This window comes from Populus nigra, chromosome 1 (assembly GCF_951802175.1).
Source record: "Populus nigra chromosome 1, ddPopNigr1.1, whole genome shotgun sequence".
NCBI classification, from domain to species: domain Eukaryota; kingdom Viridiplantae; phylum Streptophyta; class Magnoliopsida; order Malpighiales; family Salicaceae; genus Populus; species Populus nigra.
In genome coordinates this window covers 16,814,533-16,886,621 of record NC_084852.1, presented here as the reverse complement: position 1 = coordinate 16,886,621, position 72,089 = coordinate 16,814,533, and the positions used below count along the sequence as shown (strand labels likewise).

Here is a 72,089-nt window from a genome sequence, read left to right as displayed (position 1 = left end):
AGTAGTGGAATTTGGTGTAATTTATACCATGCTTGAGTTGGTTTTCTATATCGTGTCTAAGTATGTTTCAGTTGTTAAAATCGCCATGTGTTTTGACATTATACAATTTATTTCCTGTAATTCTGTACTTAATCCTTTTTAATTCTTGAAAGAAGATTTTTTCACTCGCGTGAATTATATTAGATTGATTTATTATGGTCTCATGAGCTAATTATTACTGTCATAGTTGAAGTTACAAACACCTCATTCGTTAGTAATAATTGTTTATTTATGATGCACCATCAAATCAGCCATTCAAAAGCCATATAAACCATGACATTCTTGGCGGTGGACAGCCGTTGCGGCATTCTAAGGTGGCTCTTTCCCTTATGCTACGAGCTCTAAACCTGACATCGAGGAAGAGGATCATGGCAAATCCAAGGATGAGACTACACAATTCTTAACGCACGATTAAGAAGTGTAAATGTTTAATGAGGGATAGTTTTAATTAGTTAGTTTTTATTTTAATAGTTATGGGTTTAAGTTTTATTAGGATCACTAATTATTTATATAGTTGTTAATTTTAGGGTTCGTGAAGTTAGTTAAGATATACATAATAATAATAATAATAAAAAAACATAAATGTTTTCAGACACTTCAGATATATATAGAAGGGTTTCTTCGTCTTTGTTGATTTCTAGTGCAAATGATTTTAGTCTACACTTTAAGGGTTTAGGGTTTCTTCCGGAACTTAAATCTATTTTATTGAAATTAGTCATCTGAGTATTAGAAAACTAGAAAGTAAAAAAGCACTCCCCAGTAGGCTTGGAGTAGATGCCCTAGGTTGGATGTTTGGTGATTAGGTGAGGTGTGATTTCTAAACAACAACGAGGTTGCGTAGCTTCTGTTTTTTCTTTTCTTTTTTTATTGAGGTAATTGTTCCTTGGAATACTTTCTCTTCAATCCCACGCTACCAGCTTTGAATAGACATTACTAAATTATAGTACGCATTACGTCGTGAGCTTGATTAAAAAAAAATTAATATAAAGAAAATATTTAGGTATTTTAATGTTTTTTCTGGTAGAAATTTTTTAAATCATGACTATTTTGATGTAACTTGAGGGGTCTAAAAGAAAAACATAATTTAACTTTTAATAAACATTCAAAATAATATTTTTTTATAAATATTAAAATAATAACATATTAGATCAATTTAAATAAACATGTAAATTTGCATGAAAGCCATGATTAAAAATAAAAGGCACTTTTCTATGGTAAATAAATGAATATTTAGCCAAAGATTAACATGAAATTCAGCATAGATTAATAAAAAAAATTAACATAAACTCAGAGTGACACGTCATCATTAGCTTAAGAATATCTCATATTAAAGGACTCGAATATAAAGTTGTCAAATGTTAATATAATATATAATATAAGAATCCCATTAATTATTAATTATATTAGTAAAAAAACCCGACTAATCAGAACTCAATGGTTAAAAAACACTGGACATGATTAACCTAGGAATGGATGGCTAGGGCTCATTGTGGGTCATTCTTGAGGTGGTTGGTTCATCCAAATCATGACAACGTTCAGCAACAATAATTTCCAATACCCTCAGTAATTTGTTTTTCCTACCGGAGGATGAGGCTATGCACACGCACATGGCAACTGATACGCTTGAAGTAGAAACACAGCAATCATTACTTAAACGAAATGATACGATGCCTTGAAAACAAAACAAAGCTGCAGAACAATGTGCATTTCTTTCAAGGCATCGTATTTATATTCTATCACACACAAGTACAGACCAATCACTAGCATCTGTGAATGCAATCAGCCTGGAGCAACACACCTTAAACGAAATATAACAAGATTTTCAAGAAAATACAACGCAATTTCAGTTCTTTAAAATTCATTTTTTTTTTCTGGAAGTATACAATACTTCAAAGCTGTAGCTCACATAGTTAACTGCAAGGTTGAACTGCTTCATGGACTACAGCAAAACCCCAGGGATACAGAAGGCAGACGGAGAATTAACCATGATATATTGGCTAGCTTTATACGTAGCCCGGTGTATATATACTTTATGCCTGACCACATTTACTCAAACAAGCCATCCCTTCTTCTAGATAATCATCTCTGCTAATCCAGAACTCAGGTGCATCCTGCATCAAATTATCCACAGGATACAGATTTTATTTCACAACTAAACCACCAGAAGAAGTTTAAACTGCTGTGGGAAAATAGTCACGATCTTTTAAGGTTGAGAGAAAGAGAGAGATAGAAGCATGTACCTTCATAATTCCTGCAAGAACTGCACCACCAAGGTAGACCATATGCTTTCTTCGTGGTGGATCTTCAATCCTCAATCGAAGTTTCTGTTCACAAGTTATAATGCCAACCCCAATATGTTACTTCTACATCAAGTGTGCCAAAGCCATCACAGGCACTTTTATAAATTATTCAAATGAAAAATTAAGTGTTTGGTAATTGTTTCCCTTTTGTACGTCATATTATAAAAGACTTGGACCTTACCTTTAACCCGTCCTTGTTTCCCTTGAGAACTGCATCTAGATAGCGATCCAGTATTTCTTTCTCCAGCCTGAACCATAAATAAATAATAAACATGTATATAAATCATCCGGTGGTTTCCAGATTCCACACTTGCAAGAAGCACATCCATTTGTGCCAACAGAAAATGATAGAAGCCACTGGGTCCACTATTGAAATAGATCATGAAAATCTCTAAAACAAATTTTTAAAAATCCTTGAACATTGTGTGATAATGCAGGGAACCAGAAAAAAAGGGGATTGACTTCGCACTAAGAATATCACAGTATTAGGAATAATCCTATTGGCAGCCACCATAGGACATCATTTCACATTTTATGCTATTTCCATCATGCATGACATCAGGCACTTGAAAATTTTTGTCAGTGTTGACAGAAATTTGTAAACATGAACCTAAAAATGCATGCTAAAAGCAACATAAAACATATCTGGAATGAGTGAGTATTTTATGCAAGAAAGGGAGCTGTGTGAAGGAATTAAAGATATTACCGGCTAGGTAATCCAGGATACATGGTGCTCCCTCCACTTAAGACTATATGCTGGTAGAGCTGCACAGAGAAAGAGAGGGGAAATTAACATGAACTCAACTCGAGTTCAGCCCTTTGAGGAATTCTACATGCAACCCAGCATAAGAAGAAAAGATGGCAAGACTGGGGACCAATATATGGACCTTCCCTTAGTGCTACAGTCTTCAGATTACTTAATAACCAATCTTCTGGACTACAGAAAGAATATAGACCCCAACCCTATTGTTAGCCACATCCACTAGATTGTTGTATGAATTTATTGCGTTGTGAGGCAAAGGGATTCTAAAAACACCGTCACAAAATGCTGCGGCAAGTACAGGAGATAATTTGGCATGTGCACAGCTAAAATAAAGAAGACAACATACTGGAAAGACTTTTTAGAAGCAAATGAAATAGGAAAAAAGATGAAACATATTCTAATCTTAGAAATCCATCACTTAATATGAGAAATCATAAACTGAGAAAGACAAGTTTTGTAAAGTTAAGTTCTCATGTTAAATAGGTTATAGTTTTAATATCCCCACCCAACAGTTTAACAGGATAATCAAAACCGTTAACTGCATTAAGATATATATATCAGGAGTACAATATGGAAAAAATGCTAGTACCATCATACGGTTGTCGATATCCATTTCTTGAATGCAGCGAAAAACCATGTCAGCCATCCCATCACCTTCAACATCTATGAGTTCCTGCAAAAAGGAACCACCTATAACTTTCCAGATCTTGAACCTATCAACATCTTGTTCTAATTGCATGACCTCTTATTGTCTGTCATGATGATTATAAATAAATAAATAAAAACTCAAAAGCCAGTGCTATTATTATGGCAACATGATCAACTACTCTTTTGTTAAATGTTAGCAGTAAACTAGATTAACATGTAATGAGTTGACAATAAACAATGTGATCTGTAACTCTGCATCTTACTACAAGCCCAAAATGATTGTCCCTTGGATAAAATACATATATCAAAAAATTGACTTGTTCACACCATTTAACAGGACCTATAGATAAGTTTGATGAAAATAAGTTAATGAAATTAACCACTAGTATTCAGATGGACCTTGTAACTGCACAATATTGTAATATGAAAATTTAAATAAGATGACTTGAAAAGGAAGAGAGAGGCAGAGCTATAGACTTACCGGTGTAAAAAGAGCCTCAGGGGCCTGGAACCTTTCAGTGCCTACTTTAATGATCCTTCCATCTGGCAGCTGATGAATACAGCAATAGCAAGCTATTATTTAATAAGGTAAGTAGTTTTTCATTAGATTGTTCAGATAATATGGAAGTTAATACCAGCCCAAAACCCAGAAGCACCTTATTGAAAAGAACCCGTAGGGTATATAAAATTGAACATTATGAACAAACCTATACAGATAGAGTAGTTGGCTAAGGCTTTCAATTATTAACTAGATCTCCAAAGTTTGAGCCCCAGGGCTACCAATACATATGACGCCAGTGATTACACATATAATCAATCAAATTAGGGGAAAAGCATAGAACAAAATAAAGCATAAACACACAAACAATAAGAAGGCAGCTAAAAGATGAATAGAACCTATGCAAACCATGCATGCTCTTGTTTGACAAAGCTATTCCTGATAGTATAGTAGATGCAGCACTTACCAAGAAACAAAAAATAATCATAAGATTCAACTTACTGTATAGTTTTTAACCAGTATGGTGGTCTCAAGTCCCAATTGATACTCCCTCTTGTAGTCATAACTGTAGATAATATATTTAGTATTAAATCACAATGCAATAACCCATCTAAAGCATAACATTGTAGCTTCTTCACCTAATATAGCAGAGTTTTTCTTTGATTTCCCTGACAGTCTCAAAATCAGCAGTCCTATTCATTGCATACCTACAGAAATAGAGTAAGACATTCCAGTTATCTAATTGTATCATAGTGAACAGGGTAGAATCTATTAAATTCATCAAACAATTTATTTAACAAGAATTTTGGCCCTCACCCTCTTCGTGAAAGTAAATCAACAAGATAGGATGTAATGTGTCGACCAGCTACGTTCATTCGCTTAGTTAGATGAGGGAATGAATAGCCGTCAACAACAGGAACCTGGAGAGAAAAGCCCAAGTATCATGCTTTTGGATACTGCCAGTTAGATGGACAAGCCATAGCTTTTACCCCTAGATTAATTAGTCGTGACCACAAATTGCATAGAGCATTGAGAACAGCATCATAAACAGTGATGGCTCTATTGCTTTTTATGAGACAATGGCAAAAATTCATAATTTCCATAGCAATCACAAGAAAATAGCACAACAGACTGAACTAGTATTGAGTTTTGGAGGAAGAACATTTCCTTGGAATGAGAATGGAAATGGAAATGAAAATGAAAATGAAAATCATACACTATATAAATGTGGCAAATGATTTGATTTTAGTTCATTGCAAGTGCAACTAACAGAAGAAAGAAAGAAAATGAAAACACAAGAAAAAACAGATAAAGTGGGTGGCAATATTTGTGAAATCTAACTATGAATGGATCTCAAGTAGTTTACCACATGAGTAACCCCATCACCAGAATCAATAACTAATCCAGTCAGTAAACCTGCACAAACAATACGATGCTGAAGCAAATATCCAAAGACAAGGGAAAATAAACAAATAAAGGTGGGGGGGGTGTTGAGCAGCAGCAATAGAAATAACAATGACATTGAGCATTTCACAAAAAAACAGTAGTATAAGTAGTTTTTAAGGCATTCAAAGGTAAATTTTCCAAAACTCTACATCTCATGATTCACATCACTAAGAAAGAAATATGTCAATCAATAAAACATAAACCTTCAATCATCTCCACAAGCACCTTGGGCATACAATGTTAAAACAGCTTGGATTTGAATGAAGACACCAGCAAAATTGTATTTCTCAAACATTGTCTCGACCTGCATATCAAGTGAATCCAAATCACCATCACATTATGGAGTGACTGAAAATAACAACAATGTTACAGAACATTACCATAAAGAATTAGATCACAAACCATTTTTTCACGATTTTTTGAGGGATTAAGAGGTGGGTCTGTGAGTAAAATCTTACATTCCATTGGATCTATCTGTCAAAAGAGAATGTAGGGCACGGCTAGTTATGATCCAGTCAAAATTACACTAAATACAGTTAAAGAAAAACTTAAAACATAATTCTGGAGGGCAAAACAAAAGGAAGGCGCCACCGGATGTATACTTTAAGTTGATTATAAAAGGCATGATCCCACACATGACCCATATCATCCCAGTTCTGAACGATTCCATTGTTAACAGGATAAGATATATCCAACTGATGCCTCAAGCCAGCACAAGCCTCTCCAACAACGATATCCTAATTCAATCAGAAAAAGAAAAATAAACTAAAAAATAAAAGCAAAAGCATTAACTTGCACACACAAAAGTAATGCAAATACACATGATGATAATTACATTATAGTTGAGATGTTTTTTTACCTTCAATTGATGTTCCATTAGTAATTCCTCGTAGCGTAGCATCGGCCTTCCAACCACACACGGGAATACAGACGTCGGGAAATTCTCTCCAGCAAATCCACACTTTACATACTGCAACAAAAATAACTCTCTAGTTATCAAACTCAACAAATCCATAATCATCATACTCTTAATTTTTAAACAAATGTAAAGGCTAACAAATCAATCAATTACAAATTACAAAATCATTAACTAGAGAAAACAAAATTATTATCCATAAAAACAATTGATCGTGCTGTTTTACCCGTTCTTCTCTCCTAATTACGCTTTCAAATTACAAAATTTTCAAGCCAAATGCAATTCTTAAAAAATAAATCGAAGCGATCATTCACAAGGCTGGCACATTTTTCAATAATAATAATAAAAAAAAGAATTCGTGTATTAAGCATACATGAAATGCAGATCAGGGAAAATTACATGAACTGATAAAATCAAACAAGAAGCGAGTGAAAACAGAGATCCATTCTTTGGATCGAGAACAAATGAGGGATGGAGGGATACCCCTGTGCCATTATCGCAAACGACGACGTTTCTACTGTCCATGATGAGGCAGCTCTGCGATGATGATTTTCTTCAAACTTTGGAATTAATTGAAAGTGCAGTTCAGCTAAGGAACGTTGTTGGGATGACTTGGGCTGTCCCGTAATTCTTTATATTTTATGGTTATTTTTTAAAATATTTTATTTAAATATATTAAAATAATATTTTTTTATTTTTTTAACATCAATATACCAAAATAATATAAAAATATTTAAAAATAATTTTAAACAAAAAAATAAAATTAATTTTTGATGAATAATATTTTAATAGCAATACCAAACACGATTTTTCTCAACTTAATTTTTTTATATACATTTTTTTTAATTTAGATTTAAAATAAATATTGATTATCATTGAACTTTCATTATTTACAATTTTACTCATCTAAGTTACATTAGCATGTTTTTTTTTAAAAACAAACAATTTACATGTTCTCGCAATTTCGCATGTATTGAGTTTTGAGTGATATTCCACGATAAGTTCGATCCCCGTAGTTTTATTTTTCTATCATTTAGTCTTGTTATTTTAACAATTCATGTTTTGATATCAAACTTTATCTTATTCACATTTTAATCCTTAAATATTAAAAAAGAAAAAAAAAGAAAGAAAGTCATTGAAAAATGTAGAGGAGAGACAAAGCATTGTAATGGTCATATTTTGGTCATTGTAATGGTCATATTTTGGTCAGGAAAAAAGAAAGAAAGTCATTGAAAACTATTAAAAGGGAGAGAAAATGCTCGAATTGTAATATTTTGACTATCAAGAAGGTTGCTTTTTAAGTCAATAGGTTTGTCTTCTTAAGAGGAGTTCAATGAAAACAATGTTTTCATATGAATATGCCATAGAAAATAGATCGGTGTCAATTAAGGTTTCTTATTCATTTAATCTTCATTGTTTTAGAGTGAATAAAAAGTGTTTTGAGGTTGACAATGGATTTATTGAGGTCTCAATAGGGTTTTTGAGGTGTTTTCTAATGAAAAAAAAAGTTGAAAAATGATTTTGTAAATCCACCAATTTAACTCTAATTTTTTGATTATCATATGTAACGGAAAAACTATCGAGCAAGTGACAAAGCTAGTCGTTCTTATAAAAAAAATATTAAAGCCTTGAAAACAACATCCCTAAGTGATTGAAATTTTTGATATATTTACAAATTATTAAATGTTGTCTAATATATGAGAGATTCAGTAAACAAAATACTAAGTATTTGTTTGGTAGTATGGTGAATTGTGGCTAAAAACCTGAAACTATGTTTTGTCTCAATCACAGTTTTGAAAGTGTTTGGTAATCAATATACTCCATAATTTGCATGTGTTTTCTTGAAAACTCTCTATTAAAATCTTGGTTGCTGAAAGGCTACAATTTCTAGCTTTTCTTAAAAATACATTTTCAAATTTTAACCGTAAAAAACTACCAAAATATCAAATATACATTAAAAGATGTGGTTAAATCACTATAGTCACACTTATAAAACACTATTAACTAGAATAATAAAAAAAAGTTTTTGTTAATTTCACCCTTCAACAACCTAGACTTTTTTATTTAGGTTTTTCTCAATTTCATTATTTAATATTAGGTTATTGTGAGAATTGTGATTCATAATTTTTATTTTTATTTTTTGTTGGGTTATATACTGATTTCATGGATTTAGTTTTTTTTTTAATTTTAACTTTCAACATTAGATATGTTAGAAGTGGGCTTTTAATTTTGTTTTTTTTTTTTTTATGAATTTATCTCGATTTCATGATACAGGTTACAGGTTTAACAAGTTAACCTAAATTCACTTAGGTATTTTTTTTACCGCTTTTTTCTACTTGATTTTTTTATTTTTTCCTTCAACATTGAGTTGGTTGAAATTAGGCTTCATAATTTTATTTTTTTATGGGGTTATTCTGATCTCATGACTCAAATCGCAAGTTTGACAAGTTGTCCCGTGTTAACTCTATTCATTTTTTTGTTCTTTTTAGATTTATTTTTTTTACAATTTCATCCTTCGACAACTTAATCTTTTTTATTTTTTTTAATTTCATCATTCAATATCTTCAATGTTAGGTTGTTTGAGAATTAAGCTTTGTATTGTTTTTCAATTTACTATATATGGAGTTATCCTGGTCTCATGGATATAGTTTTTTTTCTTGATTTTAACTTCCAACACTAAATTTGTTGGAAATGGGACTTTGTAATTTTTTTTATTTGCATTTTATGAGGTTATCTCATGATTTAGATCACAGGTTTACATGTTAGCCTGGGGTGACTTGTGTTGTTTTGTTTATCTTTTTTTTAATTGATATTTTTTCGATTTCATCCTTCAAATTTGAATTTGTTGGAGATTGAGCTTTATAATATTTTTTTAATTTGTATGCTATGGGTTATCTCAATCTCATGACTCGAGTTGTTTGTTTGCCAAGTTGACCTGAGTAGTTTTTTTGTTCATTTTTTATTTATTCCTTTTAATTTCATCATTCAACATTGAGTGGATTAGAAATTAACCTTTATGATTTATTTTTATTTATTTTCTATAAGGTTATTATGATCTTATAACCCAAATGACAGATTTGACGGGTTAATTTAGATCAATCTAATATATTATCGTATCAATATTTACAAAAGATATCATACAACATGTATCATATTTTGAGTTCATGATTAACTTTTTTTTATTAGCAACAACATTAGCAATGCATGTATATTTTTTATGTTAAAAAATTAATCTAACCCATAGTGCAGCGCAAACCAATGATCTAGTAGATTGTTATATGTCAAAGAGGAATTCCTTTATTCAAAACAATCTATTAGGAAATATAAAAAAAAATCATACAAATTAGTTAAATAACTAGTACTGGCCCATGCTACGTCGAAGGCTGGAGAAAAAAGTCAATCCAAGCATAAAAAAGTACATGTTAGTGATGTTAAATTTCAAGTTGACGATAAAAAAATTGAAGTGTGTGTTGAAAGTTCGATCAATGTGTTCAATAAAACTAATCGATCATCATACACGTAAAAAATGTTAAAAGAGTCGTTAACGATGATCAAACACTAGATCAAGATGCTAAGCGATTGATGCAAACAAGAAAAACATCCTCTCACGATGTGGCATGCTATTTAGCATCTTTTTTTAATTATATGTCAATTTTGGTTTTTATCGACAAAAATAATAAATTGAATCAAAACAAAGAATAGTTCCTCTTTTTTTATCGATCTAGCATTACCTTATGTTGCAGTCCATTGGATGACATGAGTTTCAAATCCAATCATGTTGGACTTGGCTCAGGGCCTAACCACGACTCGGTTGCTTTGTTCAAAACTCAATTTGGCTAAAAAAAATTCAACTAATTGGTTCGACAATCTGTCTCTTTCATTTACCTTATGTTCTTTTCCTCCCAATTAGGTCTTTATTGGGCATAAGTGAGATGAAATTTGAGACCAAATCAAAGCCCTATAAAAGAATTAGGGAAAAAACCAAGGACAAAAAAATAAATATGATAAGGGCTAAATTTTATAAAATGGTTGAATCAATGACCAAATCAAAAAATTAAAGAGTTATAAAAAATTAGGGACCAAATAAATTTTTTTTGATGAGGAACTAATTTTTTTAAAAATGGCTAGCGTATGTGTTGTACATGACAACATGTGAGAAAGGCCATGGAGTTAAGGTGGCGCATGAGACCTCTTCTAAGCTCCGATAATGGCCTTTCTTGGTGTTGTTAGAATCGAATCAGCTTCGATTCTCTTCCATGGCAACGCTTGTTAGTGACGTAACCCTGACGTGCCTCTAATAGCCCTTTTTCTTTCTTTCATTTTCTTGCATTTTTTCTCTCCCCTCGATTCATTTGTCTATCCTCAAGAAAACTATTATTGCCATCTATAATTGTTTGTGAGAAAGGCCATAGTGTATCTTTGATAAGATTTTTTTTAAAAAATTTAATATACATGTTTCACATGTACCAACAAAATAATACATATAATAAAACAAACAATTAAACACATACTTATTTTTTTTTGCACTTTTTAGTTTTTTCAATCAATACTATAATTACCATTTTTGTTGTTGTCATAAATTCAAACTAACATCTCATTTTTTCAATATATATATATATATATGATTTTCTTTATAAAAAATAAAGGGCATTAGTGTCTCACCATGTCCTGTAATGAAAACTCTTTTTTTTTGTACCAATTTTTTCCACTCCTGCCCTCTAATTTGATTTTTTTAAAAAAAAATTGGTCTTTTCATTTCGTGTTTCTTTAGGATTAGCCATGGTGATTGGTTTTTATGCTTATGTATCGGGGCCTCATAGTGTCAGAGGAATACTTTGTTGCTTAGAAAAATAAGATTCATTTTTATTGATTTATAAGATTAGAGCTTCGGGGACCAAATCTAAAGCTTAAACAAATATCAAGTCTCTTTTGTTCGCTAACATCAAGGACTCGTTTGCTCTATCAAGGGAATTTTTTTTCAATCACTCAACTTTTTTTTCTTCTAATTTGATCCTTTCACATTGACTTTTTTTGGGATTTGACCTAGTAGTTTATTTTGGTTGCTTAGACATAGGGTTCTCATAATGTTAAGGCAAATTTTTTATGTGCGGTTGATGCTCGGTTTGGAAAACTAAAATAAAATTATGTTTATGTAAAATAATTAAGAGTTAAGAAATCAAAATTGAAACTAAAACAAATATAGCGGACCATGTAAATAGGCAGGGTGACTTGTTTAGTGAGTATAATGCACGGGCCATTGTATGGAAGCTTTCCATTGAGCTTTAGCGACATGTATTGAGGCTTTCAGTGAAGGGACATGGTATTCCGCCTTTGTGTTGGATTCTTTGCGGTGAGATCTTCCTGATGAGGAGTTGCATGTACCAATTAGAAGTGTGTGTGACCTGTTTTTCATATTTTCCCTTCTCCTACCTCTCCTCTCATCGAGATTCGCAGTGTCTTGCCATTTCTATTATTTTTTTCTCGAATTTGGTTCTTAATGCTATTTTTTCCTTTTGAATCCTTTTTCGAATCGATATTTAGCATTTTGACCCTTACTATTTTGTTTATTTTAGTTTTTATATCAAACTTAGTCTCCATTCTTTTGATTGTGATTTGTTTTGTTTTAAATCCTTTTTTATTGTTTTTTTTTTAATTTCATCCATTAGCATTTGGTTGATTGAGAATTTGACTTTGTGATTTTTTGGGTTTGATTCTATGAGATAATCCTAACCTCATAACCTTAGCCATGGATTTGGATGATTAACGTGTGTTGCTTCAATCTTTTTTAAGCCAATTTTAAAATTGATTTTTTTTTAATTCCATCTTTCAATATTATGTTGATTGGGGATTGGGTTTCATGATTTTTTTTTTCTTTTATATAGAGTTATCCTGATCTAATATCCTAGGTCGTAAGCTTGGGGGTTAACCCAGGTTGACTCAAGTCTTTTTTTTTTAGTATTTTTTAAAATTGAATTTTCCCATTTTCGCCCTCCAACAATAAGGTTGGTTTGGGAATTCTTCGTAATTTTATTTAATTTGGATTTTTATGCGGTAATTTTGGTCTCGCGACTAAGTTGCAAATTTGGCTAATTCAGATAGATTTGGGTCAATTTTTTGTCTTTTTTAAAATTAATTTTTTTTTCAAATCTACCATTCAATATTTGATTTACTATGAATTAAACTTTGATTTTTTTTTCATTTTGTTTTCTACGAGGCTATCATGTTATCATATACTTTTTTGCTATGTTATTAAATAAGCTTATGAAGACCTTTTAATAATATTGGGAGGATAACTTTCCATAATATTGATAAACTTTTATTTTTCGCACATAATCATTGTTATTTTTTTAGCTTGATTTATTTATTGGTATTGTTTTTCTAATTATATTATTAAAATAACAAAGTTTATTGAATTAAATTGAGTGAAATTGGAATTTTCTTGTTTTTTTAAATGCTTACATTACTTGATCATTTTTTTATGTTAGGAAATATTTGACATGACTACCACATGTTACTAATCTAGCTTGTGTATTTATTTGATTTGAAATTATATATATATATATATATATATAACAATTTGCTTTTGCTTATAGTTAAAAAAAAAATAAAGGAAAACAAATCAAATATCATTTCCTTATCTAAAAGAATAATAGTTAAATTAGTTCATTAGCCTGCCTTCCACCACGAGCCAAATCATGTTTTTAAAAACATAAAAAAAAAGTTATTAAGAGCGTAAATATTTTTTTGCAATACTATAAACTAAGGCAAAATGATAAATCTTTAAGAGCTAATTAACTTAATGTGAATTGGTTTATTTAATAGGCTTGAAGGAAAATGTGGATGACCTTTTTTTTTATTATTTTCAAAAATCAATGTTGAACGATAAAATTAAAAAATAAATAATAATACAAGAAATAAAAGAGAACGTCGAGCTATGTAAACTTTTCAAACTAGTAATCCGTGATATTAGATAAAAGATATCATACATGGAAAAGCAGTGAAACTCAATTCCCAGCAAATCTAATATCGAATGATGAATTATCACAATTATTATTATAATAATTACTATTCACATCGTTATTATTATCATTACTAATATTGTCACAATCATTACAACTTCACCATTACTACTATTATCAATAAGTAATATCATGATTATTATTATCATCATCATCATCATCATTATAATTATCATTGTTATTACCATCGCTATTATTGTTGTTGTTGTTTATACTATTGCTATAATTATTATCACCACCATTATAACTAATAATACCATTATTTTTATTCTTATCGCTATCATCATCATCATCATCATCATCATCATCATTATTATTAGTACCTTTCTGGATTATTCCCCAAATTCACTTTTTTTTCAAAATAAAAATAAAAAAAATTAAATAAAAGTTGGCGATGTGAAGAAAGCAAGGGGAGAAGGATTTTCAAAATACATAAAAATCAAGTTACAATTTTGGTTGAAATTGAAAGTCTAATTGTACCCTATTATGCCCAAAAATAGAGAAACAATGCATATTAAATGTCAAAATTAAATAATTATTGGACGAATCTGCATAAAAATTAAGTCCATAAAAACATAATTAAATTTTTAATAGGCCAATTTGATTTAATCATGATCCAAATTAAAGTTTGATTATATTTAAGAATTAATTTGGGTCTAATTAAAGGATTTAATTAAGTGCAAGGACTTAATTAAACTCTAAATGAATCAAATTAATTTTATTTGTGGTTTAATTGATGAAAACTTAAGTTTGGAAGCCTAATTTGGGCTTAATTAAGTAGATTGAAATTTTAAGAGACCAAATTTAATTTTTACTAAGTCATTTGATTGAAATCAAGGGCAATTAGAGGTTAAATTGAAGAAATTTGCAGCCAATGACCAATCTGCAAAAGACACCGAACTATGGGAATCTAATTGATTGAAATCATGAGTGAAATTAAAGAAAATGAAAGTTTAATGGTCAATAAGGAGCTAAATTGAATAAATCCAAGACCAAAAACCAAAATGAAAAAGACGCTGAAATCTGGGGCTAAAATTAAAGTTATTCCAGGGACCAAATTGCATAAACATTAAGGTTTGAAGCCAATCAAAGGTATAGATAAGATAAATCAGAAATCAATGGACCAAAACAAACTTTACCAAAACGGCGCCGTTTTGGTTATTGTTCTTCTTCTTATTCAATTTTCTTTGAAATGACAGCTTAGGAAGACTACTTTATAGGTGAATTTAATGCCTTTAACCTTTACCAAATTCGACAAAACTTGCATGCAAATGATCACCTAACATCCTTTTACACCCCAGTATGGTCCGTTTAGGCTAATTGATAACACAGCAGCTGCAACCCGACCTAAAAAGGCCAACTCAGGCAGCTTTAAACTGTCAAATTTGACAGTTCATGGTACCTACTTTGAACCAACGGTTAGGATAATTACCAGCCGAATCAATGACAAAAAATCTTCCTTGTTGAAAACAAGATTACCCGCTTCCATCCCTTATAAATAGAATTGGATTTCATGGCCTAAGCATAAAGAAAATTGGGTGCAAAAATTGAAAAAAAAAGCCCCCATCCCCTAGTTTCTGCCATTTTTTCTCTCCCGCTCTCTTTTCGTCATCCCAGTCATCGTTCGACATCACTACCAGCTTATTTGCCACCAGCTTCATTACAGGTAGCTAGCCCAACCACTAGCCAGTCACCAAGAACCACCGTTGGTCCCTCTCTCTCTTCCTACAGACTTTTTTCTTCTTTTTCCTTCTCTGGCATTCACCACTAACTCCACTGCTGCAATCGCCAGCCAGATGTCGTCCTTCACGACCAGACTACCATCGTGACAAGTGAGCTCCCCTTCCCTTTCTTCCTTTTTCTTCTTTTTCTTCTTGTCCACTGCAGGAACAGTGGAGTTAAAGTATAATTCATGTCCCACTATTCATGTGTGAACAATGAGACGTGAATTATAACTCAAGTTCATTATTCATGCATTAAACGTTGGGTCGGGCTAGGCCCCACCCAGACTAAAAAAGGAAAATCAACCTAACTCTTTTTCGGGTTGAGATCGGCCTAATTCTTTCTTGGGCAGAGTCTGACCTAGTTAGTTAGACCGACCTGGCCCATAAATATTTAATATATTTAATTATAATAATATAATAGTATATATTATAATATTATATCTTTTTTTAAAAAAATAAAAAGATTCCAAAAAAAAATCTCGTGAGGTATTTCAAAAAAATCCTTTCAAAAATTTATGATTTTCTTGCATATTTTTCTACCAATTTTGTATAATATCATATTATATACTTACACTATAAGATACATATCCGGTATTTAATACCTGGTTTTCTCCAAAAAAATTCAAAAAAAAATCTTAAAACTTTTAATTTAATTTCCCCTTTTAAGAAAAAAAAATATTTTGTTTTTATAATACGGTCAAATCCTAAAATTTTCCAACTATATTTTCTTAAAAAGGCAAAAAAAAAAAGTGCATCTTTCTCATGTTTTTAAAAATCTAAAAAATAAAAATCATAACTAGTTTATAATTATCCATTAGGGTTTGACTAAAATATCGAAAACACTTTACCAATTTTTTTTTTATTAAGGTCTAGATGTAGACTTTAAAATCTGTGGAGTGTAAAACTACACAATAGAGTGCATTCCAAATATTAAAGATAAAAAAATATAAAATAAATGCAATGCTAAAGTTTGGATTTTAGAATGGTCAGGATTAAACCCGATGAGGTAGAGATTTTTTCACGAAAGAAGATATATCATGAACCTTAGACGAGACCAACGAATATAAACCGACCTAGAAAAACAATCAAACAACAATGCAACTTACCGTAGATAGGGTGCACTAGCGTGATACGTCTTCCCCTTACATAATTAGTCATTTACCTAGACTCTCGCAAACTATAGGTTCCTAGTAACCATAATATTAGGTGACAACTCTTGAATTTTAATTATAATCTTATGATTAAACCCAAATCCATTTACTTTTCCAACAATAATACCTCTTCAGGAGGCACAAAAAGCTCACTAGCCCCCTGACGTCGCACCCACGACAACAACAACAACAACAACAACAACAATAACTACTATCACAATCACAACTACTACTACTACTACTACTATATCACCACTGTCACTATCATAATAAACTATTATTATTACCACGATCATTAACATTAACATTAACATTATTATTATTATTATTATTATTATTATTATTATTATTATTATTATTATTATTATTATTATTATTATTACAACCACTACAAATCTACAATTACCATTATTAGTATTATTAGCATTATCATTATTATTGAAATAACAAAAATCATAAATTTGTTTTAAATGATAAAATCAATAGTCATAAACTTTTTAACCAAAGGGCAAATGAAACAAATAAGAAATCAAATGAAAAAGGACCAAACCAAAATAAATATTATTACTATTGAAAAGAATGAGAATAGAAATGAAAAACAAAACACTAGAGAAATTGTAATTGAAGGATAAAATAGAAAAAAAAAACAAAACTTATATAAAAGGAATAAGGATGAAATAAGAAATTTAAAGAATGAGGACTGAAATTGAAAAACAATAAACAAAGAGGACAATTGTGTACTTTAGCTGTCAGGAGAGAGAAAAGAAAGAAAAAAACAAAAACAATCGATCACTGGTGGCAATCCAACTATCATAAGCCCACACGCACCACACCATATGGAAGAAGACACGATTGCGCATCTAGAGAGACAACTAAAGGCTAGATTTGGCCATCGGGTGGTGTCACACGCGCCACCCACTGGCTGGCATGTGTGAAACACACGCGAACAACTTTTTTATTAAAAAATTTAAAACAAAATGTGAAAATATCAAAAAGCCCCCATGACCCTCTTAATTACACAAAATACCCATGTGAAAAATACCGAAATACCCCCAAATGTAAAGCTTTTTTTTTTGGTCTTTTCTAAGGTTAAAAACGTTCTTTTACTATACATGAAAAGTGGAAAAACCTAAAACACCCTTGCCCAATAACTCAACATTTTTTTTATCTTAGGGGCAAAGAAGTATTTTTACTGCTACGAAGCATGTGAAAAGTCAAGAAAACCCTTGGTCTATAGTTCTAAATCTTATTGATTCTAAGGGTAAAAGAGTATTTTTACCGTGTTAAAAAATTTAAAATGACACACACCCCCAAACAATCTCTTAATGACCACTGAGTTATAGAAAAAGATCAAAAAATTCCCCAGCTTGAAAGTTTAAATTTTCGACACTCAATGGTAAAAAGGTAATTTCATCATGGCAATCCACAATAATCTGTATATAGAGCTAGAGTGAAACCCCCACGCATTTTAGCTTTTCATAAAATAATGAGGACTGAAATGAAAAACGAAACATATGAGAAATTGTAATTGAAAGATAAAATTAAAAATAAAACAACTTTTATAAAAGGAATCAAGATGAAATAAGAAATTCAAAAAATAAGAACTGAAAGGACAATTGTGTAATTTAGCTAGCAGGAGAGAGAAAAGAAAGAAAAAACAATCGATCACCAGTGGCAATCCAACCACCATATGCCAACACGCACCACACCGTGTGGAAGACATAGCTACGTGTCGAGGGAGATGGCGGTTGACCAAATTTAGCCACTGGGTGGCGTGCGACATGCCACCCACTCGCTGACGCAAGTGGAACAAAAGTCAATAACTTTTCAATTAAAAAATATAAAAAAATATAAAAAATACCAAAACACCCCTATGGCCTTCTTAATTACACAAAATACCCATGTGAAAATACCTCTAAATGCAAAGCTTTTTTTTTGTTGTCTTTTTTAAGGTTAAAAACGTTCTTTTACTGTACATGAAGAGTGGAAAAACTTGAAACACGAGCCTGGGAGCTCAACATTTTTTTTTATCTTAAGGGTAAAGAAGTATTTTTATTGCTGTCATAACCCAATTCTTGGTTATTCCCTAAAATTCACTTTTTTTTCAAAATAAAAATAAAAAAATAAAATAAAGGCTGGTAACATGGAGAAAGCAGGTCGGGAAATCAAGCTACAATTTTGGAGGAAATTCAAGACCTAATTGTACCCCATTAGGGCCAAAAATGGAGAAAAAATGCAAATTCAAGGTCAAATTAAATAATTATTGGATGAATTTGCATAAAAATTAAGTCCAATGACATAATTAAATTTTTAATAGGCCAATTTGATTTAATCATAGGCCAAATTAAATTTTAGTTATGTTTAAAAATTACGTGTAAGGACTTAATTATACTTTAAATGGGTCAAACTAATTTTATTTGGGGCTTAATTGGTGAAAAATTAAGTTTGGGAGCCTAATTTGAGCTAAATTGAGGAAATTGGAATTTTAAGAGACAAAATTTAATTTTTACCAAGTCAATTGATTGAAATTAGGGGCCAATTCGCAAGAAAATTGAAGTTTTGGGGTCAATTAAAGGTTAAATTGATAAAATTTGCAGCTAAGGACCATTATGCAACAGGCGGCAAACTATGGGGGCTTAATTGATAAAAACCGGGGGTGAAATTGAAGAAATTGAAAGTTTAATGATCAATTAGGGGTTTAATTGAACAAATCCAAAACCAAGGACCATATCGTAATAGGCATGTAACTTCAGGGTTCCAATTGAAGTTCACCAGGGGGCTTAATTGCATTAAATCAAAAGTTTATGGTTAATTAAGGGTTCAATTGAAACCAATTGAAAACTGGAGGACTAAATTGAACATCAGTTAAAATCCCTAATTCAATCCAAAACGGCGTCGTTTTACATTAAAAAAAAGGGACCAGACGACTCGTCATCTGGTCACTGTTTATTTTCTTCCCCGTTTTACCCGAAAGAAACAACATATGAGCCTTATTTGCAAGTGCATTTAATGCTTGATTTCTCCATCAAATCGAACAAAACTTGCACGAAACGGATCCCCTGCAGCTTCTCTACAACCCCATGTGAACGTTTCAGGATGAATGACAACACGGCGACACATGCGATATCATGAAGAGGTCAACTCAGACAACCTTTTCCTGCAGATTCGACAACTTAGAGAGGCTACTTTGAACCAACGGTTGGAATCCTTCCCAACCAAATCAATGGCTGAAAATTTTACCCGTGTGTAGACGAGATTACCCTCTTCGACCGCCTATAAATAAAGGCTCCGTTGATGACCTGAGGGAGGAGAAAATTAGGTCTAAAAGTCGGAAAAAACCAGCCTCCTCCCCAATTTTTTTTCTTGCACAGTCCTCTCTCTTCTTTCTCTCTCCACCGTGGCCTTCAGCCACCACCACCCTCATCACCAATCTTCCCACCACCAGCTCCACCACAAGAAGCCAACACAACTACCAACCGACCACCGAGAGCCACTGTGAACCTTATTTTTAAGCGATGCATTATTTATGTTTGATAAAACTTTGAAATAAAGTAAAAAATAATAAAGAATGATTCTTACATATTCATTTTAATTGTGCTCGTCGTTCTTTCATAGAGTAGAAATCATCGATTATCATATCAATTGTGAATCTTTCAGTAATTTCTTTTTCTATATAGACAATCAAATAGTTTGCAAGAAAATCATCCTCCATCCGATTACGGAGTCTTGTTTTAACAATCTTCATCGATGAAAAAGCTTGTTCAGTAGTTGATGTTGAAACAAGAAGAGTCAAAATAAGCCGAATCAATCTATCAACGAGTGGATAAATTGTTGATTTTTCTGTTTCAACCAATCCTTGACATAATTCAGCAATCGATGACATATTCTTTAACTTTGGATGATTGGGTACATCAAGCTCATAATGCTGCAACTGAAATCTCAAATGAGTTTTTTCTTCGTCAGAAAAGTCTTCAGGATAGAGCTTGTTAACAAGTAAGCATATATCTTCAACACTGAATAATTTATAGTTATTTTTAGGATCTAAAGTTGTGCTCAACTTAAGAAGCTCGATCGCTTGCTCATTGAATTTATTATTTAGCTCTTGCAACTGTTGATCAATGATGGCTGTAAATATATCTACTCGATAGTGATGCTCAACTGTTATTGATTTTGTTTTACGGTGAGATCGTCCCACACTAGAAAAACAAACATCCATATCAGGAACTTCAATGTCTTGATGCTTACAAAATGATGTCACTTCTTCTAAAAGAGTTTCCCAACCATCATCTCTTAACTTCTGAATTAAAGTCTTTGTGATAGTCACCAAATGCATAGCATTTAAAATGTCTTGAGATTTCTGTTACAAAGTTTGGCAAAGCATATAAGTAATTCCCATAACATTCTTTATTATATGCAAGATGAATGCAAAATCAAATGACATTAGCAACTTAAATGAAAAAAGCCGCATCACTACGTTGAGAATAAGTAGATCCATCTAAAGCGATGTTTTCAAGAACCAACCAAGTTGCCCCATACATTTTTATCAAACTGCAAATTGATTTGAAGTGCGAACTCCATCTGCTATCTCCAGGTCATTGTAATCCACCTATTTGATTAACTTCTTTACCCGTTTCAATCTCACCAATATCAACTAAATGTTCAATTGTAGCTGCTTGAAAAGCCCGTAATTCATCATTACGCTTGCAAGAAGCACTAACAATAAAAATCATGTTCTGAAAGAAAGTGTGAACATCAGATATTTCTCTAGATGCAGCAATAAGAGCCAATTGTCATTGATGAGCTAAGCAATGTACATAATATGCATAAGGGCAATCATTAATGAATAAAGCTTGCAATCCATTCCACTCTCCACGCATATTACTAGCACCATCATACATTTGGCCCCTAATATTTTGAACATCAAGATTGTGATGAGATTAAACAAAGAAAATCTCTTTCTTAAGAGTTGGAGTAGTTGTATCTTTGACATGAACTATATCCAAAAATCGTTCTCGTATAAATTCATTTCTATCAACAAACCTAATAACAAGGGTCATTTGCTCTTTTTTGGATTCATCTCGAGCTTCATCAACAATTAAATAAAATCTTGCATCACGAATCTCATGACGAATTAAAGACTGGACATTTCTAGCAAAGACATACAAAATTTCTTTTTGAATTTGATGCGAGATGTATTTAGCATTTTATGGAGTATTATGCAAAACAAGAGCACCTACTTGTTCATTGTATGAGGCTAAAAGTTCCAACATTTCAAGAAAATTACCTCGGTTTTTTTATTATGGACGTTCATCATGTCCTCTAAAAGCATATGCTTGAAATGTGAGCCAACGAACAATATCTATTGAAGCTTTAATACACAATCGATTATTTAGAATTTCTTGAGTAGTTTGCCTCTTAACTACCTTCTTAATATGACATGACTGATTTTTCAAATTTTCCAAGCACTTGGTAGCAAATCTATGAGCTAAATTCGGACTTCTTCCCATATAAGTTAAAAAAGCACATCATTCTCCATCATTAACTTTCTTCCAACAATTGAATCCTTTAATAGTAAATGTGTTTGATCCTGGCTTTCCAGATGACTTACTTGAAAATAAATAGCAAGGGAAACAAAATGCAGTATTTTTCTCTGAATATTCAAGCTATGGATAACTTTTGAACCAATGAGACTGAAATCGACGAGGATGTTTTGTACCAGTCAGCGGATATTCAGACATCAAAGGTTGATATGACCCCAAATTAATGTATGCCCTTCTAATTTCATCTTGTTGATTAATCGAGTATTTTCAAATTTGAGAACGATTGCTTGGATCTCTAATCAGATGAGCAATGTCGATTCTAGTAGGAGGCTGCTCATTAATCAATGCAGGTTCTTCGTAAACTGAAGCAAATTAGGATTGTTCAACCATAACTTCAACATCACACATTGGAGTAGATTCACTAGGCTGTGAGTTATTAATATTTTTCCTTTTTTTCTCAAAAAAGAAATCAATTCTTCTTATTTTGTTCATGGTTGAACGTAAAATCAAAACATCATAAATTTTTATTGTTTCCTATTTAAAAAATAAATACAAATAACGATGTGTTGAAGCAATAATCAAAACCAAAAATAAATTTTTACATGTAAACCACATTGACATGTGAAAGCAAAATTAACATATTAAAAAAAGAAATTGATATATAAAAGCATATCTAACATAAAAAATGGGATTACTGGTTCCTAAAAAAAAAAACTTACACCGAATCAAAGTTGGGTATACACTCTTCAAAGAACTTAATTTGGCTAGAAAGATCGTGTCTAATTGTATATTAGACCTGGTGATAGTAAGGTACACGTGAGAAAAAATTGATAATTTTGATGGCTCTGCTAAAAACAAAACATAAAAAAAATCCAAGTATAATCGAAACAAACAAACCCATAAAATATATCCAATTAATTAGAAAAAACAACATTCACTATAACAAGAAATAAAAAATGGTAAAACTAGTACTAAAAAAAATAGCAGAATATATTCATCAAATTCTTGACGAACATAAAAAAAAAATTAAATTGCTAATTACCTTGTTTCGATGAAGAATTAATTGGCAGCATCTTTGCTTTAACCTTTATGCTTTGTATTATTAATTTTTTCAGTTAGGGTTGCAGAGAAGAGAGAGAGAGAGAGACAATAAAGGAAGAGAATTAAATTGAAAAGCTTATTTGTCCTTTTGTTTTCCACTTACATAGAGATACACGGAGATATAGCTTTAAAGTCAAACATAACTAATAAAATAATAATTTAGTATTAAAAAGCCTATTATTTGTTATATTTTTTTTAAAAAAGTTTTGCAGGGGCCTTGCCTCCCTTTGGTTCCGCCGCTGTCTTTCTCCCACAGCGACTCCGGCGGCCAAAACTCTCCCCCAGCGCCGCCATCAGCCTCTCGTCTTCTAAGACCAGACCACGTCCAACCTCACTCCAGGCCAGTAACAACAGCTTCTTCTCCTCCCTGCTTCACCTCATTCTTCTTCGACAAGGCCGATGCATGCAGAATTCATTTTTGCATGCAAGGGCAGAATAATTCACTTTGGATTTGGGCAGGGCCAGTTCTGGCCCAACCCAATTTGCTGGGTCGGCCAGGCCCACATGTTTTAATAATATTTAATTAATATATATAATATAATATTATATATTTCTTTAAAAAAACAAAAATTTTCAAAAAATTCAAAAATCATTTAAAAAAATTGTGATTTTCTCAAATATTTTTATACCAATTTTGCATAATATCGGGTTTTATATTTACATTGTAAAATATAAATCCGATATTAAAATACCTGGTTTTCTCCAAAATATTTCAAAAAAAATTCAAAACATTTTCAATAAGAAAAAAAATATTTTGTTGCTTACGATCAAATTCTAAATTTTTTTTCAAGCATATTTTTCACAAAAAAACAAAAATTACATCTTTTTCATGTTTAAAAAATCCAAAAATGAATATCGTAACTAGTTTATGATTATCCATTAGAATTTGGCCAACATGTCAAAAATCTTTTTCCAATCCTTTTTTTAGGATCCAGATGTAGACTTTAATATTTGTGGGGTGTAAAATTACACGACAAAGTACACCTTCAAGTATTAAAGATACAAGGTGTAAAAATGCGATGCTAAAATTCAAACTTTAGAACGGTTATAATTTAATCCGATAAGGTAGAGACTCCCTCATGAAGAGAGATATGTCTTGAACCTTAGAAAAGACCAACGAGTAGAAACCCAACATAGAAAAAAAAACAATCAAACAACAATGCAGCTTACCTTAGGTAGGGTGCACTGAGAGTGATGCGTCTTCCCTTGCACAACCAGTCCCTTACCCAGACTCTCGCAGACCAAAGGTTCCTAGTGACTATAATACTAGGTGGTGACTCCTAAACATTAATCATAATTTTATGATTACATTCAAAAACCCTTCCCAACACACAACACACCTCACATAGGAGGCACGACAAAAGCCTCCGCCATCACCAAACGACGTCACGCCGGCTCGCACCCCCGCGACAACTACTATAAAACATGTGAAAAGTTAAGAAAGCCCTTAGTCAACAGTTTTAAGTCTTGTTAACTCTAGAGGTAAAAGATTATTTTTACTGTGAAAAATGTTCTTTTACTGTACATGGAAAATGGAAAAACTTGAAACACTCTTGCCTAGTAGCTAAAATTTTTTTTTGATCTTAGAAGTAAAGAAGTATTTTTACTGTAAAGAAACATATGAAAAGTCAAGAAAGTTCTTGATCAATAATTCTAAATCTTATTAACTCTAGAAGTAAAAAAATATTTTTACTGTATTACAAAATTTAAAATGATATACACTTCCAAATAAGAAAAAAAAAAGAAAAAATCCTCGCTAAAAGACTTAAATTTTCTCTATTCAATGATAAAAAAAATAATTTACTGTAGTAATCCAATTTGTATCAAGGGGTAAAATGTAACCTCATGCACTTTAGCTTTTCTTTTAATATCATTTCAAATCAAGAAAACTTTCTAGTAAAGATAGACAAGTAATTTGCATCTAAGAAAAGGAAGGAAAGAGAGACTCGTAGTACTTTTTGGCAGCATTTCAATTTCATTGAAAAAAAGAGAAGAAAAACCAAAAATTGATTAAACACACACTCGAATCTTTAGTTGTTTCTTCGATCAAATACACACTGAACACCCAAATCCTTTATCAGTTACCCCTTTCTACATCTGCAAAATCCCAAACCCTAGCAATTTCCTTCTCTCTCTGTGCAATCTCCACTCTTCCAATCTCAATCTGCTTTATCTGTTTTCTCTCCTGTATTGATAGTCTCTGTGCATACCGAATTTGTGCAAGTTCTTGTTGGTCTTAGATAACGACGATGACCGACGAAAATCTCCTCGACGATCTCCTCCTCCTCCTCTCTCCCAAGTCAACCGATGAACGCCTCTCCTCCTTCAAAGGTTCTGATTTCAATTTTCCATTCCTTTTCTTATTCAATCGATCTTTCTTAATCTTTATTGCTATGTATACTTCCGTTTCTGTTCCTACTTTTAGGGTTTTGACTATTTTTTTTAATATTTTTTCTCCTTGATACTTTCTATTTTTGCAATTGCATGACTTTGATGTTAATTTATTTTTCTGTATATTTTTCATGCCGAATGGTGAGAGATTACTGAGATTAATAGCTGTTGTTATATGTGGATTCATTGATTTTGAATGTATGGAACTAATGATATTTATGAATTGTCTTTTTTCTTGGAAATGGTAGATCGAGGAGGAATAGGTGAGGGCAAGGCTCTGTTGAGTTTGCCTGATGACTCAAAAGGTATCCTGGGAATACTTATTTGCAGATTTCAGTCTTGAATTTATTGGCCTTTTATTCTAAAATATATATTGATTGTTCTTGCTTTACAGATCAAGTGGCTGCAGACAACACTATACCTCTTTCTCCACAATGGCTTTATGCTAAACCGGTGGATGCTAAGTCGTTGACTACTGGGGCATCAGGGGTATGTGATTTCACTTGTCTAAAGTTGGACGTGCTTATTGACTGGTTGGTTTTTGGTTATCTATATGAGGTGGCATGCTTTTTATTTATTTATTTATCATGCACTGATATTTAATAATCATGTACTGGATATTCCTTTTGTTAATTCCTGATAATTTATGTCATTTAGTGTGATTGTATGTTCTGGTGTTTATAAACATGTACCTTAGCTAAGGCCCTTGAGAAATTATAAATTAGGATAGCTGTGTGCAGGATTTAGAGATGCATTTTATTGGATTTTATAATCTAAATGGTTTTTAACCAGAATTTATACTTATGAAGGTGTTGAAATACTTTTAATTTTGGTTGCAACTCTGCTCTGCAATTATCAAATTATCAAACCTAAGGAGATTTAATTGTAGCATCTTGACCTCTGCAGTCTTGTTGCTTTTATGTGAGTACCCTCTCACTTAGTTCTGTCACAGGGTGAACTTATATTTTACTTGAGGTTTTAGTACTACTAAACTTATCCTTTTTTCAGTTTTTATTTTTGTGTGCACGCGTGCATTTCCAATTTAACCCTTATGCCTGAAAATAACAGGAAACACGTGCTTCAAATTCTTTGTCCCATGGAAACTCCATTGATAACAATTTGAAAGACAATTGGCGTTTAGATGGATCCCAAGACAAGAAAGATCGGAGGAGGATTGCTCCTGATGTTGAAAGCAGCCGCCGTTGGCGTGAGGAGGAGAGGGATACAGGTTTGCTTGGTAGAAAAGATCGCAGAAAAGAAGACAATCGTGCTGATTCTGTTTCAGCTAGAGATATATCTGAGACTAGAACTTTGTCTTCTTCAGATCGTTGGCATGATGGCAATAGCCGCAATTCTGCGCATGAATCCCGAAGAGACAGCAAGTGGTCATCTAGGTGGGGTCCTGAAGATAAAGAGAAGGATTCTCGAACAGATAAGAGGGCAGATGTTGAGAAGGATGATGCTCACAGTGACAAACAAAATTTTGGTACTGCTAGCCACCCGAATTCTGAGCCAAATTCTGAGCGTGAGAACGATTCTCGTGATAAGTGGAGGCCACCTTCTGAGCGCGAGAACGATTCTCGTGATAAGTGGAGGCCTCGCCATCGTAAGGATATTCATTCTAGTGGACCTGCTGCATACAGGAGTGCACCTGGATTTGGGTTAGATAGAGGACGTCTGGAGAGCCCGAATGTGCGGTTTGCTGCTGGAAGAGGAAGGTCCAACAATAGTGGGAACTTACAAATTGGCAGGCATCTTACTGCTTCTTCTATTGGGTCTATTCCTCTGGATAAGAATCATGCATTCTGCTATCCAAGGGGAAAACTTCTTGACATTTACCGTAAGCACAAGACTCTTCCAAGTTTTGATACCATACCAGAAGGGATCGAGCTTGTGTCTCCACTAACACAGGAGATTTCTATTAAGCCATTGGCTTTTGTTGCACCTGATGCAGAGGAAGAGGTATATGAGTTAGATAATGTCATGTTAAAGGTATGTCTTACAGCTGTTGTCACTGCCTTAAATTGGATCATCTGATTCTTGCAGGCTGTCCTTGGAGATATATGGCAGGGAAAAATTACAAGCAGTGGAGCACTGAACAACTCATTTAGAGAAAAGAATGATTCATCAAGTAATACCACTGCAGGTGATCAGTGTCACATCTTCAGTTGACTTTTGCACATCTCACCATCTATTCTCTCTTAACTCTTTTTTTTATTCAGGCTTTGGTGAGGGGGCTTTAAGTGAGGGGAATGAGAGTTTCTCTGTTAAGACTGAAGAAATTGCACACTCTTTTGGAAAAATTACTGGTAATGCTTCTGGTCAAGGTACTGTCGCTGAGACATTAGAAACATCAATGGCTGAGGGTAAGTAATCCTAGAATCAATTTTTTTGACTATTTTAATTCACAGAGTTAATACTATTCCTTCTGTTATGTATTTCAGAAAAGGATGTGCATAAAGATGATAAACAGAAGCTCACAACAACAATTGCCAGAGCATTGATGGATGGCTTTGCACCTGCAGATTTCAAGAATGATGATCCCAGCAGTTTTGGGGAGAGTGGTCTGAGTGACAACATTATGGAGTTAAAAGCTTTTGAAAGGCAGCCAGTGGAAGATGTGGATTTTCAGAATAACCTTAAGTTGGAGGATATTGAGCCAGCTACTTCTTTTGAGATGGATAACCAGCTTCCTGATGATTCAAGTTCTCTATTTGATTTTTCTTCTGCACAGAAAAATCCAACCAGCCATCAGTTTTCCTTGAATAGAAATAGTGAGGTACATCAATTTGGGGGTGCTATCACACCTGAGGAACTATCATTGTGCTATCTTGATCCTCAAGGGGCAATTCAGGGACCATACCTTGGTATTGATATTATTGCATGGTTTGAGCAAGGATATTTTGGAACTGACCTACCAGTTCGTTTGTCAGATGCTCCCGATGGATCACCCTTCCATGAGCTTGGTGATATTATGCCTCACCTAAAACTTAAACCTGGGTGTGCTTCAAGTACTAGTCCATCTGCTAAGTTACAGCTATCTGATGCTGTTGGAGAAAGCTTGGAAGGGAGCACAGTGACTCTTGCTTCCGTTGAATTTAAGGCTTCTGCTGTCAGGGAAGACCAACAGAGGGCTTCATCTGGATTTGAGGCCATCTCCAATGTTAGTGGTCAGTCAAGAGTTCCTGATCATAGTTTTCTCGGTGGGATGGAGTATTCTGATGATCGAAGATTTCAAAATGTTGTTACTCCGGATGAAGGTAAGTTGTGTAGAATGATTCTGCTGTTCATGTCACTGTATCTGTTCATTGTGCTCATTTAGTTGCTCTGATCTTTGTTGGATACAGAAATTATCTTTCCTGGAAGGCCTGGAAGTAGTGGCAACCCTTTGATGAGAGATGTTGCAGACTTTCAGCGATTTGCTCCTAATCCTTCTACCAACCCTGCCATCTTAAATGAATTTTCAGACACTGGCATGCATACTCATCAGGATGAAATAGTTCATCCATTTGGCTTGTCGATGTCTGAGCTTAGAAGCAACTCTAATCTGAGGCGTGCTCAATCATCCAACATGGCTTCAAGCATGGGTGATGAATTTCCAGCACAGGTTCATGCTATGGACCCTTATACAGAGCATGATGCTGCTCTTTCCAGTCACAGGTCCTTTGATGCAGTTTTTGATCAATCCCATTATGCAGAGACATGGCCTGAAGATTATAGGAAAAAGCCACTCACTAATCCCCACATTGATCTAGGTTCCGCAGACGCTCGACACTTATTTCACAGGCAGCCAGAGTTCAATGATTTTGACCAGCAGCATCTCATGTTGCAGAAGATGCAAAAAGAATGTCAACAACAGAATCATTTATCTCATCCGTTCTCACATACTATGGAACTGGGTTTTGAGCAAATCCCTTCTAATCTTATTGAACTGCAATTTCAACGTCAGCAGCAGCTGGAGCTTCAACAGCGGCAACAGCAGCTGGAGCTTCAACAGCGGCAGCAGTTGGAGCTTCAACAGCGGCAACAGCAGCTGGAGCTTCAACAGCGGCAGCAGTTGGAGCTTCAACAGCGGCGGCAGCTTGAGCTTCAACAGCGGCGGCAGGTGGAACTTCAGCGGCGGCAATTGGAGCATCAGCAACAGCAGCGACAGTTTGAGCTTCAGCAACAGCATCATTTACTGCACCAACAGCAACAACAGCTTCGTCAGTACCAAATGAAACTGCAGCAGCAGCAGGTTCTGGAACAGTTGCTGCAGCATCAGATGCCTGATCTTGGATATAGTCAGGGAAAGGGAGATCCATTGAGAGAAAACTTGCTTGAGCAGATTCAATTTAGGACACGACTGGCAGCCGAACTGCAGCAGAATTCACATAATCCAAGGCACCTCGATCTATCACTGGAGCAGATAATTCGAGCTAAGATTGGCCAGAATAATCTTCAAGAACCCCAGACTGATATCTTGGACCACTTATCACAGGTGAAGCATGGTAATATACTCCCTTCAGACCTGCAGTTCCATCTTCAGCAAGAACAGATGCAGGCGCAAGAGTTATCTTTGCCAAGGCAACAGTTAGGAATGGATGGTGAAAGCCAAGTTGGTTGGCCATGGTCCATTGATGAAGCTGGTCAGACCTTCAGAAATACTACTGGTCATCACCAGTCTAAGTCTACAGGATTTAACGCTTCAGATTTTTTCCTGCAACAGCAGAGGCTTTCCTCACATGATGAACATTTAAGCCATAACAAATGGAATCATGCTTTACAGGAGCCACATCAGGGTGGGTTTTATGAGCCTAGCTCTATGGCATTTGACCATCCAACATCTCTCCCTGCTGTCACTCCTGGGATGAAGTTGGATAATGTAAATGGTCATTCCCAAGGTCCAGATTCAGCAGAGCATCTATATATGCATTCTACTGATCAACTGGGTTCCTTCTTGTCCAATGTCTCTTCTCATCATCGGCAAGTATTTGGTGATATTTATGGTTCTCGCGCTGAAATGATGGAGAGCCACCTCCCTGGAAAACAAGGGCAGCAAGAGAATAGTTGGGTTGAAGGAGGGATGCAACAGTTGCATCTTGAAGCTGAAAGAAAAAGGAATGTTTCAGAAGTTGCTGGAAACTCTAGTTTTTGGACCTCAGCAGGAGGAGATGAGGAGAGCTCAAAGCAAGTTTTAATGGATCTTCACCAAAAAATGGGTCTTCAGTCTATTCGGTCACCAGAAGACGATTATCAGCACCTTATATCTTCCTCTAAATCTCGGGAATCCTTTTGGCCAATCACCGAGTCGTTCTCTTTAAATGATATTCCAGATCAAGAGGCCACCATGAATGACACATTTATGGAAAAGCCTCAAAATTTGAAATCAAATTCTCTGCTGCAGGATAATCATGCTATGTCCTTGAGTGGTCAATTACACCATCTAGGAAATGGTGAAAGATTGTCCCTAAGGTCGAAATCTGGAGCACTAACTGAAGAACCAACATTCTTGTCAGGCATAGTAGATACTTCTCATACTAATCATGTGGATAACATGTTTGGTGATAAATCTGCCATGGATAAAGAATTGGCAGAATTGGATAGCAGATATGGGTCCAAAGGCATGAGTGCCATGGCCAGGTCTGTTTCGCACATTGAAGAGAGCTTTGTTGAACAAGCTGAAACTGCTATGGATTTTGCTAATGCCAGTAGCAGGCATAGTTCCCTGAGCAGTGCTGGTATTTTCTCTGACATACATCTTTTCAGATATCATGTTATGCTTAGATGGATATTAGAGGCTTTGTGAAATTCTGCAGGTGGTAATGGAGGCCTACATGGGTATGAGATGAGATTAGATAAATCGACTGGTGAAGAGGTCTCTATTGACAGGTAATGACTCTCCTGAGTTGTGGGATTGTTTTTAATGAGGCTGAAGTCATCGTGGTCTCTTGTTAATCATGATGTTAATCTTCATTTGAATATCGTATTCTACAAAACTTGGTTTCAGAGCACATGCATGGTTACTCTTTGATAGGTTAGGTGCTTTGATGATTTCTCTTCATTAAAAAGCTTAAAACAAGATGCAAGTATGTGGGAGAACACTCGCACCTTAACTGCCTTGTATTTTATAGGTCTCCTAGTGCATGTACATTAACATGATGTCATGTCATCTTGCCACCCTAAAATGCATGCTTATTTTCTTTCTTGTATTATGATAAAGTAAAAACTTTTAACATCTCCAGGGGTGCAGTCAAACCAACATTCTCTGTACTTGTTTGTGGTAACAATGGCATTAGATCTGTTTTGAATTTCACAATTTACAGATTGTGCATGTGAGCTCTGTGGTCCCACTGTTTATGCATGACTTGACTATTAGCAACTTCTGTGTTTGTGTGTGTATTCAGCGTTAATGGGTTTTCCCTAGTAAATCTGTTTCTTTTGACATCGAACTACTGGAAAGGTCTTGCTTCATGTACATGAGTTGCATGTTGCACTGTTTTGATTTGAAACCTACGTTATGTTCATGAAAAATGCTTGTGAACAGGATGCCTGCTATTTTAACTAGAGGCGTTGACAATGCCTTGCATAAACGCCCACCGGTGTCACAGGCCTTATCTTCTAAGGATGTCTTGTCAGACATGGCATCTGCTTCACATATCAAGCAAAAAAATCGGGCAAGCCTTGCAACTTCGGATGGTATATCATTTTTGTTAATTATTTGTGCTGTCTTTTGTTTGTTGGTTTTGGATAACTGTGATGGTGATTTGAAATCAAAAAACTTTGGTGGCTTGCAGAAAGGAGGAACGAGCCTGTAGAGAATGTAGCAGCAACGCTGGGAGGTGATAATCAGATATCTGGCAAGAAAGAAGGGCGTTTTAGGAGGACTTCATCTTACAATGATGCTGGTATAACAGAGACATCATTTATGGATGTGCTAAAAAAGCCAGTTTTTACTGAGGCTGAAGCAGCTAGTGCGGCTGCCTTGGAATCATCTGATGGTTCAGTGGGTGGGCGAAGTGGGAAAAAGAAAGGGAAGAAAGGAAGGCAGATTGATCCTGCTCTCCTTGGCTTCAAAGTTTCTAGCAATCGCATTATGATGGGTGAGATACTACATCTTGATGAGTAACTGATACATGCTGTGCCTGTCGTGTAAATTTTTCTCTATTTGTTTTGTAGATGAGTAGATTTTGTACAGATTACTGAAGAAGCGCATAGGAGTTTGAAATTCTTTGATTTTTTTTATATCCTGTTCGAAGTGGAGGAATTGCCTGCCTTACAAGTTGCATAGTGTAGAGGAAGTATATGCATAGACTGAAATATTTTGTAGTCATGAATGCAATAACAGAAATAATGATTAGAGACAAGCAATCGACTTCTCTTTCTTTTTATCTCCTCCTATTTTTATCTCTCCCTTTATCTGGTTGGGTCCCCAATAACAGACATTGCAATTTTAACTCCTTTTCATTAGAAAAAAAAAAAAAAAAAAGAGAGAGAGTTGGGCTTGCAAGTCATGTTTCATTAATTACATTGTGATATTGTTTTGTCTAAATTTTACCTCACTTTAATTAGCAAGTGGTGCACTTGTAAGATCACTGATATTGTATTGTCAACAACAGTTCTAAGGGTGTTTGTTGCTTTTTTAAAGTGTTTTTTAAATGATAATTTTTAGATGTTTCTAGATGATTTTGATGGGTAGAAAATAAAATAAAATATAAAAAGTATTATTTTAATATATTTTTAATTAAAAAATATTTTTAAAAAGCATTTTACATCACAATATTAATCACAGCTGACTTCAATTCAATTATCAAAACTGGGGCAAGTGTTTCCATATTATTCAATTTGGTTCCATTTCAATATCTGGAAGATGATTTTTACTGCAGTAGTAAATAGTTAATGGCATGGCTAAATTTGCAAGGACATCATTTGTAGCTAATGATTGATGACGTGTTATTAAATCAACCATTGAAAAGTCAAGATAAGTTGCTAATGCATGATTAGATTTCGACTGACCGACGCTACTGATTGCTCATGGAGCCCTAAGATTTTATCAGGTAGGCCCTCAGAAAATATGAGAATTTAGACAGGACATTGATTGGAGTACAGACAAATCGTCATCGGTTGTTGAGAGAATAGACAGGACATTGCAGTTTCTTCCTTTGCATCATGCATGTTTTTGTTCTTCCTCGTTGGATTACGGATAAATCCATGGCTGCTTCAGAGAATAGAAAGGACATTTGTAGAGGGATTTTGTACTCTAGCACTCTCCATGTATAGGTAGTCGTCTTTTTCTTGTAATGCACCAAGTCAGTGTAGACGAAGGGGATGTTTAGAAATGCAACAGTAATTACTTTTTAATATATATATATATATATATATATATAATAATTTTAAAAAAATTAAAATCTTTAAAAATACTGTTTCAATTCCATATGGAGCTGAAAACATTGCCATCTCACTGCAATGCCGTGGTCGCTCAGCAGATTCTGTGCTTGCGTTCCCAATTATTGCTCAATCCCTGACAGTTCAAGATTGTAAATCCTGAAACAGACTCGAATTCTTCTGTGCCATCATGGTGGCTCAGTTTTTTTTTTTTTTTGGGTACAACACCCATCTTACTGCAACAATCTCTTATGACAAACAGAAGGCCCTAGTTTTGATCCCACGCTTTGCTGCCGAGTTCAAATTATTTTTTTGTATAAAAAATAATATTTAGATATTAAAATAAAATTAAAAAAATCATTAAAAAATAATCATGATAAATATATAATAACTCTAATTAGAGCTAAGCCAACACAAGACGCTCTGCCAAACCCACGGTCCATATAATATGACTGGAATAACCTGATAAAAAATAAAAAGAATTATAAAACTATTTAAAATATATAATAAATTTTTAAACCTATGACTCGAATCATTAGACAAAAAGAACTCAATTTAGAAAAACCATGAAATTCAATTCCAAATAAATTATATATTAAATAATAAAATTAAAAAAAAATTCAATCAAACAAAAAAATTAAAAAATAGCAATTCAAAGAATGTTAATCAAAATCACTATTACTATTAGTATTAATAAGTAATATCATCACCATTAATACTACTACTACTTCTACTATTATTTATATCATTATTAAAGTCATTATTATTATTATTATTACCACAATCATCAATACCATTATTATTATTATTATTATTATTATTATTAGTAATAATAGTAGGAGTTCAAATTACATTATTTATGTAATCACAAACGATAAGATAATAAATAAATAAACAAATAAACAAATATGGAATCATAAACTAAATAATTGCAAAGTGGTTATGATAGGGTATTTATTTGAGTTAAAACCTCATCAACGTTGTTCTATTTCGTTATTTTTTATGGGTTGGATAGCCCAACTTAATTTATTTAGGTATTGGGCCTCTTTTTATTTCTTTGCAAACATGTTCTACGGGTTTGGCAGCCCAATTGTTGTCCTTCTTTTCCCTTTTTTGTTTGGTCACAAACCTAAACCTAAACCTAAGCCAAGTTTAGGTTGTACTCTGTTTCTTCTTCTTCCTTAAGCATTAGGTTTTTTTTTAGGCACTAGTCTCCATTCTTTCTTCTTAATTTTTTTTTAACATACTTGCTTGAATCAGAAAAATAAGACTTATTGATGATAATTATAAAATAGATCTAATCCAGTGATAAATTAATTTAAAAGGAAATAGGTAAAGGCAAAGATTGGAAGCAAGAAAATTTAGTGATACAAGACAAGACAAGCCAATAAAGAATAATAGCCGGCTATAAATCTAAAAAAGAAAGAAAGGGTTTGTGTATACCATCCAATTGATAACAGAGAAACTAATTAATTGATGAAAGAGAGAGAGAGAGAGATAGCTATAGATAGCTTCTTCATTTATGAAAGTAAAACCCACAGAGAATGAAATGTTTTTTTTTCCTTTTGTTTTCCATCCCTTTAACTAATCTCCCTCACTCACACTTTCTCCTACTCGTTTGATCATTCTCCTCTTAGTTTTTAAGAGCATCCACATCCATGCTCCTTTTTTTATAGCTAAATTTGAGCTACAATAGCTAAAAAGCTATTTAAGTTAGCTCTCTTCTCTGATCACATTCATGCACTCTAAAATAGAATCACGAATATTTTTTATTCTTATTATTGCAATAAAACATTGAACATGAGCAAATGAAGTTTTTTCATCAATTAATTTCATGGTCCATTATAGCCAGACTCAAGCACAAGCAAGAAACAATTAACTATGCCAACATGACTATAGGTAAACATAAGCAAGGGAATTCAACCATCCATCAACTAATACCCTAAGCAGTAGAGTTTATTAATGTCATTGGTAATGAAAACTTGAAAGAATATGAGTAAAAATACATAAATTCTTTTGGTTATTACTTGATGATCATGCTTTTATTAGAAAAATAACTCAGTAAGAGGATCTATAAAACTCTTTTAAGTGGTTACACATTTTATCTTTATATCTTTCATTTTCATGATTGTCTAAATGTATTTTTAGATAATTAATGAGACATTGATTTTTTTGCTTGAGAAATGGATCCATTATCATCACAATATAGGGTTACTGAATTAACAATGTTAGGAACCACACCTAATTTAATAATGAACTTCTTGACCCCAACAATGTTTTTTGTTCTCTCAAATGTAGAGATGTACTTAGCTTTAGTTGTATAATCTACTTTGGTCTCTTATTTGGAACTTCTTTTAACTTATATCACTATTATTTAAAGTAAAATATAACTAGATTGAATTTTTTATTTTTAATAATTGATTAAAAACTAACATCCAAATAACCATCAAAGACAAGAAAATTAGTGATACAATACAAGCCAAGCCAAGAAAGAGTAACAAGCATCTACAAATCTAAGAAAGAAAGAAAAAATGAAAAAGTGAAAAAATGAAAGAAAAGGTTTGTGTATACCATTTGATTGATAATAGAGAAATTGATTAATTAATGAAGAAAAGAGAGAGATAGCTATAGATAACTTCTCCATTGTGAAAGTAAAACCCCCAAAGAATAAAGGTTTTTTTTCCATCACTTTAACCACTCTCCCCTGCTCACACTTTTTCCTACTCTTTTGATCATTGTCCTCTTAGTTTTTAAGAGCATCCATATCCATGCTCCCTATTTCATAGCTAAATTTGAGCTATAGTAGCTGTTATCATTTTTGTGCTTCGCTCCTATAGTCTTGGATTATTAAACACCGTTTAGAGGAAAAGCCATTAAGAGGTAAGTGATTTTGCTACTTTTAGAAACATTGGTAACTAGCTTCTTTAGTCAAGACACTTGGTCTGAACATCTACTTTGGACCTGTAGTTCTAGGTATCATTGTCTCCACAAGGCTATTGATGTTGAGTTTTCCAAACACATATTCAGTAAAAATGATAAATTTAATATTTTTTAGGAGTCTCAAGGATCTTATTATACCAATTTATTGTTGTTTAGGGTTTATACGAAGATTACTTGAAAATCAGATGCTCATTTTGAATTAGAATAATTGCTTTAAGGCTGAGTTATCGCAAGTCACAAGCCGTTCAAATGTTCAATCTCTAACAATAATCCATACGAACCACTAGTGAGAAATCTCTTAAACCCTTTTAAGAGAAAGTGATTGCTATGTCTTTGAGTGCTAGCTCTTCTTTTTTATGTTTTTTAGGTGTTCTGTAACTTGCATAATTTTTCTCTTTATACAAAAAATAAGAAGCATAACATTCTATTTAGAAAAACATGAAAACTCTGTAAATAACAAAATATAAATTTGTCCCTTGAAAAATATCACATATATTATTTTAAGATAATTTTATAAACTTATTCAATCAAGTCCTTACTTGATTTATTTTTCTAGATCTAAAATCTAATACCCTATATTTATTACATTTTAGTTTTTAAATTTTAAAACTTATTTACAATCAAGCCACACTTGATTAAACATCTCAGTTTAATTGATGACCAATGGTTCTTATATATGTGACTTATTAGGTTATCTAATAAATTGGTCCAAATATTAATCATAATCCTAAATAAAATAGGATTAAATAAATTAATTTATTATCAATTCAATATTTAATTGATTTATATTTAAAAATTAGGTACAATGTCTAGGAATATGTTATGATAACCTAAATATTATAAACATTATAAGTTATTTGACTTAACCTTTCAGTAATTAGTTTTTCAATGTTTATTATTATTTCATCAATAATATTTTCATTTAGACATTATAACATGAAGTGTGCCTACTGTGTCAAATCATGTTTGTTCTCAACATCATAATTATTGATTTTTTTAATAAGATTTGAAACTCTTTTCAAGTCTCATTATACCTTATACAAAGATTTGCAATTAATACTATTTGAGAACAAATGAAATATTTTTTGTAATTCACTTAGGGTGATGAATCTTCTCTTGATTACTCAAATACTTTTATACAGTTCATGTTATACCCAATATATACTCGTTTGTTACTTTTGATTAGAACAACGTGTAGTTGGATTAAAGTATAATATTTCTTGTATAAGATAATTTAGTGATTTCAAGTTTAAGGATCATTTATACAACCGTTACGTGAGTCTTTCCATAGATACATCTGATCTCTCCATATAAAATTCCCATGCAGGTCAATTCAATGTAATGTCATCTATCAAACACCTATATATGAGTTTTAGGTATCCCTCACACCTCAACTTATAAGAACAACTACTTCCTTTCATATAGGAAAGAACATAATATGTATCAATCTCAACAACTTTAATTAATATCTAATCTTAATAGAGTATTGATCATGAATGTTTAGGAACAATGCTTTGATGCAAAAAGAATCTCATAATTATAATAACTTTATAATTTTTTTTGCAAAGCATTTTTATCCCAATAACTTTATCTTTACTCTGGATTTATTAATTAAATACTTGATGAATATCAAAGATATATAAAGCCTTTAATAATTATTAAATATATTCACATGAACAAAGTCAATGATATATGTAACTAACCGATTGGTTACATGACATATACACCAATAATTTTTCACTTACACTTAAGCCAATTAGTCATATATCAAATACAATATTGCTTTACTTGATGATAATGCTTTTATTAGGAAAATGACTCAGAAAGAGGATCTATAAAACTCTTTTAAGTGGATACACATTTTATCTTTACATCTTTCCTTTTTATGTTTGTGTAAGTGTATTTTTGGATAATTAATAAGACATTGGTTTCTTTGTTTATGCAATGGATATATTATTATCACAATATAGGGTTACTGGATCACCAATGCTAGGAACCACACCTAGTTCAATGATGAACTTGTTAACTTAAACAATATTTTCCCCCCTCAAACACAGAGATGTACCTAGCTTTAGTTGTATAATCTACTTTGATCTTTTATTTGGAGTTGTTTTAACTCATATCACTATTATTTAGAGTAAAATATAACTAGACTGGATTTTTTATTTTTAATATTTGATTAAAAACTAGCATCCAAATAACCATGAATTACTAGTTCATCTCCTTCATAAACCAGAAAAGCATTCTTAGTTCTTCTCAAGTACTTAAAAGTGTTTTTTAACTATCTTTTAATGACCTTCACCTGAATTAGATATGTATCTACTCATTATTCTCAAAGCATAATATACATCTAGTCTTGTACATAACATCATATACATTACAAGTCTTATATTCAAAGTATATAGAATCATTTCCATCCTATATCTCTTAATTTATGTTTTAGAGAACATATCCTTTGAGAAATATATCCTATGAGAAATAGGTAAGTATTCTTTTTTGGATTATTCCATGCTTAATTGTTTTAACATCTTATTTATAAACATGGATTGAGACAATTAAAACAACCTTTTAAATTTATCTCTACAAATCTTTATTCCTAGTGTATAAGTTGCTTCTCTCATGTCCTTCATGGAGAGATTATTGAACAATTAGATCTTTACTAACTAAAGTAAAGAAATATCTTTTTGTATTAATAATATATCATATACATATAATATTAGGAAACAATTAAACTCTTACTAACCTTTTTATAAAACAAGGCTCATCCATTTTTTTTTTATGAAATTAAACTATTTGATTATCTCATCAAAATAGATATTCCAACTCCTTGAAACTTGCTTAAGTCCATAAATGAATTTTTATATCATGTGTTATGACCTATTTTTGGGTTCCCACACAAAATATAAAAAAAATATATACAAAAAAAATACATATTAAAAAAATATATTCAGAAGGAATCCAAAAAATAATATGAGTGAGAAAAGGATGTTGGAACGCCCATAAAATAACTAGAAATTGGTTGAGGAGGTTTAAAAATACAAGAATTGAAATTTGAGAGCCTTGTTGATAAGAAAAATTCAATTTAAGGAAGAAAAGTCCAAATCATATGTTTATGGACTCAATTAAATTTTATCTAAAGTTTAATTAAATTTATGGAGGGTTTGATTGCAAGAAAAAATTGATTTTTAAGTCAATTTAGGCTTTTATTGGAAGAAATTAAAGTTCTGGAGTCCAATTATAATTTTAAAGAGTTGATTTGGTCACATCAGGGGCTTAATTGCATAATTATTAAAGTTTAATGGCTAATTAGGGACTTGATTGAAACAATCCGAAACCAAGGACCAAACTGAAAATTACACTAAAATCAAGGGATCCAATTATAATTTATCCGGGGCTTGATTACAAAATTGTAAAAACATCCAAGGACTAAATCTAAAATATCCATTTTGATAAGAAGACGGTGCCGTTTTAGAGAAGTATTCATCGCCTTCTTCAAAGCCGTTTCAGCAGACAGTGGAACCATTTCAACAACAAAAGCAGCAGATTGCTTCAGTTATGGGGAACGTTTCACTGCTACTATTCCTCTACATGTCGTTACCAAGCTGGCCGTTACCACCGCAGGGCATTCTTTGGCCTATAAAAGCCAGAGAAAGGCGATGAAACAAGGGGGGAGAGGAGAGCAGAATACAGGGGGGAAGAAGACGAGAGAGGAAAGAGAAGAGAGACGAGACATAGGAAAAAAAAGGGAAAAGAGACGAGGAGGACGCAGACACACCAGCAAAAAGAACAAAAAGAATAAAAAAAGGAAACAGAGGGATGCGCACTGGGTAGCACAGGGAGAAGGAAGCAAGGGAGAGGGACTGTTGAACCTCTTTCAAAACCGTAGTATCCGTGATCAAGCTCAGACGAACTGGAAAAAAAAAACACGAATACCAGTAGCAAGGAAAAACAAAAGAAAAGGAAGAACCAGGGGAACCAGAGGAAAATCAAATGAAAGAAGGAGATATAGGTCCAAAACATGTTGCTGCCTTCATCTTGCTTCCGTGAAACTCCAGCTTTGCAAGATAATGCACAAAACATTGTGCACTTGGAATTTAATTGCATGGTGACTGTAGCAAGTGTGTGTGACTTATTCACGCACGCTGGTGGGTAGAATCCAGCCAGATCAATGGTTCGGGTAAGTGACCAGGCTAGGTCTGCTGGGTCCAGCCCAGCTACATGGACCAGTTTGGATCCAGTTTGAAAAAAAATTCAAAAATTATTTTAAAGAAAGTCTGTAATTTTCTCTACCGAATTTTGCTTAATATTGGTTTGTATTTTTATAACGTAAAGATACAAATCTAATATTAAAATACCAGTTTTCATCAAAAAAACATTGAGTGTATATATATATATATATTTGTTTTCATTTCTTTAAATATTATTTCAAAAATATTGGTTTGTATTTTTATACCGTAAAGATACAAATCTGGTATTAAGATACCCGGTTTTCATCAAAACATTGAAAAAATTTAAAAATATGTTTTTATGCATACGACCAAGTCTGTCGAAAAAAATAATCATATTGTATTTTCATACAATAAAGAAAATTTCAAAAATATGTACTAGCATGCATTTTAGCTTTAATAACCAGTTTATTAAAGTCACGAGAACTAGACCAATATTTCAAAAAATTAAATTTTTTTTTTCTTTTAGTGTCTGGGATTACGACCTTATACGTAAGACGTATTCAGATATTAAATTCTTTTGTTGACATTAGAACGATTAGGTTTTATCCGATAAGATAAGAATCTCTTTACCAATGAGGACTTTTCTTAAACCATAGACGGACCAACAACTAGAAAACATGACAAGACCTTAGATTTTATCAGACAATAAAACAATGCAGCTTACCTTAGGTAAGGCGTATTTGGAGTGCTAATACCTTTCATTTACGCAACCAGTCTTCGTACCCGATCTTTGAGACCAGTTATGGTTCCTAGTGACCAAAATACTAGGTGGCAACTCCCATTCTAATTTTTCACTAATAAAAGACAAGAATTTCTTGTCTTCTCATATTTTCCAAATAGATGAATAACACAATTTTGAGAGTGGATTTTTCGCCAGCGGCGCCGCACACGTGCGGTATCTTGCATAATTTATTGGCAAATTTCTTATATTTAAAACTTTCAGGTTTTATAATACACACATCTTCTTGAATATTCTTATTAACGAATACAATTTTGACATGTAAAATCTTATAATCATGATATGTAGTTATAACAAATAAAATCCTTATGGATTTTTACATAGTTACCGACAAGAAGATTTCATCAAAGTTAATCTATTTGTCTTTGTTTGTAACCTTTGACAACCAGCATAAATTTGTACATTTTTACATCGTCATCCATATTAGTCTTTCTCTTAAAGACTCACTTATATCCACCAGGTTTTATCATTTCAGATGGATCAATCAAGGTCTGTACCTGGTTGGTGTACATTAAATCTATTTTACATTTCAAGGCCTTAAGTTATTTTTTTGAATCAATATCAAATATTTGTTCCATATAACTAGTAAGCTCATCAATTATGAGGAACTTATCATTCAAATTCCATAAGATGTTCATATCTCATTGGTACATGACATGTCTTATTAGATCTATGAAATTCTTATACTTATTAAGCTTCAAGCTGAGCATCCAATAATATAGCTTCAAGTTTAGGTTCTATTTGGATGTCAGTTTATAGTTATTGAATTTCTTTAAGTTCTATTTTCCTTAAAATTGTCTTTTCAATAGCAATTGGTAACTTTTCTAAGACAATAGGGACAAAGACAATAAAGACAAAAATGTATTTAGTTTAAGAGATAAACATAAAAATAATTTTGTCTCTAAGATAATTTTAAAGTGAATTTATGTACTTTTAAAATAAAAGGTACATAGAGGACATTTTTTATGAGTCAATATTGATTATTTTTTAATCCTAAAATATCTTTGTAAAAAACTCTCAATTCCAAAATTGTTTAACTAATATATGTAATGATAAAAACGGTTATTATTATAGTTTTAAAACCAAACTCAAGTGTTGATATGAGATAAAACCCGGATCACGGGTCGGGTTGATTCGAGTCAACATAAAAATAAAAGTGGTTATGATCATATTTTTAAAATCCAATTTGGGGGTCGACTTGGGGTAATGCTTAAGTTAGGAATGAGGTTGAAAAGTGGTTTTAAAACCCGACTTATAGGTCGTTATAAGGCAAGAACCGGGTCATATATCAAGAGGGTCAACCTATGCCAATATAAGAATAAAAATGATTATTATCATAGTTTTAAAACTTGATTAGAGAGTCGACCCGAGACAAGGTTTAAGTCCCAAGCCAGGAGGGTCAACTCAATTGACCTATTTAAAAAAAAATTAACTTTTTTTTACCAAAAAAAATTCAAGAAAATTCAACGGGTTTTAAACCTGTTTTTTTTTATCCCGGATCAACCTGGGTTTTTAACTGGGTCAGGTCGAGTCAATCCTTTCTCTATTTTTTAAACTTGAGCCAACCTAATCCTTAAGTTGGCTCGATTTTAGGTTAATTTGTCAGGTTAGTTCTAGTTTTATAGATAAGGTTTTTATAATATTATTAATCTTAACACTAAATATAAACTAGAGTAAAAAAAATTATCTAATTATTTTTCTAAATATGTAAGTTAAAGTAATATATATTAAAAGTAAAATAGACTTTTTTATATTTTATTTTGTCTTGTACACTATAACCAAAAAGGACACAAAGACATTCATTTTGTCTTGTAAACCACTACCAAACACAATTTTATCTCTATCGTCTTTTTTATCTTGTCTTCTCCGTCTTTATTGTCCTTGTCTTTTTTGTCCTGAGATAATAACTAAACGCTACCTTCAAGATTAAATTGTTTCTAGGAAGGTAGCATGCTTTGAGACAAATACCTTTACTTAATGGAATGATATAAATAATATCCAATACTTGCTTTTGAATATTCTATAAACTTATATTAATCTGGCTTAGCTATTAGGTTTTCAGATACAATACATTTCACATAAATATCACATCTTAAATATTTAAGCATGGTAAGATTGGTCTCTACCATTCCATCTCATATAGAGTCTTATCAATAAATTTTGATAGAACCTTATTTAAAAGGCATGTAGTAATTTGTAGGGCATAACCCTAGAAAAAATATAGATGGTTTATATAGCTCATCATGGATTGTACCATATCCAATAGGGTGAAATTTATTCTTTTAAAAACTTCATTATGTTGTGGGTTCCAAGAGGTATCCATTTCGAGAGAATTACATTCTCTTTTAGATAATCTTGAAAATGTTGATTGAAGTATTCACCACCTTAATTTGATTGAAGTATCGTAATACTCTTTCTAGTTTGTTTTTCAACTTTATTTCTAAATTCTTTGAACCTTTTAAATGATTCAGACTTTTATCAAATACACATAATCATATCCAATATGGTCAGCAATGATGAAACATGTATATTCATATATGACACAAATCAATTCATTAGATATTTCACACTTTTAGTAAAGAGTATTTTGATTATCTTACCTAATAAACAAGCTTTACAAGTTTAATATGATTTATAATAGACCAAATATCCTTCTTTATGTAACTTAGTGGTTCTTGTTTCATTGATATATCCTAGTTTACAATGTCATAAATAACATGGATATTGATTATCTAATCTGTTCTTCTTGCTATTTATATTGAAACTAAGCATTTCAAGATCAAGTATATACAAACTAGTTATATAAGTATCAAATCCATAATAAACATCATTATTTTAAAATGAACAAAATTGGTCTTTAATAATAAATTTAAATACAATAAAAAATAGATATGATGTTTCTAGAAAGTGCTAGAATAAATTAATAGTTATCAAGTTCTAATATCAACCTATTTAGCAAGGTTAATGCAACAAGCTTTACTCCATTGCCCACATATAGGCCTATTTTACCTTTATTTAATAAATAAATGTATCTGAAGTATAAGCTCATTAGCTTAACAGTTCCAAGATAATATTTGCAGCTACTTTTATTTTACCTTGTCATTCTTATGCCCTGAGTAGGCTTCCATGCTTGGACTACGAGACCAATTCAATGTTTAACCCATGGTTAATAAAAAGCCCAATTGACTCAATTTCTTAAAATAGTCAATCATCCTTAGCACATGGTTGTTCTCCGAGGAACCTTTTATCATCTTGCAGTGGAATAGTTCCTTAAAGGTTTTATACCTCTCAATCCTACTAATCATATGAAAAACCTCTTTAAGATGCATAATTATTATATTCTCATGTTGTCTTTGAAGTTCAAGTGACATGCTGGCTATTATCATATATATAACATGCTCATTATTATTAATATGAAGTTGATATCCGGCCTTAACTTCATTATCAATGTTCTCATCAAAGAAAAGATGAATTAGATTTCCAAGAACATATAATATTTTCTCATGTTTAAGAACAATTCTCACATTTGGTACTAATCCAAGAAGTTTGGTTTAGTTAATTTATTAGCATCATGTATGGTATGCATGGGTATTTATTTTTACTCATAGTAATCTATCAACTAATCATATAAATATAGCGAGTATTGGTTTCATGCATAAATATTTATAACTAAACTTGGATAAGGTCTTTAATTATAATTTGGTCTCCCACTATTTTGTTACAAATTAGTAGCCTTCACTATTAATTCATGAAATATCACTTAGGTCTCTTAATGGGTTAGGATCTCATTTAATTTATCTGACATTAAGTAACTCAACAAATTAAATTAAATTAGATAGATAATATAGTTTATCAATCGCATCTCTATGTGACTCCTAGATAGTTACATGACAACTTTTTCTTTAAACATATCACATATGTTTCACCTAACTATTACCTTTAATCTTATATAATCACATATAACTTATCCAAATCATATAAGTTAGTTAAGTAAAACCCAATTTATAGCATTACACACATTCAACTAACGATAACTTTAAGTAGCTCAACAAGTTATCCATAAATAAAACTTTGGTTTTATGCATATAAAATCAGAAGACAATAAATCATGTTCTCAACATGTACTTAATATATTAATGAGGGATTTATTATTTTAATGAAGTCTCATTCCATTGCATTAGTGATACATCATACATAACAATTATATATAAACATACACCCCTAACATATCATTCCAATTGAATAATTATGAACATATCTAAAATAATTCTCTTAAGCCATAAAAGGAAATTAGGAGGTCAAAACCTAGGTAACTATTGTAAATCTTTATAAGTTCTTTGCGAGCACCATGGTTGTATCCTTCACTGTTGTTCTTTCTTCATCTAGGATTACAAATTATATTCTTCTATCTAAATTCATACATTTACATAATTGAATAACAAATCTCGAGTTACATTATAGAGGAATTAGATGAGAAAAGAATTTTACAACCTAGGAGAAAAATAGAAAAAAAAAAGAGCAAGACATGTAAACCCTATTTAATATGATAACGATTCGACTATAAAAAACACAATCACATTTGTCTTTTAATGTCCATAATCATCTATCATGCATAACAACACATTAATACGCATAAATAAATATATTGCATGCTTTGGTTGTAATAATTGCTTTATATGCAATTTTAAAATAATATTTCTACCACTTAAAAATATTAAATCAAATCAAATTTGATAATTTTCCAAACTCAATAAATTTTATTTATTATAATTTTTTTGAAAAACCTTTTTTTCAAAATTTAATAAAAAACATTAATCATATTCAAATTCTTATTGACATCTTAAACTATTTTAGAATCAATTAAATAAAAAAAATTTGGCTTAAAAACTCTTTTTATTTAGAAAAAAACTATTTTTCTAAAATGTTTTAATTAAACTATTTAATTAAATCCAAATCTGGTTAGGATAACATAAAAAAACAAATCATGAATTAAATACTTTAATTCAATAATAATCAAATTAGAGAAAAAATAATTATATAATTAATTTAATTTAGGATTTTATTTTAAAATATAAATTTTATATTTTATATATGGAGGGGGAAGTCGTAATTCTGCCTTAAAACCTTAATAATCTATTATAGAGGTAGATCATAATTTTGCCCCATCATTTTCTTCATGTTGCCAACTGTAGTTGTTATAGCTGCTGCAGCCAATATGGGCTGCCTATGCCAGCACAACCTTTAGTAGTGATAGTAATGATGCCACTGCACCACTTATATCACGAGACTCTTGCCTCGCGTTGCGCCACCTACAACGCTACTAGCAACATTGTGGCAATATTTTTTTTTACAGCGAGATTAAAAAAATACAGCCAGATTTTGCCACAACAGTAGCCAAACAATTTAAAAAAAAAACACAAAAAAATAATTTCAGAAAAAAATAATTTTTACACATAAAACTAATGTACAATTAACACTAACAATCAAAACATTTAATCAATAACTCTAATTATTTAACGATGACTCTGATACTACTGTTGAGTTTCTCAAAATACATATATGCAACAAAAATGTTAAATTTAATTTAATTTTTTTTTGGAGTCCCATGAATCTTGTTAGATAGATTTATAGTTGTTTAGGGTTTATACGAAGATTATCTAAAGATCACATGTTTTGTTTTGTTTTGTTTTTTTTGCTTTGAATAATTGCTTGAAAGTTGAGTTATTACAAACTACAAGTCCTCCAAATGTCTAGCTTCTAATAGTAATTCACACAAAACATTAGTGAGAAATCTTCTAAACCTTTTTAGAAGAAAGGGATTGTTACCCCTTTAAGTGCTATCTTTTTTTTTGTGTGTTTTTCAGGTGTTATATAACTTACGTAATTTTTCTCTCTGTAATGAAAAATAAAAGGTATATCATTCTATTTATAAGAAAACTTGAAAACCCTATAAAAGAAAAAAAAAACCATTTTCCCCTGAATAATATTATATATTATTTCAGTATAATTTTAGAAATTTATTCATTCAAGTCCCCACTTGATTTTTTTACTAGATCTAGAATTGTAATTCCATGTGTTAATTATATTCTAGTCCCTAATTTTTAAAACTTATTTACAATCAAGTCATACTTGATTAATCATTTTATTTTAATTTCTGACCAATAATTTTTATATATGTGACCTATTAGGTTCCCTATTAAGTTGAATCAAATATAAATCACAATCCTAAATAAAATAGAATTAAATAAATTTAAAAAATTAATTTATTATCAATTCATTATTTAATTGATTTATATTTGAAGATTAAGTATAATATCTAACATTGTGTCATGATCCTTAAAATATTAGGAAATTCATAAGTGATTTGACTTAACCTTTTAATGACCAATTTTTCAGTGTAATTATTATTCCTTCATCAAAATTTAGACATTATAGCATGAAATCTGTCTACTCTGTCACATTATTTTTGTTCTCAACACCATAATTATTGATTTTCTTGATAAGATTTGAAACTCTTTTCATATCTCATTACACCTTATCTAAAGATTTACAATCAATACTATTTAAGAACATATTGAATATTTTTCTAATTCATCTAGGATATGAATTATATCTTGATTACTCAAATATCTTCATATTATACATAATATATGCCCATTTGCTACTCTTGATTAAGACAACGTATAATAGGATCAAAACATAACATTCCTCGTATAAAATAACTTGTGATATTAAGTTTAACGATCACTTATACAATTATCATGTGAACATTTCTATAAATATAAATGATTTCTCCATATATAATTCTCATGCGGATCAGTTTAATATACATGTCATCTAACAAACATCTACATATTAATTCTAAGCATCTCTTATATCTCAGTTTATAAGAATAATTGTTTCCTTTCATAAAGGAAAGAACATAATACTAATCAATCTTAACGACTCTAATTAATGTTTGGTCTTAATAGAACATTGTCCAAAAACATTTAGAAACAATACTTTGATGCAATATAAGTTTCATAATTATAACAACTTTATAATTTTTTTTATAAAATTTTTTGTTTCAAAGACTTCATCTTTACTCTAGATTTATTAATCAAATTGAATAAATATTAAAAAATAAATAAAATTTTTATTAAAAATTAAATATATTTACATGAATCAATATCAACTATAATCAATCAACTACCAACTGGCTACAACATACATACTAACAATTGATAGCTTTAGCATTGGTTGACAAGCTTGATCTCATCTCATCATCTCCGGACGTTGATGCCAATCTACTGTCAAAACTGGAATGAAAATTATAATCTCCGTCATTATATTCAACTGTTTTATAGTGCAATCTATTGCTCTCACCAAGCCTTGTAACGGATTACAATGATTACTTGAGCTTGGCATGTTTAGATAAGCGAAACAAGGCATGTTCAAATTCATATTCTTATTGCCACAGCTATAGTCTTATCATTTGCAGTTGACTGCTATATTACAATTTTTTCCATCAATGTTATGAATGATTATTATCCATGTGATAAATTGGTTTTCTAATGGAATGCAGGCAATAGACAATGGGACTTTATGACCATGTTCATATCCATGGTGCTTGTAGTAGGATCTATTGCAACCATCATAAAAAATAAAAAATAAAAAAACACCCTCTAGGATATTTCAAGGAGGTATATGGTTTCCAGGTAAAGATCTATGATCTCAAGATTCCACCCTGAACCCTGACCGATGTTATCTACGATGTACTCAAGATTCCACCTGAACTGTGACTGATGTTATGCATCCATGATCAATAGATCGTTCCCACTGTCATCATTCTCTTTGAGGTCATGAAGCCGACAAAGTGAAGATCTCTATTTATTTATGTTCTCCACCTGATCGAGCTTCTTGGCAGTGCAGACCCTCTCTCTGTCACTCACAAACTGACCATACAGCCGTCTCATAGTGCCAAAACCTGGAAACATCCGATCAATGCATTCAGATACTTTAAGCAAAGCAGTCATAGTCTAGTTATAGTTTTACCCTTTTACTGTAATTTCTCCAACTGAAATGATGCATGATGTGTGCTCAATTGCGCTAGAGAAGAAGACTTCCCTTATTATAGTTCATTTCCACAAGAGATTCCAAGCCAGTGTGAAGTAGCTTCTCAAAGAAAGGCTATCAAGACTAAAAACAGCAATGCCCTTGACAAGGCACCATTGCACAGTAGCAATCCTTATTGACCATGGGATCCTGAATACCTCAAGAACTAGCTTATAGAGCTGGTCTTCTTATTGGATTGCTGTTCTCTTCTTGGCCAGCCCTGATGGTAGGGAGGCTTTGGCTATAGGACACCGATGGCTAGACATCTCAACATCAAATGTGACAATTAGACGGCTCCTTGAGAATGGAAACATTTCCAATGATTGATCATGTGAAAGGAGGCTTGGCAACAAAGTGGTGAGAGCATTTAGAACTGCTGTCGTAGGAAATTATCTGGTCATGTACCAATGGAGGTGGTGATGGTGGTTGGGACAGGAACTATTTCTGTGATAAGATCAATGGAGGACCATTTTGAACTAGTAGTGGGAACATGGAAGGTATACAGCAGATCATCAGTTTTATCAGGCTCACGAATTGGAATGAGGACAAAGATTTGGACACTATTAGCTCTCTATTGGCTTCAGCATCATTCAGGGGCACTACCACCATCTTCGTGGTGTAACAACATGCCAACGTAGTAAACAAAGGTCATGGGAGTAGTGGCAGTAACTGTGGAGTTGGAATCTGCACAGGATATGTCATCTCAGATGTAAATATGCATGGATCCTCCAGAAGGATGCTGACTTGAGATCTGTATGCTATAAATGCCAGTTGAACACTTAAAGAAACAAAACTATAATAGTAGAAATGTTTTAGATTGAACCTTGGACTACTTTGAACCCTGATGGTCGTTGCCTTCTGTTACAGCCAATTAATTTTGCAAATTTGATCATAGCTGTAGGAAGACTAGCAAGAAACACATGTTGCAAGTCATATGGTTGTTGTCCACTGTCGATACCAAGGAGTCCAACTTCTCACATGAATTTTAACTATGATCATTTCAATGATTTGCTGCATACATGCTTCCAAGAATCATTGCCGAAATCTATACTGATCACACATTCTTGTGACAGAGCTTGAAGGAAGTGCAAAATAGGCTCTGGGTTTGAAGAAGAAGAAGAAAAGGCCAAAAGCTTAGTGCATATGACTTGCAACATTGAAGGTGAGTTACCTCGAATTTGTTTTGCATGTTCCACTGCAATTGGAACCTCTTCAGAGTCAGCTAAACATTTCAACAAAACCACATGGGCATCTGAATGACTTACGTCATGAGTGAGGTCACACAGAAACTTAGAAGCAACAAGGAAGTGACCTGCATAGCACACCTATGCATTTAGTAAAGCTTCAAATGTGTTTAACAGCAGTGATCACCATGCAGCAAGAGAGAAAGACCACTTCAAGTGAAAAATCAATTTAAGAAGTAATTGTCATGTATAAAAGATAGCTATCCCACAAATTGTGTACAATATAGATAAGCTGGTTAAAATCACATGCATACCTTTTCCGCAGAGGTTTAGAATCAATGTCTTCAATATATTTTGTGCAAGCATTACATCGTGATTCACATGCTTGTAGAAGACATCAACTGCAGTTTCAAACATTGTTTCTTGGCAAAGGGCTTCAAGGAGGAATCTGTGAGTTGTAGCATCAGGTGTCACCCCTTTCTCCAACATGTGATTGAAAAGCCTCGTAGCCTCTTCAATTTGACCTGTTTCTGAGAATTTCCCAATGAGAATATTATAAGTTTTCAAGTTCCCTCCACATCCGATTACAAACATTTCATCCCAAAGCCTTTTAGCAGGACGCAACAGATCTTCTCTACATAACACTTCAATTAGGGAATTATACATTGAGATATCTGGGTCTAACCCTTTCTTTCTCATCTCTTGAAGCACCTCATAAGCCTCTCTCACTCTTCCACCCATGCATAAGAACGAAAACATCACATTGTAACTCTCCATATCAGAGAAATATTCATTAGAAGACAAAACACGGTATACCTCCAACAACTCATCAATCTTCCCATGCTTGCATAGATTCCTACTCAAATTGCTCAACGTTAAAAGCGTTGGGAACTTCCCTTTTCCAATACCAAAATGAAAAAACTTCATTGCCGAATAAGGATCAATTGTCGACACTGATCCTATCAGTGCATTCAAAACATCGTCTTCCATAGGAAAGTTGCCACTTGCGATAACTGCGCCTAATTCTTTTGCTTCATATATCCGTCTTTCAGTAATCAAACCCAAAATAAACTCTCTGTAATCATTACTCCTCGGTGCCACTCCTAACTTCCTCTTCATCTTCAAAACCTCGTTCACGTCAAACACGCTTTCAAGCGATCTAAATGCTTCGGCAACAACCCTATATGCGATAAAATCAGGTTTCCACCCCCTAATTCTCAACTCATTCAATGCCCGCAAAGCCTCGCTTGTTCTTGAACCCTCACAAAGCCCATGAACAATTAAAACCGCAATAACGGACCCATTAATCAAGGAATTCCACCTTTCAACCACATCTACCAAGCGCAAAACTTCACCCAAATCGCCATTTCTACAAAGCCTCCATATAAATACACCAAACCCAATAGTACTAAAGCCAATACCTCTGCTATTCATTTCATCAAACACCTTCATTGCATTGTTAAAACACCCATCAGACCCCAAAGAAGCCAAAAGAGAGTTACTTGTCTCAGTCCCAAGATCTAAACTTTGTGATTTAATCTCGTTAAAAACCAAAAATGCCATCTGGGTTTTTCCTCTTTTAATCAAAGAATCAATAACAAATCGATAAATTGAAGAATCGAGAGTCAGGTTTTGAGCTTTGGCTTGCTTTAACAGTGATTCAATGGCATTGAATTGGCGGGAAAAAGAAAGAGATTTGAGTACTGAATGGTAAGTAAGTGAATTATGAGTGAACCCGGGTTGTTGAGAAGCCCAGTTGAAGAAACCCAGAGCAAGAGAGTGGTGAGTTAAGAGATGTGGGTCGATGACTCGAGCCACGAGCGACTGACTCAGTGAGTCGCGACAACCGATTTTGTGTAGAGTTTGCTCTAGTAATGGATTCCATGAACGGGTCGGGATTGAGCTATTTGACTCGGTGATTAGAGCTCTGCTTATCCGAGCTGCTAACTCCGTTCCCAAGCGCGCCATTCTTTTTCAAGTTTTGAGGAAGAAATGAAAGCTGTAAAGGCATCTATTGCAAAACGCAGAGTTTTTGTACCACCTAAGTTTTTTTTTGTTTTCTTCCCTTCAAAAACCTTTCTTTTTTTAAAGACACTCTTACGTTGAGATTAAAACATGATTGATCATCAATTTTAAAATCCATATATTTGAACTCAAATAATTGATTAAGATATTTTTATATAAATACATGTATTAAATATACATATAAAAATATGTATACATTATAAATTTGATATAAAACATATTTAGCTATATATATATATAAACACTTAATTTTCGGAAGGATTAATTTTATTTTTTATGCTCTTTAAAAAGCCTTATTTTAAGTCCTTATTTTAAGTCGTGTTCTTGAAACATGATAGACCTTCAATTGTAAAATCCATATAGTTGGGTTCAAATCAATGATTAAGATTTGAATTCACATCATAGTGGGCATTTTTATTTAAATACATGTATAACATGTTGTAGGATTACAGGTTATATATAAAAAAGGTAGGGTTATAAATACCGATGTCTAAAATAAAAAAGTAATGTAAGAAAAGAGGTTTTTCCAAAAATTGAAAGCTAAGAAAACACATGATCCAACAATCAACAATGCCCTCTCAATCATATGGAGTATCAGAAAGTACACAAACTTCTATTCACACCATTTTCTTCTATTATATGCACAAACTCGCAGATTCTGTACAATCCATTTACACAGTATCAAATGCATATTACATAATGTACACGTATATACAAAAGACCATCCATCCATCATACTAGTGGTTTCTGAGCTACTTCTTTACAAGTATATCATCAAATGATATGAACACTGACTAAGCCCTCTGGAAAAAGGGCAGAAGATGCCTCCTTACAATGTTTCTTGATCTCTCTGTACCTTTTTTTTTTGTGGGTCTGAACATCTAATCATTCTGCACAGATATATACCCATGAGAATTTAGACAAAGAAATTACGAGTAGGATCTAATCAACTTGAATGTTCGAGCTTTAAAGAGGTTCCCAAAGATGTATCCCATTGTTGTTTCCTGGGGAGGCTTTGGGGAAAGAATAGAGTTGCGTTTTACTTGCAGCTTGGTTTGTCCAATCTGTCTACAAATTGAATCGATGATCTTGGGGTCGACTGGGTTACCAGTGACGTCCGTGACATAGAATGTGTCTTTGGCTTTACCACCTTTTGTCAAGATTTCTGCTCTCTTAATACACAAACTGTTTTCTCGGAATATCCTGGTAATGTCTGAGAGGAGTCCAACACGGTCCTCTGTGCACAATTCCAGCTCCAGTCCCTGCACGGCCAAGTAAGATATAAACAATGACAAGCATGCCTACCATGGTCATAACTAGCAAATTATATCAGAACGGTAAATTATTACCTCAGAAGCTCGCCTTTCAATGGCAGCTTCAAGACACTGTACAACACGTTCTCGCTCAGCATCTGAGCTTACAGGGAGTCCATCAACATGTCGAATATAGAATTCCTACAAACATACAAAATTTCAATCTTTAAATAGAATTTCTTGATACGTCAAAAGGAAAAGAGGAAATGGAGCACAAAATTTAGCATATGAAGTTATGCTCAATTAACTTGATTGGAAACTCTATCCCAGTACTATGCTCAGCTCCACAATGAAATTTTTAAAGGTTCACAAATAGACCACCTGATGAAATGGCTGCTAAATTGCCATTCCAGAAAGCAAGTGTTCCCAGGTTCAATTATCATTCAAGAAACCGCTTTTAAAATTTTAACTAAACTCATCTTACTTGATAAGCTTCCATTCTTCCTGTGCTGACCATTCCATGAAAGACAACATACTCCATGTCTGTTAAAGTGCAAACAATGTCGAACAATAGTTTGGGACGATCCTTTGACCTCATAGAAACGACGGTGTAATCTCTCTCAATATTCAACACTGTTACATGGGGTCTTGAACTCTTATCTTCAAATCTCCCCAATCCTGCTCTTTCAACTCTTTCATAGTCCCTGTCTGCAAACATTATCTGATGCAATCTTCTTTCCCTACTTGTTACCCCAGGGGGTGAAAGAGTCATAGTTGCTGTCTTCGAATCATCATTTCCCTTGAGAACATTGCAAAGCAATTCCCTGATGGTCGAGAGTCGTTTTGGATCTTTAATTGCACACCCTGTGGAATCATCTGTGACATGAACTACAGCAGCAGCCCTAGTGTTATGAGTCCATATCTCAGCATTTACCACATTGCAGTGGAGGTCTGTGAGAACCGCACATACTTCAGACAATAAACCAGGCCTGTCAGTACCAGTAAGCTCAATTGCAGTATGCTCTTCAGAAGGCATCACCCCAACAGACCCTCTCAACGATGGTGCAAAGCTCGCATTGCTTTCAAGTCTCTGTGGAATCAAAAAGTAACAAGATACATGAAACAAAAGATGAGCTCTGCTCACATTGTAGTTTATCAAGGGCAAAAAAATGGTAGCAAATACACAGTGGAAAAGGAACGCAACATGTGCATTCTGTAATCTTAAACGTTCATTAAAGAAAATTATGGACAATTATCTTTTCTGACTTATCCCCTACAGTCAAAATGTATAAGAAATCTTTCTTTAGCAAACTGTAATCTGACTTTTAACAGTTTAAAAAAAGACTCAGAATTTAATCTCAACCAAGGTTAGCATGATTTTTCCCAAGTTCCATTTGAATTGATATTATTAATAGGTGCATTTTCTTCAAAACATCATCAAACTGATGCAGACATGCCCCTGCCATCATGAGAAAGAAACACCACATGATACCAGTGCTGAGGGCTACAAAGGAAAACAAAACATTTTGTTTCATGAGAATTCTTGGTAAACCATTTCCTTTTTTGTTGATGAAATCAGGGGCAAGCGGAGTAAAATTCTATATCAGAAAATTTTGATTATTTGAGACCAAAGAGACAAACAATTTTTCTGTTTTCTGTTTCTATACGACTCGATCAGTTGCAAATATTCAGACTAGTTTTCTGTTTCTTTACCCTGATATCTCAGGAATCAAATGGACAGTATGCAAATATAAGAAACAGCAGTAACATATAACCCTTACTCGTTGAATATAATCCATAACTTCCTTATCTCTGATTTTCTTCCCATCTTGGTCGACCACATTAAACACTGAAATGCATGAAAAATAAATAAATATTACAAACAAAATAAGACTCTTTTGAACCTTGTTGCTTTCTCAGAGATTGCAGAAGAAACCTTACCATCCATAAACCAATCCCCATCAGATGATATGTATGCTTTTGTTATCACAAGGTTCATGTCCGTAAGCACTTGTACAACTTTGAGGAGTATTCCATGCTTGTTAACACTATCAACCTGAATAGAAAAATCAATTCTTAAGAAATTACACAAAATGGTTATTTTTCCCAAATTAAACCAAGCCCAGATAGTTAAAAATTAACTAATTATCTCATAAAATCAATTAATTTAAGGAACTTACTCAGGAATTTACAAACCGTATTCTAGTTCAACATGGTTTTTCTAAACCAATAACAGAATTATGTGAAGTACATAAACTTTACCTGGATAACAGTGGCTTCCTCACAAGCATCATTGTCAATCACAACTCTGCAACAGTAAAGCAAGTTAAAAATCTTCATGGTATTCAATTAAAAAAAAAAAAAACAGAAGGAGAAGAAGAAACCAACATCTCACTCTTAATGTCTCAAATTTGCTCAATTTGAATAGAATTGCTTAGTTTGAAAAAAGGGGTGGGGATTTGAAGGCTCTATTCAGTTCCCAAGAAAATTGGAGAAAATAAAGGGAAAAGAAAATTATGTTAAACTAGTAAAATTACTACTGTTTAGGAGATCTTTTTTTCTCTTCCAAAATCCACAAATATGGTAGATGTCAAGTCATAATTCAACATGAAACATTTGATTTTTCTATTTCATTTCTATTCTTGATCACTTCTCTTCAAACCAACAAAACAAAGAAAGAAATTGGAGGAAAAGACTGATAAAAAAGGAATAACTTGCAAAGAGTGTAAACTTCTCTCTAAAGTCATCTTCAAGCAAAAACAGTCCATTTCGTATATAGACCAAACAACCAAAAACAAAATCCATAGAACATAGAAAATTTACCCAAAGAATAAGCAAGTACCTTGGTGGGTTCAATCTCCTGATGAGCTTAGCATACTCTTCATCCATTTTGCTTTCAAAATCCCCCCCCAAAAAAAAATTAAATAAAAAAAAACACAACCCTCAATCTATAAGAAAAACAATTTCAAGCTTAACCCAACAAGAAAACCTTTAAGAAAAAACTACAGAAATATGTTCCTCCAATATCCAAGGAAAAAAAAATCAGACCTGAGCTGGAAATAGATAGAGAGAGAGAGAGAATTCTAGCCATCAGGGTGACGACCTTCCTTTTTAACAATCTTTTATGACCGTTTATTTTTTTTTCCGGATTACTATTTAAACGACGTGTCCGTTTCTTATTGGGTAAATTAACGGCTTCCTGCTGCCCGCGGTCAGAGAGGCTGAGAACTCGGAGCTATTTGTTTTAGTGGTGTCACTGTGTTTTTAAAATATTTAAGATTTTTTTTATTTTAAATTATTTTTTAATATTTTATTTTAATATATTACTAAATAAAAAGCATCCTTATACTGTCTGCGTGGCGTGCTGTTATTCTGCGAAGTGCTGTTACTTTCGTTAACTGTTACTGTGTGCGTGGCGTTTGTTTTTTATTTTTCTGGGTCTTACAATAATTAATGACATCATTTTTTTTTTTTTTTTTTTTTTTTTTGAAGTGAGTGTTTCTGTCCGTACGACGAGATGGTGACGTGGTTAGAGAGCACGTGGCGAGTGCAAGTTGGGTGGGTGTTTTTGCCGGTTATTTTGGCGGCAATTCCAGCGTGACCGCCTGGTTTTGTAGCCCACGTTATTTATATGCCTCCAACTGTCTAACTTTCCTCGTAGCGTTTAACGGTGTTTTAAAGTTTTCCTTTTTCTCTAAAAATCACGAGAGATTTGCATTTAACATTTTATTATGATAAATATTTATGATTTTTTATCTATACAATATAATTTTAAATTACTATGTTGAATTATATTAATTTTTTTATTTAACATTTTACCCATTAACAATATAAAAAATAGGTATGAATAAGAAATTTTTTTTTAAGTATAGTTATCATATTCATAAATAATATAATTTCGATAAAAAAATTCTATCTTAGAGAAAAAAAAGAGGTATTATTTAAATAGTGAAAAGGAATAATTCACATGATTACAAACTGAAAAACATTATAATTAGTGAATCATAAACTTTTCTCAAGTCACTATGGGTAACCATAATAAGCACCCATTATCATATACTATCTTATTTACATCAAATGGCCTGGAAAATAATTTTAGTAACATTATCCCTCCTTGGAAAAAAAAATTATTAGTGTATCTCATAAATATCCTAGACTTTTTTTTATGATATTTAAACTGAAATTCATAGTATTAAACCTTTTCTTGAAGTTAGTGGAATTATCTCTTATATTATTTTTTTAGGTTCAAATCTATAAAAAAGAGTTGGAAAAAAATATTGAATGATTTGTTTAGAATCTAAAAAAAAGGTATTTGGAGCACGTGAACACTATAATTATTTAACTACAATTATTGGATATACTATTAGAGAATTAGAAAAGGCTGATGAAATATATCATCGATGTATAATGCAGATTCCATCGACATTGAAAAATGTCAATGAAATCAACAATGGAACATCGTCATTAAAAAGTATCTCGTCGGGCTTTCCATTTTGTCAGCAATTTCATTACCATTTATTTTCCTAACATATATTTTTCCCGGCTATTTTATCGGTAAGTTGCTACTTATTCTGTAAGTTTTACAAAAGATTTCAAAATTGGTGTGAGATTTCCAATGGAAATATCAATAGAATCACCAATATAATTGTCTTTCCATTAGCGAGTTCGTCAAAGATTGTAATTTTTTTTTTTGTCTCTTATGATCCCTAACCACAATAATGAGATAGTTCATAGTAAACCACAACCATAACAAAAATGCATTTCTAAAAAATTACTTGTACAAATTTCATAAATTAATTAAAATAGTTTACAATAATGAGATAAAAGTAATACCATAAACATTTTTTTTCAATAAATGTAAATATGAATAACACATTAAGATTCCTTAAAAAGTGGAGGGAAAGGGGGAGGAAAATATTCTGAACTAAAAGGTATAGGAGGGAAAGGAAAATAGATACTTATAGCCACACTTATTTGACCTCAATATATCATATTTTCATGTTGGAGTTTTGCTCTAATTTATGCTCACATATTCTACATCTCAATTGACAGTTGTTTATGAAACTTTCTAGACAATCTCATCAAATTCTATGATTTATAGCTTGGTCTGGAATGTGGTATGTCTACAATTAAAACAATGCAGTCCTCACTAGGTTCTCGGGATGATGTCATAGACAAACTATAAAGCTGATCTTTATCGAGTCGATCACTTGTAATAACCTTCTATCAATTAAAAAGAAAAGAAATAATTTTTCTTTGTCTAACTCTTGTCTTTTGAAAAAAACAAACAAATAATAAATTCATAACCAATACTATTAATATTTTGCATTGCAAGAAATACAAAACCAAAAGAAATATATAATTAACCTCAAACTAAAGCTTTGACAATTAAAATAAATCAATCAATCAATTTGTCAACATTGTATATAACATCAAAATCAACTCAACCAAAAAAATAAGAATCAAATCCAAAGCTCAAGATCACACTTGCATTGTCGGAGAGAAAGAAGAAGAAGAGAGGATTGTAGGGTTTTGATTCTTTTTAAAATCATCAATGAAAATTGATACATTAGAAATACTGACAAAATATTTATTATTTTTTTATTCCATCACTGTTTCCATTAGAAATTACTGATGAAAAATTTTCCGTCGTAATTTCCATATGTAAATAGCAATGAAATATTTTCCTTCATTATTTTCATTACTTTTTTTTTAATTTTATATTAGTGATAATGTTTAGCTATTATTTTAGGATAAAAGAGGTGAAAATAATAAAAATAGAGGGAACATGTCTCCTTATACTTTTGTTTTGAAAATACTGAAATTCAATACAAAATTGTCCTAGAAATATATTTATTTCATGCCTCCATATTTGTCTCCTCAATCAAACATATTTTTATTTCTTTTCTATCTAATATTATATCAATAATGTTGTTAGGTCTAGTTCAATATCTACTTTATTTCTTTGATTTTTTTAAAGAAAAAAACAAAAACAATAAGGTGAGTTCCAATTAAACTTAATTGTAATAGTTTGGTAGTTATTGAATATGTAGATGACAAAGACAATATAAAATTCCTACCCCATGAGGATTTGCCTAACCCATCAAAAACAATATTTTTCTGGGTAATATACATTAAAGAAAAAACTAGAAGAGATTTTTTTTTTGCACATGCACTATATAAATGCCTTGAATCACTGTGGATTCAACTAGTAACTTTCTTTTCTATTTTAATTCTTGAATTTTGTTTCTCTTCAATTAAGTTTCTTTGTGGCCAAATTGATGAATAATTGCTTCTAATTAATTAATGAACGGCAAGATTAAAAGAAAGAGAGCCCAAGTAAATAAATAAAAAAGAAAAATTACGTGGTACTTTCAAAATTAACAAGAAAAGTTCACTTTAATCCTTTATATGTTTGATTTCTTACTCTTCAATTCTTTTAGTTTCTGAAATTTTATTTTAGTACAAAACTTTATTTTTGTCATTTTTTAGTTCCTAGTTTAAGAAATGTGAGAAAGAGTAGTTGGTTTCTAGTGGTAGAGAGAGAAAATCATTGGTTGACATCGATCGTTACCACCAAAATAGTTGATTTTGGTGTCAAAGGGTTTTGTTTGATGAGAGTAGTTCTACTACGATGTTGTGTTTACCTTGCAATTTCCTGAGAAAGTATATTTGGTCTCAACAAGATTTTAGGTTTCAAGTTGAATTTATTTTTTTATTTTTTGACCATTTTTTAGGTTATTTGAAGGCATAAACAGGGTTTGTTTAAGTCTCCAAAGTATTTTTTTTAAATGTTTTTGGGTTAAAAAATGGTTGAGAAATGAATTTTTAGGTATAAAACACCTTACTCTAATTTCTCGGCTACTTCTGATCGTCGAATCTAGGTACAGTAGACAATGCATCACTTGATTTCTTTTATAAATAAAAACATGGTCAAACGACATGTCATCCACCCCTTATAATAATAATAATAATAATAATTATTGAAACTTGTACGCCGAGCTTGATTCTCATTGAGCTAAGCATGCTGGGCCTCTAGGCTTTTATGTCTTACCCTTATTTGCTTTTATTTTATTTTTATATACTTTAACCCTTTTAAGTTTATTAGTGTAAAATTATATATATATTGATTTATTAATTTCTAATAATAATAATAATATTTGAAGCTCGCACACCGAGCTTGATTTTCATTAGGCTGCATGGTGGGCCTTCAGGCCTTTTTGCTCGGTCCTTCTTTGCCTCTATTTTATTTTTATATATTTTAACATTTTTAATAAGTTTATCTAGTGTGTATGTGTGTGTGTATTGTTTTATTAATTTCTTGAATTAATTAGTGTTATTTATTAAAATATTATTGAACTTTTAGTTTGTTTTCAAATAAGATTATAATTGTGTTTTTTAAGTATTGGAAAGTGTTTTTTTTACATGTCATCCTTGAAATATTAGTAAATTTTTATTTTATTTTCAAATAAGATTATAACCGTGTTTTTTTAAGTGTTAGAAAAAAAATTTTTTACATGTCATAATATATTTTTATTAAAAATATTCGTTTGCATTTCTATGAGAAATTATTTTTATTATTATACAATTAAATAAAATATTATTTTTTTAAAAAAAAGTTATTGAACCAAGTCATTTTGATAACCTGGATTGTGTATTTGATAATTGAACCCGAGTTAACTTAGATTGATCTAATATATTATTTTTTTAATATTTTTTAAAAATAAATTAATATTTATTCTTTACTCTCTCTTTTTCCTAGAAAACATGTTTGCAGATCTTGCATTGCGTTGAACAATTATTTTAATTTTCACGCATTAAAAAGTGGTCCGCAGCAACTTGTCTAATGGATTTCTGAATTCTATCACATGGATTGACATTTCAGAGCATGTGAATCAATACCCTTAATTAATGCCTAATGGGGTGCCTTGCGAATTCATATCCTCAATGGATCAAATTGATTTGGTAATAGCGCAATTTCTTCCTCCTATTTTATTTTATTTTATTTTATTTTATCCCCATGCCTTTCTGATCAGGTCTTCTCACGGGTCAATTATCAAGAAGCAGCATCCTCCAGCTGTGCAGAAATATCTGGATACAAGGATTAGGGTATTTGGTGGGAATAAAGGAGATTTTTGAGAGGCTGCTTTGGAACATCAAGGGATTGATCCTCCTCATATACGATGGAGGAGCCGCCCAAGAGGGACCCATGTACAATGATAGGTATGTAGTTTGATAGAATCCACGGCTGATCTTGGCGGCCTAACACCAAAATGGAGGTCCCATTGTGGAATATAATATAGGCAAGGTCCAAGTTGACGGGCTTAAAATGTGGATGAATCCCAGTGAATTATGCATTGTGATGGAGACAATTTATGCCCTTTTTGCAGATACTTTTTTCTTAGGGTTTTATCTTTAGCCAGACCTTCGTTGGATCGCACATTTGGCCAAGTGCATACTGTACACGTTGAAAGTGTCACTTGGATAAGGTTTTTTTTCTTTTTCTTTTTTAATTAAAACATATGTAGAATTATTCGCAAAAACGACGTCATGCCTTGAGAACCCAGGATTGACTTGCTTAGACAGTGATCCAAAGGACGCATGTTTACGTTTTTCTGGTCACTATCAAACGACGTGCAATCGACATGTTCCCATTGTTGTTGGAGTTCGGAACAGCTGGGAAAGTTGAAGCTTTTCTCTCCGTCAAGGGTCAGGTTTGGAATCCAAAGCAAAGAAAGGCGAGGGACCAATCAAAGTCGCCCGTGATAAAAACTTGAAAGACCACTTAAACTTTTGCGCAAGTGATGATCCGTTCATGTTCAAAAAATAAAAAGTTGCGACTTTGTGGGAATTAAACACCAAGATTATTATTGCTCTTGATACTTTGTAAATTAATGAAGTTGACATTTGCCAAATTGCAATAACTACGTACCAATCTATTTTGATTTTAGTAATTTTCTTATAAGCAAGTCATGTACAAGTTTGTCCATTGTGGTATTGTCAATATTACTGTTTTACTGGTAATACGGCGTGAAGTGTTTTTAAAAAATAATTTTTAATTAAAAATATATTAAATTGATTTTTTTAACATTATCATGTTAAAACCATCGAGAAAATCCTAAAAAACATTAATTTAATGTGTTTTTAGATTTAGAAAATAGTTTGAAAAGCATTTTAAAAAAGACATCAATGGCTCTGTTTATTTTTGCGTTTTAAAAATACTTTTGAAAAAATTTAATTTTTTTTTAATTTTTTCTTCGCTTTGAATTAATATATTTTTAGATTATTTTGATGTATTGATATAAAAAATAATTATTAAAAAATTAAAAAATATTATATTAATGCTTTTCCGAGTAAAAATCAACCGAAACCACACTCCCAAACATCCCTCGTCAAACCACAAAAACAAACTCTCTTTTAATGTCTCAAGGAACTCTTTAACTAAGGAAAAATATCAGGCAATATTCCATACAATCTTGAACATGAAGTGGATAATGTGATCTTGGTTCAAAAGAACATGTATAGTATGACTTAGGATTACAGTTAGATATAAGCATAGTGACACAAATCTAAAATACTCGTCTTTTCTTCACCAACAAGATATGGGGGGTGAGCTGAAATATTAGAATAGTACGGTGTCCTGCCCTTTTTCTGATCTTTACCAAAATAAAATTAAAAAAAAAAAGGTTGGCTTTAATTGGCTAATAGACAGGAAAGCTTCCTTAATAGTGATTAAAAAAAAAACAAAAAACTAGTGCGCAACTTGGCTAACAAGTTATATTTGTAAATTAATTTTTTTTGAAAAATATATATATAAAAAAACGAAATTGATGTGCACAGCTTGTCTCCCTCGAGCTATGTGTGTAATAAATATATAGTTAAATGTTGCCGAATTGATGTGAAATTGATGTGTAATATATAGTTAAATACTGCCAAATTGCATGTGGATTTTCTTATACTAGATTTGTGTATTAAAATAAAGTTGATTGTATAATAATGGAGTCTTGAGAAGACTTTCACCCCCAGACTGGTATATTTACAATGAGCAAACTAAAACCATTTCATAGATAAACCTTGACTCCACCTAGAAGAGGAGCTAATTAAGAAAGCAAGGACACAACATGCTTCACCGAGCACTTGATGTCGGTCAGAGCCCATTATTTTGATTGGTACAAGGAGTCCTCGTGGAGAGGGGCAGCTCTACCACTACTAAAGTGGCATTTGATTCTTTCATTTTGCTTGATGATTCTATTATTGGCAATGGTGGTGGGTTCCTCCTCCTCCTCATTATTGTACTTGGATTTTGCATCAAAACTGTTTGTGACAAAACAGACGTAATTCCAACACTAATCTTTATGATTAGAGCATTCTCAAGTGCAAATTTACCCGATTAAAATCATGCTTGTTTATATCTTTCAAAAACATTTTAAAAAATTTAGAAATTATTTTGCTTTAAATTATTTTCTTTTATGTTTTTATATTTTTTTTTGATGTGATGACGTTATGTATCTCCCTGTACAAAACACAGTTTAAAAATCCTACAATGTGGGCTAAAAACTCTTTGCTCGTGTGGTTTTAAACATAATCCCACCTGGTTTAAACCAAATATATATTAATTATTTTTCAAATAGACAATAAATTCAACCCAACATGTATCTTATTTTGTTCAGAAGCCTAAATTATATAATTCTAATTCAACATATATATTTTAATTCATGATAAAAATGAAGAAAACTTAAATATTTCCTATTTATGTTTTTCTAACCTAATTTAAATTATTAAACTCAAAACATGTAATGAGATTTGAGATTAAATATAATGTTACCTTAGTAACACAAACGGATTCGTATCTATTATTTTTATATTGAAGGTTTTACAAGCCAACTAATAATGGGCAGTGATCTTCCATCTAACCATGAACAACAACGGGTGCATTGCATTAAATATTCAGATAATCTCGATCTAGATGAACCTGGATCATGTAATATTTTCCCATACAGAAGAACACGCACTCATCGCAATCGAAGGGGCTAAAAATAAGTCATGTTTTTCTGCTATCCCATGATGTAGATGTAGATGTAGAGTAGAGTTTTATCACAAGGCAACTAGGGAAGTAATTGATGCCAAGTAAGGACTCTTTTCAAAAGAAGTCTTGATTATTCGGAGAGCAAAGGGCTGGTTCATGAAAGACGAGGACAAGTGGTGGTGGTGGTGGCGGCACTATGGGTTCCAGCTCTCTTCAGTGGAAATGGAACGAGGGCTAGAAAGTTTGATAGAAACAGTGCCTTCATAGCCTTGCCATTTTGACTGGTCCAGCGTCGTTCACATTTGAAAATTCAACGTGCCAAGAAAACCATTCATTCTTCCAGGAATTGCTTTGAGGAAATGTTAATGTTCAATGATAACATGATGGGAAAAAAAATAAAAAAATCTTCATCCTTATCCCTATCTTAATTTGGATTGATTTAGTATAGCCTTCTACCCATGCTGTAGCGTGGATAGGATATCAAGTTAATTTTTAGCATGAAAAAAAAAATACCTTCATTATAAATGTGTTTTCGTGTATTATAATTTTTTAATTGAAAAAAAAATATTGTTTATGATTAATAAATTAAATTAAAAATAAAATAAAATAAAATGTTAATGTTGATTAAATAATAAAATGGAAAGCTAAGCTTGCTAGTAAAAGAAAAAAATAGATATGCAAACACAGATGTTTGACACTTTCTGTCCATTTTATCTTGCATGTTCTCATTTATTTTATGTTAAAAATTAATTCTTATTGCTAATAGCAAATTATTTTTATTTTTATATGTATGTCAAAAATATAACTCATTTATATAAAATATGAGAGGATAAGAATTACAAACAAATTATATTGATCTCTTCAAAGCATTATGAAATTAAAAAAATATTTTGAAAGATCAATCACCATTTAAAAAAATTAATTAAAAAGCTTAAAACATAAGAAAGATGATTTATTAAGCAATATCTAAGCTTAAAGAATCAATTAAAAGAAAATAAAAAAGAGATCATGCTCACTCGCATAACAAACTATCAAAGAACAAGCTAAAAAAAACACCATAAGCAACACCAAAAAAATAAACATCAAACAAATTTAAAAAGCACTAAATGGATCAGATCTACCTTTTCTAGTATTGTTATAGAAATACATCTAAGTATTGTTATCACCTCATTTAACTCATTTAGAGAATATAAACTCATTTTAGTTGTGAAAATATGATCATATAAGTATTTTCTCTCTCCTCAAAATTTTTTATGACTCTCTCTCTCATCACTTAACATATAATGACTGAAACATGAAAAAAATAAAATTTTATATCGAAATATTAATTTTAAAAAAAAACAAGGACTAAATGATAGGAAAACAAAAACTCTTGGGATCATACTAAGGTTTTTTAGCGCCAAAATCTAATTGTGGCTTACTTTGATATTCTTTGTTAAATGTGATCCTTATTTTTTTATTTTTAATTTTCAAATCCAATTAATATTTTATATAGCAAAATAGAAACCAAGCAACCTCTGAATACCAAATAAAAACCAAGGCACGAAAGATCACACAAATGGAAAGAAATATAAACAGTAAAAAAAAAAACCTGAGAGGATGCAATTGAAAAGTCTAAAAGTTCAACGACAAAAACAAACTACACTATTCAAAAAAATATTATAATTCATAGTATTTTGTAAGATAGTTGTTTTAGTTCTATCATCTTGATTCCATTAAACAAGATAATCCCTTTTATATTTTTATTAAATCACCAAAACATTCTAAACAAGCTATTAAAAATTTTAAACATGTTGGAGTTTTCTACACAAGTATATATTATGATGCTTTCTAATTTGATTTGTATTCTACACTTCTGAATATCTTTTAAATATTGCAAGGCAAACTATTTAAATTCTTTCTGAATTAACACAAGCAGAAATACTTCGATTTTGGAATAGAATTTGTTATGCATCCTTCCTGTAGAAAAAGAAAAAAGAAAAAAGAAAAAAGAAAAAAGAAAACAGAAAAGAAATGGATTAAAAGAAAATACAGAAACTCCCAGGCCCAATGTATTTTTATGTTTGGAGTTTCTATCATGGACTCGTATATATATGAGCAACAGACAAACTTTCAGCATCCTGCAAATAAATTTGTTAAAATGTGCTTAAAAAAATTATTTTATTTATTTAAAATGATATTATTTTATTTAAAAAAATAAAAATCATTAAAATTATATTGTTTTAAAATTAATTCAATATAACCCGATAATGCAGACATTAACCAAGTAAGACTTAAGCCTTAAAAACTACATAAAAATATTTTTTCTGTTTAGGGTATATTTGAAACTATAGTAAAGATTCTTGTTTTTAAAGTGTTTTTTTGTTTAAAAATATATTAAAATAATATATCTTTTATTTTTTAAAATTTATTTTTAATATTAACCCATTAAAATATAAAAAAATTTAAATTTTTTTAAAATATAATTCAACCACATTTCAAAACATACCTTAAATTAAAATAAACGAACCACCGTGACATGTTTTTATCTGGGCTTTTCTAGGAGCCACGGTGTCACATCTTCCTTGGTTTTTTCTTTCAGGGGAAAAAAATGATAAAATAACAGACCCATACTTTGGAGCAACCAGGAGAATTTATGTAACCAACAAAATCTTAGAGCAAGAATGGAAGCCCAATCCAGTAGAGCAGTCGGCTAAACCCAAAAACAGCAAGGCCGGCAAAACTAGCTTTCCGCAGGCAAAAAACATGGACAAATTCCAATTGGGCACGAAGCTGGTTCTTGGAATTCGCTCTTCCTTTGTTTGTCTCGGAATTCTCTTCCTTGGTAAATTGCTGCCAGTTTCTCCATTCCATTCGCATTTTGATTTGGCACTGCTATTCATTTTTAATTTCACTGACAGGCCATGTTCGTCCTGCACAAACAAAACAGCACAAAAATCATAATTATTAAACCTAATTGGGGGATTAACTTAAATCATAGATAAAACTAGATAATCCTTGTTGATTCAGGTTAATAAAAAATATTTCTTAAAAAAATCAAAATAATATTATTTAAAGAAATTAAAATCAGGTTTTTATCAACTTAAACTGAATTTATTTTCTAGGAATGAATTGAACAAATCCTATGAGTCAATATGCTTGATCGAATCACAAAAAAAAAAAAAAAAAAAAAAAACTTATAAAGATGCTTGGTGTACACATAGAACAATATAAGAGATAATCTCTTTGTATTGTCCTTCCAAATTTATTTCTATTTTCCCAGGGTAGCTTCATGGTGTCCCCCGGACAAAACTTGTGTATGTATCCAAAACTTCTCACAACCATTTTCTTTAAATTAGAAAATATTCTTCTCTTCGGACTTCGGATTTTTCCATATATTTTATTTATAAAAATATATAAAATCAATTATTATTAAAATAAATAAATAAAATATTTGTAAACATAAATAATAGTTTTACTATGTTAAAAAATAAATGTTTTGCAAAAGCTATTCTAAAAAATAAACATCAGCAAGTAATCATTTGAATATATTACTTCAAAATAGAAAAATAAAACAAAAATCTTATATATGAAAGTACCAAAATATACTATTATATAAAATAATTAATTTATATATATGTGCGTGTATTAATAAATAAAACTAATATTTAGAAAATAAATAAATTATCCTTTTTGTTTATGAATTTAATATAATTGATTGTTTTATTTATAGAAATTATAAATAAAAAAATCAATAGGAAATTGAAAAAAAAATTTGTTTATGAAAGAAAGAAAAAATAAATAATATATTATAAAATGATTTATTTTTAGCATAAATTCATTATTTTTATTTATAATTTCACATTCAAACAATGGATTAGCTATTTCTATTATGTGAACACCATTTATAAATAATTACATTTTTATATTTATATTTATATAAATGAGACAAAATATAAGAGTATTACTATCCTCATAGCACGGTGTTTGTTTTGTTCCATATTTACCAAACATGAAACATAATAGTTATTAAATCTTGTCTATCATACCAAACACATTCTTAGTAATTTATAATCTCTCGAAACCACTTAACTTGTCTTATTCCCGACTCTCTGGGCGGAGGGGGAGGCGGGGGCGGGTAACTTTAACCCTAAAACTAGTAATTTATAACTTTTAGCCCCGTAGAAAAAGTTTTTTAATTTGTTCCGCAACCAGAATTTCTTGGCTCCGCCCCCGTCCCCAGGTGAAATTTGATTCTGTTCAGATACCAAATGCCTTCACAAGCCAAATTAGAGAGCACCTACTATACTTATTGGCTATACTTAGAAGCCAACATCCCATGTGCAGATTCATTTTCTTCTCTCCAAAACAGAAGGAAAAGAGAAGAAGCAAACATACTGTTGCATTGCTATTTATGACAGTCACTACATTTGTTCATGGTGTGGCTCTCTTTCTTTGCGTGTGATGCTGTTAATAACTTTGTCAAAGGTGAGATTCCCCCGTTCATGACTAGTTTTTGTTTTCTTTTTTGTTCAACATATGTGCGAGACTGACTAGCATGATGTGCTTGAAACTTGGAGCGGACAATACATGAAAGGGTAAAATGTGTGGTCATGTTTCTATTCATGTCTTGCAGTGTGTATGCATTGATTGTCCTGTCACGTGACATTGTGTACACCTCGAAGTGGGCCAGACAGGGAAAAATCTACTTTCCTGCCTCATTTCTGGCATCGACCTCCATGCCCATAAATTCATCTCTCGGGATGTAATTGCAAGTTTTTATCTTTTATTACATACGAGGGAGCAGGGAAATGATCTTTAACGGCAAGAATCAACTCGAAGGAGCAAAAGGGCATGCATGCTAAATTTATAGAAATGATACTCTCACTGCATGCAACTTGGCACTTTCCTTTCATGTAAGATACCAACTCCGCTGGACATTATTGTGAACGCTTCCTGATATGGCTATTGTCTGAGTCTGCTTTCTGCTTCACCAGGTTTTGTTCAGTCATCGATCCTCTTTAACTAAATATGGCGGCGATCATCGTGAATGTTTTAAACACAGATCGGCATGTATTCCCGTCAGCCAAGGAAAAGGGTTAGGTTCTGCCTAGTTAATTTTCATGGAATTTCTCAAGGCTGTTATTCGGACATACAATAATGACATAAAAGAGATCAACATTAGGGATGGTTATTGAAACTATAAATAAGACACCGTGTGCTGAAGATCATGTCTTGTGTGCCAATGCATAAAAGAAAGTAGTTGAATTCATGTACATTGAGCTTAAATTGTCTCCGACTTGCATTACAAATAAGTTCTCAACTTCATTTGATTGCAACCTGAAAATGAGAGCGAAATGACAGACAAATACAGGAACGTAGATGCTTCACATGGAATGTTTAAAGATGAAACTTTAATGACAGCTCTTTGAATAAAAAATTTACTTCAAAGTATCTCTGGTTTTTCATTTGACACAAATTGAATTTACCAGTGAGCTAATTCTGCTGGGCTTATCGTGTAGGGATTTCTTGAATCTCTGAGTAAAAGAAAGATGCTGCAGAGTTTGATGAGACTAGGGCTAAATGGGTGGGAGGTCCTGCTGAGTGTTAAATCAAATAGCTCGTGGCATCCGGGGTCAATCTCTTGGAAAAAACACATGTACATACTATCACTGAACAGTAGAGTTACCAAGCAAATAGACAAGACAGTAATTGCAGAAATTGAAATAGGAGCAGAAAGAGACCATAGAGAAGAACAGATGTGGAAAGAGAATCGATTGCCAACCACAGGAATGACTGAGAGGACGAAGTCAATAATAAATACTACGCTGCCTTAAATATCAGTCTCAGATTTGAAATTTCAAAACACAAAAAAACTTCTAGCCCACTCGGTACGCAAGCCTCAATAACATTAAAATGAGAGACAATATGTACAAAAACATCTACTTCATGTGACGCATTTCACTATATGGTTAATGCACTTCTCTCCCACCAAGTCTTTTAAATTCTAAAATTCATATTTTCATCCTATAAAATTGTTGTCAGGTTCCTTTCCAGTAAAATTGGTGATTTGAACACCATTTACACCTAGGAAAGCTACAATTCTCCGCAAACAGCGGGACTCATCTTGCTATGTTTGCAGTAATTCTTCACGCTAGAAAACTACAGTAAAAGATTATCAAAACTATAGGTGAAAAAGGCACAGATTAAAATAATTATGAACAGCAGGGACTTCTAGATTATCTACTGCATACACAGTAATGGTCATAAATTCCTTAGATAACAGATATACTAAAACCAGGTGAAGGATGTAGATAACCTTCACAATATGAGGAACGGTCTAGTACCACAAGAAATAACAGGAGATTGTGATAAATAAGCTGAAAGCAGAACACTGATCACAAAGAGATGATTTTCACAGATTAAACTAATTCAAATGCGAGGTTCAACCATTGTAGAAGGCAACAGATGTACACATTTCATCTGTCCATCCTCAAGTGCTGACACTTATTTAACTATATGAAACTTTCTGATGACAGTCTAAAATCCAAATTTATTAACATGGAGAAAACTGCTTCCAACTTTGATACTCCAAAGTCAAGATGCCAATGCTTAAATACATGACACTATCAAGGAGTGTTGGCACCATACATAAATAAACCTCAACCAGAACTCAGCGAACTCTATGCCTATATGAACTAAAAACACGAGCTCCTAGA

The 72,089-nt window shown here is 32.1% G+C and overlaps 4 protein-coding genes across 8 annotated transcripts; 1 reads left to right on the top strand and 3 right to left on the bottom strand.

Moving 5' to 3' along the window:
* Positions 1 to 1,670: 1,670 nt before the first annotated feature.
* Positions 1,671 to 7,234, bottom strand: LOC133683028 (actin-related protein 2). The gene is made up of 15 exons (XM_062106546.1): positions 7,095 to 7,234; positions 6,555 to 6,665; positions 6,298 to 6,432; positions 6,098 to 6,169; positions 5,921 to 5,999; positions 5,616 to 5,665; positions 5,066 to 5,169; positions 4,888 to 4,956; positions 4,751 to 4,814; positions 4,232 to 4,300; positions 3,692 to 3,775; positions 3,046 to 3,104; positions 2,521 to 2,587; positions 2,280 to 2,363; positions 1,671 to 2,150 (listed from the first exon to the last, which is right to left on the bottom strand). The coding sequence occupies exons 1-15, from the start codon at positions 7,134 to 7,136 to the stop codon at positions 2,070 to 2,072; spliced, it is 1,170 nt and encodes a 389-aa protein (XP_061962530.1). The 5' UTR covers positions 7,137 to 7,234; the 3' UTR covers positions 1,671 to 2,069.
* Positions 7,235 to 25,035: 17,801 nt separating this feature from the next.
* Positions 25,036 to 32,907, top strand: LOC133677029 (uncharacterized). 3 transcript variants are annotated; one of them, XM_062098878.1, is made up of 12 exons: positions 25,036 to 25,477; positions 25,786 to 25,842; positions 25,932 to 26,026; positions 26,606 to 27,499; positions 27,584 to 27,683; positions 27,760 to 27,903; positions 27,982 to 28,797; positions 28,885 to 31,257; positions 31,336 to 31,408; positions 32,064 to 32,215; positions 32,314 to 32,619; positions 32,696 to 32,907. In XM_062098878.1, exons 1-12 carry the CDS (start codon positions 25,396 to 25,398, stop codon positions 32,701 to 32,703), a joined length of 5,100 nt encoding a protein of 1,699 aa, XP_061954862.1. In that variant the 5' UTR covers positions 25,036 to 25,395; the 3' UTR covers positions 32,704 to 32,907. The 3 variants fall into 3 exon arrangements, with proteins under 3 accessions (XP_061954862.1, XP_061954854.1, XP_061954845.1); XM_062098870.1 differs by having other exon boundaries at positions 27,584 to 27,668; positions 32,314 to 32,907; XM_062098861.1 differs by having other exon boundaries at positions 32,314 to 32,907.
* Positions 32,908 to 49,239: 16,332 nt separating this feature from the next.
* Positions 49,240 to 53,104, bottom strand: LOC133692981 (pentatricopeptide repeat-containing protein At5g14080). 3 transcript variants are annotated; one of them, XR_009842035.1, is made up of 3 exons: positions 51,402 to 53,103; positions 50,727 to 51,215; positions 49,240 to 50,587 (listed from the first exon to the last, which is right to left on the bottom strand). XR_009842035.1 is itself a non-coding variant. In XM_062114180.1 (3 exons), the coding sequence occupies exons 1-3, from the start codon at positions 53,053 to 53,055 to the stop codon at positions 50,904 to 50,906; spliced, it is 1,806 nt and encodes a 601-aa protein (XP_061970164.1). In that variant the 5' UTR covers positions 53,056 to 53,104; the 3' UTR covers positions 49,240 to 50,903. The 3 variants fall into 3 exon arrangements, 2 of the variants coding, with proteins under 2 accessions (XP_061970164.1, XP_061970153.1); XM_062114180.1 differs by having other exon boundaries at positions 49,240 to 50,914; positions 51,075 to 51,215; positions 51,402 to 53,104; XM_062114169.1 differs by having other exon boundaries at positions 49,240 to 51,215.
* Positions 53,105 to 53,714: 610 nt separating this feature from the next.
* Positions 53,715 to 57,478, bottom strand: LOC133677488 (ACT domain-containing protein ACR6). Its single transcript, XM_062099580.1, has 7 exons — positions 57,208 to 57,478; positions 56,628 to 56,673; positions 56,307 to 56,421; positions 56,147 to 56,214; positions 54,850 to 55,455; positions 54,462 to 54,566; positions 53,715 to 54,374 (listed from the first exon to the last, which is right to left on the bottom strand). Exons 1-7 carry the CDS (start codon positions 57,252 to 57,254, stop codon positions 54,042 to 54,044), a joined length of 1,320 nt encoding a protein of 439 aa, XP_061955564.1. The 5' UTR covers positions 57,255 to 57,478; the 3' UTR covers positions 53,715 to 54,041.
* Positions 57,479 to 72,089: the final 14,611 nt, after the last annotated feature.

Bases quoted from the DNA above. Each gene is read 5' to 3' on its own strand.
- LOC133677488 (XM_062099580.1), bottom strand. From the start codon at position 57,254: ATGGATGAAGAGTATGCTAAGCTCATCAGGAGATTGAACCCACCAAG. The intron at 56,422-56,627 runs GTAAAGTTTATG...TTTTCTATTCAG, and splicing joins AGGAAGCCACTGTTATCCAG to GTTGATAGTGTTAACAAGCA. The intron at 54,567-54,849 runs GTAAGATGAGTT...GTATGTTTGTAG, and splicing joins GAAGAATGGAAGCTTATCAA to GAATTCTATATTCGACATGT.
- LOC133692981 (XM_062114169.1), bottom strand. From the start codon at position 53,055: ATGGCGCGCTTGGGAACGGAGTTAGCAGCTCGGATAAGCAGAGCTCTA. The intron at 51,216-51,401 runs GTATGCATGTGA...TGTGCTATGCAG, and splicing joins TCTAAACCTCTGCGGAAAAG to GTCACTTCCTTGTTGCTTCT.
- LOC133683028 (XM_062106546.1), bottom strand. From the start codon at position 7,136: ATGGACAGTAGAAACGTCGTCGTTTGCGATAATGGCACAGGG. The intron at 6,666-7,094 runs GTATCCCTCCAT...TTTTTGTTGCAG, and splicing joins TTTGCGATAATGGCACAGGG to TATGTAAAGTGTGGATTTGC. The intron at 4,957-5,065 runs GTGAGGGCCAAA...CTATTTCTGTAG, and splicing joins GATTTACTTTCACGAAGAGG to GTATGCAATGAATAGGACTG.
- LOC133677029 (XM_062098861.1), top strand. From the start codon at position 25,396: ATGACCGACGAAAATCTCCTCGACGATCTCCTCCTCCTCCTCTCTCCC. The intron at 25,843-25,931 runs GTATCCTGGGAA...CTTGCTTTACAG, and splicing joins TTTGCCTGATGACTCAAAAG to ATCAAGTGGCTGCAGACAAC. The intron at 27,500-27,583 runs GTATATGAGTTA...TGATTCTTGCAG, and splicing joins CACCTGATGCAGAGGAAGAG to GCTGTCCTTGGAGATATATG.